This window comes from Cnephaeus nilssonii (genome assembly GCF_951640355.1).
Source record: "Cnephaeus nilssonii genome assembly, chromosome: 5".
In the NCBI taxonomy this organism is placed as follows: Eukaryota; Metazoa; Chordata; class Mammalia; order Chiroptera; family Vespertilionidae; genus Cnephaeus; species Cnephaeus nilssonii.
In genome coordinates, this window is record NC_137076.1 from 73,344,186 (window position 1) to 73,414,158 (window position 69,973).

The 69,973-nt window shown below is 40.6% G+C and overlaps 2 protein-coding genes across 4 annotated transcripts; one reads left to right on the forward strand and one right to left on the reverse strand.

The window, feature by feature from the left end:
• Positions 1 to 23,133: 23,133 nt before the first annotated feature.
• Positions 23,134 to 27,396, reverse strand: HINT1 (histidine triad nucleotide binding protein 1). The gene is made up of 3 exons (XM_079772292.1): positions 27,136 to 27,396; positions 24,892 to 24,996; positions 23,134 to 23,457 (listed from the first exon to the last, which is right to left on the reverse strand). The coding sequence occupies exons 1-3, from the start codon at positions 27,244 to 27,246 to the stop codon at positions 23,293 to 23,295; spliced, it is 381 nt and encodes a 126-aa protein (XP_079628418.1). The 5' UTR covers positions 27,247 to 27,396; the 3' UTR covers positions 23,134 to 23,292.
• Positions 27,397 to 32,165: 4,769 nt separating this feature from the next.
• LYRM7 (LYR motif containing 7) lies at positions 32,166 to 59,310 on the forward strand. 3 transcript variants are annotated; one of them, XR_013813580.1, is made up of 7 exons: positions 32,166 to 32,235; positions 40,975 to 41,047; positions 43,446 to 43,516; positions 48,605 to 48,686; positions 52,120 to 52,237; positions 56,313 to 57,142; positions 57,201 to 59,310. XR_013813580.1 is itself a non-coding variant. In XM_079772293.1 (6 exons), exons 1-6 carry the CDS (start codon positions 32,218 to 32,220, stop codon positions 56,323 to 56,325), a joined length of 375 nt encoding a protein of 124 aa, XP_079628419.1. In that variant the 5' UTR covers positions 32,166 to 32,217; the 3' UTR covers positions 56,326 to 59,309. The 3 variants fall into 3 exon arrangements, 2 of the variants coding, with proteins under 2 accessions (XP_079628419.1, XP_079628420.1); XM_079772293.1 differs by having other exon boundaries at positions 56,313 to 59,309; XM_079772294.1 differs by lacking the exon at positions 52,120 to 52,237 and having other exon boundaries at positions 56,313 to 59,305.
• The last annotated feature ends 10,663 nt before the right edge of the window (positions 59,311 to 69,973 follow it).

Below are 69,973 nucleotides of genomic sequence, written 5' to 3' on the forward strand. Positions count from 1 at the left end.
TCTCTCAGGAAGCAGTTGGAAAGTGGAGCTTGCCCTAGTCAGTTTGACTCAGTGGATAGAACGTTGGCCTGCAGACTTAAGGGTCTCGGGTTCAATTCCGGCCCAGGGCACATGCTGGATTGTGGGCTCAATCCCCAGTAAGGGGCATGCAGGAGGCAGCCGATCAATGATTCTCTCTCATCATTGATGTTTCTATCTCTCTCTCTCCCTTCTTCTCTGAGACCAGTATATATATATATATATATATATATATATATATATATATATATATATATAGAGAGAGAGAGAGAGAGAGAGAGAGAGAGAGAGAGAGAGAGATGGCGGGGGGGGGGGGGGGTGCTTGTTGATCAGGGAGAAGAAAGAACTACACATCTGTATCCCCACCTATTGACTGCACTCAGGTGACGCTAACTGCACCAGAACCCGCTTAACATTGGAGTCAGGTAAATAACTTGATTTTAGCACTGTGACTCAGTTTTGCTTACCAACTGTTTAAAACCTCAAAACTGACAAGCTTTAAAAGGGGAAGGACCATGAATACTAATGTAATGTGCTTCTCCTTTCTTCTTAAGGAAATGTTTAAAAGTTGTAAAATCTGGTGTTAGATTTTTTTTCCAAAAGCAAAATGTGAAATTAATCTTGAGATTAATTTTTCATATTCACTTTCTAAATATTCAGTCATATCTCAAGATACCTTATCTGCCAATATTTTGACTACAGCTGGAAATGCATCAGAAAAGAAAAGAAAGCTAATTTCTCCTAAATGTAGACTTGACTGCAGCTTTAATTTTGTCTTTGATGACATGGTAAAGACTGCCTCGTTTTAGCTACCTTTGATTTAGCTTCTGAATAGGGAGCCATGTGCAGAACTCAAAACTTGTCTCTCCAATCCTAAATCCTTGGCCAGAGAGCTAGGCTTGCATAATCTTCCTTTGGGATTAGATGGAATGACACATGGTTAGTTTCACAAACTGCTAGTCTGCAACAGGGTCATACTGACAAGAGTATAAAATTAAGGTGTCTACTGAGTATCCCACAACGCTGGTCCCATTGGATGCCCCAACTTAAGAATTTTTTCAAAGAATATCAGGATTTGTCACAGAATCAAAGGAAGAGCTGCAGGAACTCAATGCAACTTCAAGAATCTCAGCAATTATAACTAGAAACCTGATACCTCCTCAGTCCTCTTTTATTCTGTCACTTTTTCTCAACCCAACTCTAATCTTTGCTGCTCTCTACTTGGCTTCAACCTCCCCAATAGCAAACATGCTTTTGCCTCATTGAAGGGAGGGGTCGAGAGAAATGCATGCCAGAAATTCTGGTATCATATCCTCATAGCTCAAAATTAAGGAGAGGGGGGAAATCCCCTTCCCCTGTTGGCTCTGGTTAGAAGAATCCTAGGGAAGGTCTCTGACTGCCCCCATTCAGAGCACATGCACAGCCTGGACCAGCCATGGGAGACTAAAATTGCCTCAGCCTGTGTCATGTGTCCAACCAATGATTGGGATGTTCTGGAGGGCAATCTTGTTGATTTGATATCCTAACGACACTCCCAATGCAGTGAGTACAAAAGTTAAACAATACACAATGGCTACCATGTTAAGTGAGTTGCTGAGATGGCAAGAAAGTAATGAATTTACAGAAACCAAAGACAAAGTGAAAGAAGGAATCCAGGGAAGTGATTTAGCCTGAAAGAATCTCTCCAACCCTGGTGATCTAGAGCATTAGGCTTATCTTCAAACAAGCATACAGGGATAAGGGAACAAAGGATTTAAGGAACCCAGGCTAGCAGCATCAGAGCTGCTATAGCCTCAAAAGGATGGCAGGCGGAAAAGGTTACCGGAACCCAAAAGAAGGAGAAATCATAAAGAGTAGGCCACCTCAAAAGAAGCAAGGATCTTAGTTGAGGAACACAGTCCTTGCAAGAAAGAATCCAAGTGAATTATTAGCCTCAGCTCACTCTCTTTCTCTGATCTCAAGCTGAGTGTTGGTCAAACCCTACTGAAGCCAGGGGGCTTGGGAATCCTGTTGAAGTAACCCACATGGATTAGCCACCTAGGACAGAGTATAAGGAGGATCTGTAGGAGCAAGCAGAAGACACTTAGCACATATATGTCCTAACTGGCCTGCTTCTAACTTTCCCCCATTCCCATCTTCACAGCAGCCAGGATTATCTTTCAATATAAAAATCACTTCTTACCACACCACTGATTAAAATCCTTCAAGTCTTCCCATTCCACTTAGGGTTCCATAATAAACACCCTTTATACTTATCTCTCAAGGTTCTCTTAACATAATTTGGATCCTACCCATCTCTCCACTCATCTAGTTTCACTTTTTCCCTTACTGTTCCATGTTTTGTGGAATCTCTTCCTTGACATTTCATGTGTTTAGCTTCTTTACAGTCTTCAAACCTCCACATAAATGTCACCTCCTCAGAGAAATCTTTCATGACCACCCAACTGCAATGCTTGGTTATTTCCTTAACACAAATACAATGTGCAATAATGTTATTTATTCACTTGTTTACTTGCCTATCATCTGTCTTGCCTGTTAGAATGTAAGATCCATGAAGATGAGGAACTTTGTTATCCTGTTCACCTTTGTATCCCAGTTACTAGCATGGTGCTTGGCACAAAGTAGGTGCTCAGGAATTATTTGTTGAATGAATGAATGAACGAATGAATGAATGAATGGCTCCTGGTCAAAAGAGTCATCTTCAGTATCTTGTACTGTGTGTCAATTATTAATGTTATTAATTTCTCAGTGATGTACTTCTGTCACTATGATGGTATTGATACTAAGTAGTCATCTGTTTAAATTGACCAAGACTCACTGGAAATCACAGCACCTTAGAATCCTCAAAGACTAGGAAATGTAGTATAGTTCTACAGAGAGTATTTTTGGAGGGGGAGACTGAGTAAACACAATACTTTTGCTTGGGATTTTTTTTTTAAGAGGGAGAGAAAGAGACATCAATTTGTTGGTCCACTCATTTATGCATTAATTGATTAATTCTTTTATGTGCTTTGACTGGGGATCGAACCGGCAATGTTGGCATATAGGAACAGTGCTCTACCCAACTGAGCTCCCCAGCCAAGGCCTTGCTGGGGCTTTAAAGAGGCAGAAGCAGAGGCTCAGGTAGAGTAACTTCCTAAGGAAAAGTAGAAGAATATTTTCAGGCTCAGAGCACCTGCCGTTGAGAACAGGGGAATTGTGTATGTATTCTTTGATTATTGTGAAATCCCAGACTCAAACTAAAACATTATCACAGTGTCAACACACGGTTCCTTTTCCTTCCCAGACAACAAGCATGTGAAGGGAGAGGAAGCCCCTTTGGCTGCTGTGTAGGAAACCAATCATAGAAAGGTGGCAATGTTAGAACTTCTACAAGTCAACTTGTTTGGTCAACAATCTCACAGATCCAAAGCAGTAATGATCATGGAAGTTGGACCAAGAGGAAATATTTTAACCATGTACACACAGAACTGATTAGTATTAGAATGAAGGTCTTTAGTCAAATTCCTCATTTCACTTTTCACTTTTTGAACCACACCACAATAAAACAATCTTAAAATATAATAAAACAACTTTTTAATATTTCATCATGCTTACTCCATACAAATGTATAGGCCTAAATGCTGCATATTATTGTCAGTAAAGAGGATACAGAGTGAGTTCATCAGTTTCCCTCTCAGTCCCATTACACATAGAAAGTTATTAAATGGACCCTTAAGTACTGTGTGGACTTATATGTGTGCTAATCTAGACAGATAAACTCTTTGCTTTAAATCCTAAGGTAATTTTAATCATGTCATACCCTTGGATACCTCTAAGGATAGAGTGCCCCATGCTGAAGCTGATAGCTCTGCTGAATATCTAACACAGGTCAGTGGATATTTGTCAAAACCTCTGGACTGAAGACAGAGGGATACTTGGTCCCTTCATAGTAGAAGCATTCCTCAGAAATCTGGGAAGAAGATCAGGGATATTGACTTTAGGTTTTCAATTAATTCTGGACAGGGCTAAGGAAAGTCTTGAACTCATATCTATGTGAATGTCCTACAGTCTTCATGAATTATTCAGAAACTTGAGGTTCAGAAGGATACAGGACTACTAGTACCCTTTGGCAGAAGAAATTTCCTGCCTAACTTCCCAAGTCTATAATTTGCTCCAGAAGGACAGATAACATTTCTTCCTGACTTAACTACAATTTAGTCAAAGCACTTGGAAAGAACATAATGCTTTTCTTGAAGTTTTAAGTCAATATTATATGCAAGACTTTGAGTCCAAGTTAGCTTGGTCTATCTTTTTATTCATTCTCCATTTACTAAATCACTCATTCAGTTGGCTGATCAACAGATATATACTGAGAGCTGCTTTATCTACAATAGGAGATATAAAGAATAGTGGATGCCAAAACCTGTTTGGCTCAGTGGATAGAGCGTCGGCCTGCGGACTGAAAGGTCCCAGGTTCGATTCCGGTCAAGGGCATGTACATTGGTTGCGGGCACATCCCCGGTAGGGGGTGTGCAGGAGGCAGCTGGTCGATGTTTCTCTCTCATCGATGTTTCTAGCTCTCTATCCCTCTCCCTTCCTCTCTGTAAAAAATCAATAAAATATATTTTAAAAAAAAAGAATAGTGGACAACCTACATTTAAGTGGAAGAATTATAAACCTCACACACAGAAGGCCATATATGAGAACAGACATTGCTGTTGATTCAGCCAATGGGGAGACCACTGTGTGTAGAGCAGTCAAGGAAGATTCAACTGGGGGTGGGGGGATGATCACAGGGCTTAGCTTGGACAAGTGATTAACATATGAATACAGCAGGCACAGATGTGGAAGAGTGCTAAGGCATGAATGCATGACCAAATCTGTTGCAAGTGGTCCTGATATGGGTGTAATTGGAAACGTGTGTTGGAACTAGACTGGAAATCCTTGAATGCCAATTTGGACTTAATCTTTCAAGTAACAGGGAAGTTCTAAATGTTCTTGAATAATGAAATTATAATATCTTTGAACCAGAAATGCCCTTAGAGATCTAAGTCATGCTTTTGAAAAATCAATATGAAATGATGGTTGACTAGATAAGGGGACAGAGAGCCTGAAGGTGAGGAGGTAAGAGGTAGGTGATAATTTAGAGCATTGACTTCAGAAGTCAAAAGGAGGAGTCTCGTATGAGAGAAATTACGAAGTAAGAATTGACAGGCTTTAGTGGCAGATCATGAGATATAAGAAAGAAGGAGTCTAAGATAGCTCAAAAGTTTCAACCACAGGTGAACACACAATGGTGGCACACACCATTAGACGATTCTATTGGGAGAAGGGGGCGTGGATAATGCTGATACAGTTAAGTTCAGCTGAGGTGAGCAGGGTATCCAAGTGCATTTACACTAAGTGGTTGGAGTTTTATGACTGGAATTCAGAAGTGTTCAAGGCTAGGGGTGTGGATTTGGAATTCATTTGTGAAGAAGATTCTGCCAACATTGAAATTATGGTCTGAGAATAGCCACTGACTTCTGAGAAGCCACAGATATTGTGGCTCTTTTATGTGGACACACACGAAAAGCATGCCCTATGTTTTTGTTATCCTAAGAGAGAGAATATATTTCAGAATAACTACATTTCCTCAGAAATCACATAAACATAATAAGCTCAGTATGTATAATGTGGAACAATAAGGCTGATTCTTATTTGTCTTTGCATTCCCTGTGGTTTACACACAATGGGTGGCTCCTGGAATACTTGATGATTAAGTTAAAATGAAAACTAGCTTTTAAGATAATTAAGATACTCTTACAGGGCATTGGAAAGCCCTGGCTGGTGTGGCTCCGTTGGTTGGGTGTTGTCCATGCACCAAAAGGTTGCCGGTCGATTCCCAGTCAAGGACACACGCCGGGTTTGGGGCTCGATCCCCAGTCTGGGGGGTATAGAAGGCAGTTAAGCGATGTCAGCTCCCACATGGAAATTTCTCTCTCTCTCAAAATAAAAAAAAAAGGCATTGGGAAGGGTTTACAATGCTCAATTTTTATCCTAAGCACCTTTTGTTAAGAATATAGTAAAAAAGCCCACAGATGTGTGTTTTTCAACAAAAGGAATGAAAAAGATAAGAATTCTTCCTTTTATACCTTAATTGGTTATTAGTAACAGTTTCTGGAACAAAACAAAAAAAATCACTCTTTTTTTTTTTCATTGTCTAAAGTTTTATGTATATCTTCTTTTTCCCCAATTGACCCTCCCCTCCCCACCCCCAGCCATTCCCATCCCAGGCAAGCCCCCACCGCCCCAATGGCTGTGTCCATTGGTTATGCTAATATGCATGCATACAAGTCCTTTGGTTGCTCTCTAACTCTTGAATCAGTATTATCATTATAAATTTTCCAAGGCAGTCTTTAAAGCTATGCCATAAAATTTAGCATCTGGTTATATATTCTTTTTCTTTGTCATTGAAGTCATAGAATCAAATTTTTAGAACTGGAAAAACCTTAGTGCTTATCCACTTCCAATGTTAAAATTTTAGAATGCTAAACGCTGTTTCACATCTACAGGTCTTCTCTCCTATGTCTTATCACTCACCTCCAAACTGTACATTCATAAAGTCTATATTCTTTGCTTGTATTAAATTTCCCATGTTAGCAGAGTGTTCAGTACATGGTACTTAACAGATATTTATTGACTTACATGTGAAACTGCCAAATAAGCCCTAAGCATACACACACACACACACACACACACACACAACACCACTATAACTTGCTCAAAATAGGGATTAGGAAGTCTTTTTATTTTGGCATTAATTAAATCATAGAAAAGTACTGGTGTCAGTGAAGGTTCTACGCTTTACGGAAAGCGAGGTAGCAAAGTAAATGCTATCACTCATGGGAACTTGTCTGAAAACATTGTCAAGATTGAAAAGAAAAGTTAATAGTGAGTGATTAGGTTTACACTAAATAATCATTGGAATCTTTTGTCCATATATGCTCATTTACTATTTTCAGACTTAAATTTACTAGTGTCTATACAGAGACCTACTTACAGATTACTCTAGAAATCAGGATTTAGCAAAAGCCTCCACAAAATATCTAGATCCCTGTGTAACTATCAGACTGTGAAAATGATCCAGAAACGCCTTTAGAGATCTAAGTCATGCCTTGGGTGCGTTCTTTTGTAATTTTGCTCCTACACATAAGGAATGAAAAGACCAGCAGGAACATCAGGTGGATCGTTTCTCAAAGGGATACTCAGTCACAACAGAGTGGTTGGCTCAAGCATAAGGCCAAGTTTCTCTTACTTCCCACAAAGGAATGCATCCGACAAAAGGAAAGCCAGTTTTACAGAATAAACATTATGTCGTTTGGATTATATTGAAAACACACACACACACACACACACACACACACACACACACACACACACACACACTGCTCAGAGGGCATGAAAGCTCTTCAGGAATGACCTGTAAATTTCATTAGCACAACTTCAAACAAAGCATTCACAGGGTTTCAAATCAGACTGCCGAATCCAGTGAGGCGCAGGCAGCCGCCCTGACCCATTCATTTCACGGTGCTGCTCTGCCCTGCTGTGGGAACACTGAGAAGTGCAAGAGAAGACCGTGCTCAGAACTCAGAACCAACTGCTACACATGGGTTTCCTCGGAGAAACAGGCAAAGCACAAATAAAAAACATAGGCCTCCCTTTTAATAGGAAATCCACATTAAATATTCATATTTTCTGGGTATAGCGTTACTGGATGCAAAAGGAGAAACTAAAAATGACTTAGAGGGCAAGTGATTTGCAAATGTCAGATCGTTTTTAATTCATCCATTTGTAAAGTTGAATTTAATGTTCCTGAATATTTATCTTCTAATTTTTCCAAAAATTGGCTGGTGTAGAAAACATGGTATGGGTTTAAATGGGAAAAGCAGGGGTAACAGTAATAATTAACATTAATTGAGCAATTACCATATGTCAGGCACCAGGCAAATAAATATTAATTCATTTAATCTTTACAACAAAGCCATGAGATGAGTACTAGTTCTTTATGCTTTTCAAAGTGCTTTCACATAAGCGTTTTCTGTTGCTCCTCACCCAGTGCTCTGAGGCAGACAGGGAACTCATGGCACATAAGACACCTTGAAGACCAGGAAGTGAACAGGTGGGCCCCAGAGCACTGCTCAAGCAAGTCACAATCTGAGTCCAAGTCCCTAACTCCCAAGGCAGCCTTTCTTTTACTTACACAAAGATGTCGGTTTACACCCCTAAAGAAAAACCACTTACCAGACTGATGTTAAGAAATGCCTATCAAAATGGAATAAACAAAAAGTATCATGACTACATCTGACAATTACATGTTTTTTCTCTATTTTTAATATTGGAAGAAAAAGGATGCTGACTAAATTATAAAAACAATAAAGCATAATTATATATTGTATTATATATTAATCAGGCTTGGTTTAAGGTAAGTTATTAGCATTAAATCCCATCTGAAGGCCCAAAATAAACTTGAAGTTTCTCAAAGTTTTCTTTCCCCATTGACCTGACCTACTCGATTAAATCCTGTCCCTAGAATCTGTATACCCATGAGACTTTCCAAAGGACTAATATGGCTTGGTCTTGACAAGCTATCCATTTTCTGCCTGGTTTTTGTTTGTTTGGGTTTTGTTTGTTTTGGTTACTTTGGGGCTAACAAATTTAGATTTGTAGCCTTCAATCCTGTGGTGAATTGTATTTGAAAGCTGCAGTCTAAATTTAGCTTGATTTTCCCAGCAAGCTCCTCAAGGTTAAATATTTTATACATTTTGTACTTTCAAAAATTAAATTCCCAACTTCAGACTGACTCTACTCAAGTGACAGTTTATAGTCATAACCAGGAATTACCAAATGCAAGGACTAAGTTTACCTGACCTGGACTTCACAGAACAAGGTTCCAAACTTATAAGTGGGTTACAAAAGTTTATTTGCAAGTTAATTGTATGGAAATTTGGATGGGTTTTCCCATTTTAAAGTTACTACTTATAGCATTTATTTCGAGAATAGCAATTTTTGCAAGATGGGCCCCTATGCTGCCTCTGAACCTTCACTTGGTTCATCGCTCTGCATGGGGCATGGAGCAAGGAGGCTGCAGGGCCACGGGGATACTCCCACCCTGAGTCTGCCCTCTTCCACTGGCACTTGGGTCACCAGCGCTGGCCACAGAGGGGTCCTTTGTGGGGAGATGGAAGGAGTGCAGTGTGAGAGCCAGGGTATAGGCACAGAGTGCGCTGCCTCAGTGAGGAAAAGGGAAGAGCGTGGTGACCATGGAGCTGGAGCTGGGTTAGGGGCCAGCTCTCCCTGGAGTGCTACATTCTAGGGAAGTCCCATTGGAGTCTGGAAATTTCCAACCTAGCCTTCCAGGTCCGTACAAAGGTATATCAGCCAGAAAGGAGGCCAGAACAGAATCTGTTATTCAAATGTTTGTTAGCTAGATTTTTTTAAACAAACATACCTAACTAATATTCTAGAATGTAGGACTTCCTGCCCAGGAGCTGATCAATGCTTATTGAACAGGAAGCAATGTCTATTCCCTAAGCCAGTGGTCGGCAAACTCATTAGTCAACAGAGCCAAATATCAACAGTACAACGATTGAAAATTTTTTGAGAGCCAAATTTTTTAAACTTAAACTTCTTCTAACGCCACTTCCTCAAAATAGACTCGCCCAGGCCGTAGTATTTTGTGGAAGAGCCACACTCAAGGGGCCAAAGAGCCGCATGTGGCTCGCGAGCCGCAGTTTGCCGACCATGGCCCTAAGGAGAAGTAACACATTGGAGGACTAAAATGATAGGAATTTCAAGATAAATGTATTCATTAAATAAATGATCAAATATCACTGGGAGGTACACTTTCTGTCACCAGCAAGAGAAGCACAGGAACACACACACTTGTAAGGCTTACTAAAATGACTGGCAAATGTACCAACTCAGAAGCAAAACATAGCCCTGGCCAGTGTGTTCAGCGGTTAGTGCATCAGTCTGTGCACCAAAGGGTTGTGGGTTCGATTCCTAGTCCGGGGCACGTACCTGGGTTTCAGGTTCAATCCCTGGCCCTGGTTGGGGCATGTTTGGGAGGCAACCAATCTATGTGTCTCTCTCACATTGATGTTTCTCTCTCTGTCTCCCTAGCATAAGGATTAACAAACAAATCAAAAAAAGGAAACAGGGGAAGTGTAACGTTCTCTTGTCTCCAAAATGCCACATAGGCGCTAAGAAAAGGAGGGAGAACGTGAACATGGCCAGCTGGCTGGGTTTGCAGCCTCCAGTGAGCCTTAGAGACTTGTCTTCCTGATGTCCTGGGTCCTACAGGTTGGCCATCTGGTCCTGCATTCCTGCCTTCCCAAGTTTTTCCCCTCTACCTAGTCTCTCACTTTATACCTCATAAGATGTTACATTTCTCAGCTTCTTCCCTGCATAAAAATAGGTTAATTACAACTTCCTATCAAATCTATGAATTTTTAAATGTATTGCCTAAATGAAATTTAGTGAGTCCCCAAAGTGCATGACTAACGTTTCAAAATAGCACTCACCAAAAGTATAATTGTATTATTGTACTATCTAAATTGCTGACTAGAACTTCTCATTGTTTTCTGCACTTGAAAAAAAAACATACACCTCTGGAAAATTAACACTCCACTACCAACCATGAATGAAATAAGGCCTTCTTTGCTCTGTTTGAATAATATCATTAGTTCCTAAGGGAGGGCTGTGTTCCCAATGGAAGCAGAAATTCTCTAACCTGTGTAGACATTCAGGAGAACTAAAACAGTCCACAAAGCCTCCAAAGATGATTCCCTCCCTGCAGAGGTTGGCAATAGTTGAAGGTGGAATCACAGTGGAAAGAAGGCAGCCTATGCCCAAGGCACAGACACACCCCCTCCTGAAATCAATCTCCAGGAAAGGGCTGGAGAAAGCATGGAGCACACCGAGCATTAGCAAGTCATTCTCCTATAAAAGTAGTAGTGTTGTGCACTTCACTATTGAAAACATCATGGCAAAAAGTAGAGATAGCATAGCAGGAGGAGATGCTGACGCCGACTGTCAGGAATACTGACTCCTTCTCCCTAAAACCCACCCCAAGTAAGTAGAAAAGGGAAACTGAGAAATCCTTGATGGGGAAGTGTTTGAATGGGCGTGTGTAGGGTATGTTGGCGTTAGCCTAGAACGGAAGGCAGTCCAGCAGGAGAGGACCAAGCAGAGTGAGAACACTGGAGTTCTGGTTTTGCTTCTCCTCTTCCTCTGTCTTGGAACAAATGGTGCCCATTGCCATCTGAAGTGGCTCAGGCCCACTGGTGTGCTGGAGCTGGTATAGTAGCTAATTGTTAACTTTTCAGGAATTTTGTCAGCCAATTTTTAGATATAGCTATTATTGAAAATTAAATTATACAAACTTAACAATAAGTCAACACTCATGTTTATAGAAGCATTATTCACAACAGCCAAAAGGTGGAAGCAACCCAAATGTCCATCAACAAGTGAATGAATAAACAAAATATGGTATCTATATATATAGAAGCCTAAGTGACCATCTGACTGTTCGACCGTCCAACCAGTAGCTATGACACGCAATGACCACCAGGGGCAGATGCTCCAACCAGTAGCTATGACGTGCACTGACCACCACGGGGCAGACGCTCAATGCAGGAGCTGCTGAGCTGCCGTTACTTGGCAGCTGCGGTTCTCGGGTGACACACCCGGAACCAGAGAAGAGGGAACCCAATTCCGGGGTGTGTCACCCAAGAACTGTCCTCTTGCAATCCTGGACCCCTCGGGGTATGTTAGGAGCCAGTTTCAGCCCGATCCCCACAGGCCATGCCGAGGGACCCCACCAATGCATGAATCCAAGCACCAGGCCTCTCGTATACACATAATGGAATATTATTCAGCTTTAAAAAGGAAGGAAATTCTTATACCTGCTACAATACAAATAAACCTTGAGAAAATTTTCCTAAGTGAAATATGTCAGACACAAAAACACAAATACTGTATGATTCCACTTACATGAGGTACCTAGTCAAACTCAGAAAATAGAATGGTGGTTGCCATGGGTTGGTGGTAGGAGGAATGGACAGTTCAAGGTATCGTTTCAGTTTTGCAAGGAAAACATTCTGGGGGTTGGTTACACAAAAGTGTGAATATAGTTAATAATACTGAACTGCAACCATATAAAAACGGTTAAGGTAATAAATTGTATGTCTTGTGTACTTGACCACAATTAAAAGTTTTTTTTTAATGTTTTTAGAAGCAGAAGCAATAGAATCTCAATTTCCTGCTTTGGCCATATATGATAAATAGGTAGGGTATTACCGTTGGGGTCACTGGGTGATGGGTACAGAAACTTCCTGTGCTATTTTGCCATTTCTTGTGAGTTTACACGTATTTCTAAATAAAAATGTTTTTTAAACAAAACTCAAAAGTCATCATTTCCTAATTATTTTACTACGATTTGCAATAACTGTATTCTTGAGATTTTTTAAGTCTATTGTACTTCTCTAGTGTTGCACATCACCTCTCAAAAATCTACATTCAGTTGGAAGCTGGAAATCAGTGGGAGTATTTATACCACGAATATCAGCAAATGCTACAAGCAAGGGCTCCACACTAACAACCCCCAGCCGGTTGTTAAGCTTTTGCCAGCAGCCTGTGGTCCAGGTGTCCTCAGGATTAAAATTAGGTTAGCTCTGAATCCTATGCTTGTGAGAGGATGAGACAAATAAGTGGGGACTAGCTGACCACAAGCAGTAACTTAGAAACTTCAAAGCTGGGGAATTACACCCTTAGGGGTGTTTCTCCCTAGGGAGCTGGGATAGTTAATGTTTGTGTTGACTTGGCTGAGCTAAGGGAGGCCCAGAGAGCTGGTAAAACATTATTTCTGGGTGCATACAGGAGGCTGTTGCCAGAAGAGATTAGCATTTAAATTATGTATTTACATTGTAGTAGACTGAGTAAAGAGGATCTACCCTCACCAATGTGGACAGGTATCACCCAATGCATTTTGAGGGCCCGAATAGAACAAAAAGGTGGCGGGGGAAATTCTGTTTCTCTTCCGGAGCTGGGATGTCCACTTTCTCTTGTCTTGCTCTGAATATCAGACATCGGAGCTCCTGGTTCTCCAGCCTTCAGACTCTGGGACTTACTCTAGCAGCCCTGGCTCTCAGGCCTTCACATTGGACTGAACTATACAACCGCTTTCCTGGTTCTCTAGCTTGCAGATGGCAGAGCATGGGACTTCTCGGCCTCCATACCACAGTGAGTCAATTCCTATAATAAATCTCCTCTTACATATGTTTATCTATTTATCTATATTTTCTCAACTGGCTCTGTTTCCGTGGAAAACTCTGACGAATACAGAGGGAAAGGGGAAAGACCTGACCTGCAGGTTTGTTTTGAGAGGTGAGGGTCGACTGAGTGTGCGTTTTCTTGACAGCGGGTTTTCTCATGCTTGGAGCTCTCTCCCCCAGGGCTCACGTACTCTCCATCTCCTGAGTTCATTGGAAGTAAAGCAGAGTGCGGGGCTGGGGTGGGGGAGGGGGGGGGAGCATACTCTCCATCTCCTGAGTTCATTGGAAGTAAAGCAGAGTGGGGGGCTGGGGTGGGGGGGGGCTGGCTTTCCTCCATTTCCTGCTCTTGAGGTGGAGACATCTCTTTTCTTTTGATTCCATTGAAGATGTTATTACACCTGTGAGGTTCTTGGATAAAGCGAGGATTGAGGATCTCAGGGCGAGGCGTTCCACCAGCTGAAGGCCGTTCTCCCTGCAGTTCACTCCAGTGATGGGAAGGAGTCAGTTGCCCTGGGCGGACTTGGCCCTGGGCTGAGTCCTTTTCTCCTTGACTGTGTCTCATGGAAGTTGGGAAACATTCCTTCCTGGGTGGTGCTCTTGGATGGCTGAATGTGGGAAAGAAACTCAGAATAACTGTTTGATAAGCCAGGTCAGATGCTTTAGCGAGTTTGTATCAGCATCACTCAAAAGTTCATATCGTTGCTCTTTTGAAGTTGTAGTTTTGACTGACAACCTGGGCCTTGGGTCTGCAGGCCTTGACCATCCTGCTGGTAGAAAGCCCTTATCCTCTTGCTTTGTGATGTGAATGCTCCTAGTTGGGATGAGTTGTGTGCAGAGTTGGCAGGGTTGCTGTCTTATAAAAGTGTATACTATCACCGGGCATGTATGACTCAGTGGTTGAGCGTGGACCTATGAACCAGGAGGTTACGGTTCAATTCCTGGTCAGGGCACGTGCCCAGGTTGCAAGCTCAATCTCCAGTGTGGGGCGTGCAGGAGGCAGCCGATCAATGATTCTCTCTCATCATTGATGTTTCTATCTCTCTCTCCCTTCTGAAATCAATAAAAATGTATTTTTTAAAGTGTGTACTATATAAAGTAGCACCTTGCCATACCAGTGGACACGGCAGATGTCATTTGGTACTCCAGGGCTGATATAGGCTCTTGGGCCCCTGGCTGTTCACAGTAACTTGTATTGGTTCTTGGCTTCCTAGAAGCTGTGCTGGCAAAATTGTCTTCCAGAGCATGGCTGCAGGGTATCTCCCTGAACGCGGGTGAGGATTGGGCAAGTGGCGCTGGAGGCGTGGGGCTCCGTGTTCCAAGCCAGGCAGAAGCTCCCAGGTACCTATGTCTGGGCCAGTCAGGGTCCTTAGGGTCTTGCAATACCTTACTTGAAACTGACCGAGGAAACTGTGCAGGGGTGCTGGGCAGAGGTCTTTCTCCTCCTGTGGCAGAGGGAGAAAGAAGCCAGTCTGCCGGGGGGCTCTGCCTCGGGGTCCACACCGGGGTGCGCTTTCTTGCAGCCTGGACTCTCCCACGCTCACTCACAGCGGGACCGCGGGGCCTCCGGGCCCCTCCCCTGGGGCAGCTGTGCAGGTCACGGCAGAAAGCACCAGGCGCCACGTCAAGGCGAGCACGGCTGGAGACCTCTCCTTTCCACATTTCTGCCCATGAGCACTTTGAACTTTATTCAATGGAAGACTCGGGAGAAACTTGGCTCCTAAGAGTTGTGATATATGCGGTTCTGAAGAGCATAGTTTTCCCCGAAAAGCCAGCGGAAATCATGGCAACAGAAGGAGCCCTAGTCCCACTCAAGCATCTAGTCCCTGGCTAAAACCAAGTAGGAAAAGAAACCGAGAAGATGGGTTTGGGGCTTGAAGAATTTTAGACTTTGGACTTGTAACTGATGAGCATGAAATTTTGGTTTGGGGATCTTAATTCTTTTGTACCCAGTTGTCTCTGGTCTCAAATTTACAAAAAGACTTCATCTTTAGACAGTAATTTCTCCTTGGGAATTTGGTAATGAAAAAATAATTCTAGCCCTGACCGGTTTGGCTCAATGGATAGAGTGTCGGCCTGCGGACTGAAGGGTCCCAGGTTCGATTCCGGTCAAGGGCATGTACCTTGGTTGCGGGCACATCCCCAGTAGGGGGTGTGCAGGAGGCAGCTGATTGATGTTTCTCTCTCATCGATGTTTCTAACTCTCTATGCCTCTCCCTTCCTCTCTGTAAAAATCAACAAAATATATTTTTTTAAAAAGAAAAGAAAAAATAATTATATTTACATTTGATGCAGTTCATATTTTCAGTTTTTATTATTGGACAAATTAATATTTTCATTCAGCCTCATGCAGAACCTCTGATATGCTGCATTGGGTGATGTGAGTGGTCATAGTTTAGTATGAAAAATAGGGAATTTTCAGCCTTTGAAATGGAATATAGTTGGTGTTGAGAAATAAGTGTATTTTCTCACCCATTTCCTAGCCTTCTGGAGCCAAAATCTAAACTTATGGACAAAGCTAGGGTTTTTTTTAATCAACTGTGTATACTAATAACTCTCAACTTCATGGGTTTCTTGCTCATCTTTCCCTGTTCCATAACTTTACGTCCTTTTCCACCACAATGAAAATTTAGATTACATCACACCAATATCATTATTCATTTGTTCTATCCTACGATAACACACAAAAACAGTTATGGGGGATTCGGTGGAGGGGAGGACAAAAGGGAGAATGGAGGACATCTGTAATACTGTCAACAATAAAAATTAAAAAAAAAAGTGGTAACACCAACAAGCCCATAAAATAATGTTCAGGATTTCTTTGCAGTTGTCCTTGTGCTTAGAATTTATTGTTAAGGATATAGAGTCCATGTGCTGTGTTCAAAAGTAACTTTATATTTTCTTTGTGTTTGTTTTTGCCCATTTCCCCCCAGCTCTTCCTTCTCTCCTTCCCCCCCCCCCCCCCACACACACACAACTGTCTATATCTGTGGGCTATGTGTATATGTGTATATGATCTTGGGCTAATCTCTTCTTCACCTTCTTTTATTCAGTCCCCCCCCCCCCCAACCAACCTCCCCTCTTAGATCTGTCAATCTGTTCCATGTGTCCATGCTTCTGTGTTTAATATTTATACATAATTGTTTTCATTTGGTTCCCTTTGCATTTGATTTTCACCTCTACTTTTCAATCTTTTTAAATTTACTTTAGCTCCTTAACTCTTGAGTGTTTCCAGCCTTTCTCTATTCTGTCAATAGAGAATAGTGCTAGCTAGTAGAAAGTGCTAGCTTTGCCTGGTAACTTATCTTTTTTACGTTTCTGAGGATGGTCCCAATATACTATTTGGGATCTCTTGGCATAGTCTGATATGTTATTGCAAAGAAAGAAATGCAAGAGGTGCAAGAAAGAGAGAGGACTGGGCATGAGAGAATTCCCTTTTCTTCTGAAAGACAGAGGCACAAAAATAACTGCAGTATATGAGGAGTAATTGAGAAAGGATCTTCAAGCAATCAAGAATCCAAAGAAGCTGCCTCAGCTGACAAGGGAGGCTCAGTAGGTTGGGAATTTGGGGTGGTCCGAGTCAGCCAAATTCCCCAATATAGCTCAATCCAAATATTCAGATACCACTCTTTCCTGATCAATAACCTCACTTCCTCATAAGAGACCAGGCAGTCCATGAATTAAAATAAAAGTTGGCAACATTGAGGATCAAAGGTTGTGTTTGATCCTCAAATAGGCTTACAACTATTTGAATTCTTCAGCTGCAAGAGCTTATGTTTTTTTAAAAATCTCATTAATTTTTATAGCACAGTCACAGAGATCCCTTAGGTTTTGAAATCTTAGCTTGCTATTCTTTCTTTAGGATGTTCGGCAATATTAGAAGCAATGACAACACCTCAATAATCCTTGAGTTCCACCTGCTCTTCATACCACCTATGGCAGTAGCACTTGGAAGCCCAGAGGTTTGACTTCAGTTGGCATGTCAGTACTTGTGCTCCATGGAATAATTTAATTAACTATTTCGCTACTATTGACCCTGGGCTGTGAAAATTCAGTTCCTCCATGTTAGCTGGATTCTCTTCGCCTTTATCTCAAACCAGGTAGTAACTAATCTCAGCTTTCCAGCCACCCTGCCAACCACCAGCACCTTTCCCTGAGTCCTGGTAAAAGTGTATCCAGCAGTGGATCTTCTTGGAACAATATTTAATGGGTAGCCCCAGATTAACTGAGAAAATAGGCAAGAATAAAGAGAAGCTATGCAAATAATACCCAGTCAAAAATAGGACCTGAAAGCTGACTGTTGGTACACGGCTACCGCTGCCACTGAGCACAGAGACTGCTGTTTGCTCTGTTGTCACCCCTGGTATTCAATACTAGATCCAAAGGCTGGCAACACAGACACTGTTGTGCCTGCCAACTGGCTGCCGCTGCCACTGACACCAGAAAGAAATCTCCACTGTCCTTGTTTCTTTGTGTCATTAGTTTCAAATTCAAAATCCCAGATGAGTGCATCTGATTGGCAGAGTCTAAGACAAGTGCCTACATCCCAGCTGGCAGAGGAGCTAGAATATTAGGTGTCTGTTCATTTCAACTTCTCTTGGGAGAGGCAAGGCGTCCCTCAAATACCAACTGGGTTCAAATGCTGAACATCAATAATTACAAGTGTCATTACACATATAATGCTCTGGCAAATGCCACAGGTTGTAATAGATGCACACAGCGCTGTTTTGGTTTTTAGCACAGTGCCTATCTCACAGCAGGCACTAAATAGCAATTGCTATTCATACTGTTAAAAACTATCATAATCATGGTTATTATCACTAAAAAAAATCAACCTACAGGGATCAATGGATAAGGAATGAGATAACCGAAGTCCCAGGTAGACTGTAGAGACCAGTGACAAAGAGGCCTAGATGGCCCCTCCTGATGCCAGGATACTATATAAGACTTTCCAGAAATTAGGTACAACCCCAGGGATAGGGGGAAATTCTAAATTGACTAAAATGGATTGATCAGAGACTCAAAACAGAAAATAAGTTGTTATAGAAAATCCATAAGAGGTATATTTCTTGCATACTTAATTATAGGCTGATATTTATACACACTACAACTTTTTCGGGTGCCCTATACCAGTTAAGCAAGGTGCCTGTATAACACTTCAGAGGACCTGCCACAGCCATTGTCCTTTCTAGAAGAGTCTATGAGTTCTTTACACATTGGCTACCATGGATACCAGATTGCCTCACCTCTATGCAATGTGGCTTTTCTGCTTCTCCCATGTAAGTTAAATCTACTTCTCCAAATCCTTGAATCTAAACTAGCCTTTTAACTTGCTTTGTGGTGGAAGTGATGTTGAGTTCTGAAGCCTAAGGCCTACAGGGGCCTTGCAATATCTGCTTTACCCTCTTGAAATGTTGCCCTAAGAACATTAAATTATGAAGAAGCTTGGGGTTAAAGACCACTGGGCAAGAGGCTAAGCCATTCCATTTGTCCCAGCTGAATCCATTTCATCCAACCTACATGAGTGAGTCCAGGCGAGATAAGCAGAACTGCCCAACCAACACATAAAATCATAAAAAATAACACATTGTAACTGTTTAAAACTAAATTTGGGATTCTTTATTACTGTCTGGCCACCATGTAAACTGGTCTAGCCTAAAGGTAAATAAGGCGCCATACCAGAGTAGAGTCAAAGGACCCCAGATGATTGCCAGTGCCAACTGTGAGCATCTGAGTGGGCTCCTTTTGAACCCTCCAACCTTCAACAGAACACAGCAACATGACTAAGCTCATGTAAAAGCAGCAGAGAAAGCCCAGTCAGTCTACAGAAACTTGCAAAGTAATAAATCCTTGACTTCTCTCTTTCTCTTACCCCCCTATTTTACCCATTGGCAAATCCTGCCAGCTTTACCTTCAGATACATGCTGAATCTGATCACTTCTCATCAGCTCTATCACTCATACTGGTCCAAGTTATCATCATCTCTTGCATGGATTATAAAATGGCCTCCTAACAAATCTTTTTGGAATGACTAAAATATTGCACATCTTGATTATTGTGTTGGATACATGACTATGTACATTTGCCAAAACTTATTGAGCTGTACAATTTTAAAAGGTGGATTTTACTTTAAATTATAAATCAATAATCTTGACTGTTTAATCACCCAAGCTTTCAGGTCATTTTCAAACAAAGTACAATGAATCCACGTTAAACCAACTGCATTTTTCTAGGACAAGTGCAAAACAATCTTCAGTATGAAACAAAGAGAAGAACCAGCTGTAGAAACATCAGCATTTACTCTAAACAAACAAATGCATATACAAGTCACACTATTTCTGAGAAGCTTATAGAACCAGCTATATAATTATCTATATATATAAAAGCCCAATATGCAAAGTGTCCCCTCAGGAGTTTGACCGACCGGGAGTTCGATCACTTGCTATGATGTGCGCTAACCACCAGGGGCGGAACAAAGGGAGGCCCCAGCCGGCAGCTGGGGAAGGGAAACTCGGGCTGGTAGCCAGCAGCCGCTAGGGACCCTACCTGTGCATGAATTTCGTGCACTGGGCCTCTAGTAATAAATATACTCAGGGAGAAAACTTAATGCACTATTACAGGCAAAATCTCTTTATTAAATGATCCTGTATATCAGAAAGCAACTCAAGAAGCAGTTACTATGATCAGCTGGTGCTCTCATATTGTTTGCTTTACCGATGAAGGAAGGGACTGATTGATATGCAGAGGATAGATATCAACTCTTGTCATACTTGCAGTACATATTCGAGAAAGGATTAACCACTTTTCTTTAACTAAAACTCATGCAGAGAATGCAACTTATCTCTCAATATCTACTCCACTTCCTTTCCCTTCTGGATGACAAGGTACCCAGCTTCTCTTACAGCTTCAGGTGGCCAATGATATATAAACTAGAGGCCCGGTGCATGAATTTGTGCACGGGTGGGGTCCCTATGGGTGGCCTGCAGGGATTGAGCTGAAACCCGCAGTCCAACGCCACCTGCAGCTCCTACCTGACGCTCCCGCTCATCCCGGCCCCACTGTGCCTGCCGCGGGCTCGCGCGCCCAATCAGTCCCCATCAGGAGAGGCTCGCACTGCCACAGCAGCGCTCGCCAGACATGAGCCCTGTGTCTGGTGCTCTCCCAAGTGGAGTGGCCTGTGGGATGGGCTGAAACCAGCTCTCCGACATCCCACGAGGGTCCCAGATTGCGAGAGGGCACAGGCCAGACTGAGGGACCCCATGGGTACATTATCAAGCCAGGGAGGGACCGCGGGAGGGCTCCAGGGCGTGTCTGGCCCATCTCGCTCAGTCCCAATCAGCCAGACCCCAGCAGCAAGCTAATCTACTGGTCGGAGCACTGGCCCCTGGTCAGTGCACGTCATAGTGAGCAGTTGAGCAGCCTTAGCATATCATTAGCATATTACTCATTGGTTGTTCAGTTGTTCTGCCGTTCAGTCTATTTGCATATTACCCTTTTATTATATAAGATAGGTGTTGTGGGACCTCTAGAAAAGCTCCTTCAAAAGGGGACATAATTGTGGCATGTAACTCTTTGGCATTTTCCTTTCCACACTATTCTTTGATGGGAGAAACTGTCTCTCAGTTCTGTGAGCTGCTCTAGCAAGTTTGTTTTTTTTTTAATTTTGAGAGTATGTTTATTAAAGTTGGGACAGTGAAACAAGAGCTTATGACAGAAGCAACAGGAGAGCCGAGGCAGAGCTGTTTTGGCTCTCTAGAAACATTATGGGAAAGAAGTGAGCCAAGCTCTAACTGGTTTGGCTCAGTGGTTAGAGGACCAGCACTTGGAATGAAGGGTCATGAGTTCGATTCCAGTCAAGAGCACATAGCTCGGTTGCAGGCTCACAGGCTGGATCCTGGCCTGGGTCAGGGTGTGTGGGGGAGGCAACCAATGGGTGTTTCTAACCCCCTCCCCTCTTCCACTCTAAAAATCAAAGGGAAAATATCCATGGGTGAGGATTTAAAAGAAAAAAAGAAAGTGAGCCAAAGTAGGGCTGCTCTCAGCTCACTCGAGTCAGAGAAAAGGGGACAGGCCCAGGGGTTAGCCCAGGACAAGGGGCCACTGCCCATTGCTTCCCTGGTTGCAAGTGTCATGGGGTCCCTTCGAATTTAGGAGATGCAGGCACCGGTGGGGGAAGGGGAAGAGAAAGGGGGAGAAGGGGAGTGCTCCCAGGAGGGAGAGCCCATGCCTGCTCTAGAAAATTAATGAACCTAAAGAGGGGTCTTAGGAACCTCTGATTTATAGCCAGTTTGGTTCAAAGCACCAGTAATAACCGGGACTTGTATCTGGTAAGGGGAGCAGGGAGTCTTGTGGCACTGAACCCCTAACCCGTGGAATCTGACGCTATCTGAGTTGAACTGTAAGACACTCAGCTGATGTCTAGTGAATAACTTGGTGCTGTGTGGAAACCCCACCCCCTTCACACATTGAAAATTTTGTCTCAGAACCATTTTAGGCAGAAAAGTCACAGACACAAGCAGCAAGACACATTAGCAGTTGTCTACCTGATTTATTAGCACTGGTTTGATTAAATCAGTGGGAAATATACCTAAAGAAAGCTGAGTGAAGCCTCTTACAATACAAATGCTTCTCTCATTACACTCTTTACAGTGGCACAAACCCTCTAAAACTCTTCCTCAGACCTTCCCCCACTTAAGAAAAGTCGTAAAAGTACATAAGGCCATAAAAGTATTAGGGAGAAAAATAACCATTTTTTTAAATCCTCCTGTGATGGGAAAAAAGGCTTTTTAAAATATGAAATAAAAATCCATACATTAATTGTACAAATATTTTAAACACCATGAACAAAGTAAAAAAATGACAATTGGGAAAAAATTATTTTTAAGACAACAAATGACCAATTTCCCTAATTCCCGCCCCCCAAAATGATTCTAAAATCACTAACAAAATTAAAAATTAAGAAGAAAAACAATTTTCAATTAAATGTGTCAAACCCTACTAAAGCGGCCTTCAGAAAGGCTAGGTACATGGCAAGACTAAAAAAAAAGTTGGCCCTGGCATTTGCTCAGTGGTTAGTGTTGGCCTACAGAGCAAAGGGTTGCAAGTTTGATCCCTAGCCCCACTGGGAGGCAACCAGTCAATGTTTCTCTCTCTCTCTCTCTACCCCTCCCACTCCTTCCTCTCTTAAAAAAAAAAAAAAAAAAATCAATGGAAAAAATGTCTTCTGATGAGGATTAAGAAAATATTTGTTTGGTTGTCAGTCTACACAAGGAGAACTCAAGATTCCCTCTTTTATTCCACATAGCCAGATTCATGCACATACACATTCAAAACTATAAATTTTCAATTTGAAGTCAATTCTAATAGGTTTTCAAGTCTTTATAATAAATATGCAGCCAGAATTTAGATAAGGAAATACCAATGTATGGTTTCACAAGGTCATCAAAATTCTGTGACAAATCTACTTTCATCCTTTCCAAATTATCCCAACAATCCAGGGGAAACATATGGCCTGGTCAAAAAACATTGTTTCTACACCCAAAACTGTCACTTTCTGGGTCAATCATATCACATATTCCTTTATTCTTAGATTATAAGAAAACTAGTTTAGTAAATTTTCTCCTGGATTAAAATTTTATTTCAAAGCTAAAGCTACATTTATAATTTTTTAATTTGTCTTCAAAGAGCAGTCATACCACTATAACAATGTACATATGTGGATCCTCCTTGGGGAGAAAAAACAAAAAAACCTACCAAATTATGATCACCCCTTCATACATCCCAGCATATATATTTTTAAAGTAATAAATCAAAAACAGAATTCAGAACATGCAACGATGTCTTTTATTATGTATGGGTTTTAGAAATTATTTCCTCGACCACTCCATACACAGGCAAAAATAAAATGTACTGTTTAGCATATTAGAATTTGCAAAACTGATCATTGCCTACAGCAGGGAAAAGTATCCCTAAAACATGCTTAACCAGGAGGCCAATTCATCTGCCGACCTCCAAGAACATGAAGATGAACATGATAGACAGACTGTCCCCCATCTGTGCCTTCGTTCACTACCATGCGATAACCCTTCTTTAGGCCCAGATCAGCAGCACATTTCTTGCCAACAATCATTAAATGTCCAAGAAGCTGGAAAAGAAGAAAAAGTTTCTTAAGCACAGGCAGTTTACAACTTCTTGTCATTAAATAATAAACTACCAAGAAGAAATATTAAATTTAAAATTTGCTAGGTGAAAACATACTCCTTTGGACAAATATTTGGAAGCTCTTTTCACCCGAATACAATATAACTTACAAGTAAAAACCCAGTAAGATTAAATATTTATTCATTTCTAATTTCAACTTAAAAATTGGAAACAAAAATCTGCTTAATTAAAACAATTTTTAAATCAAATTGCAAGTGGTATTTAAGTGCTCTTAATAACGTAAGACATATCCCTTTCTTGTTATGGAGCAGTGTATCAGCATAGATTTGATTAAGCTGTGATAACAAACCACCCCAAAACCTTGTGTTTACTACTTGTTCATCACAAGTTGACCAGGCTCTATTTCTATATCTTGTTCTCTGAAACCCAGGCTGATAGAGCAGGCTCTATAATGATTATAGTGGCAGAGGGAAGAGAGAAGATGGCAAACCATGTGCTAGCTCTTAAAGTTTCCACTCAAAAAACATAAATCATTTCTGCTTGCATTCATTGGCCAAACCAAGTCATATCACCAGTCCTAACATCACATCAATGAGGCAGCAAGTATAATACTCCCCTAAAGAATAATAAATATTTACAAGCAATTATCCAATCTACCACAAAGAACATTAGCAAAAAAAAGTTTTAATTGAGGCCTGTACCTCTTGGCAAAACCAAAACATTATTTTTCTTTCTTCTAACAGTATTAACAGAAGAGTCCATGAACCCTCTCCTATATGATATGCTATTTCTTTGTTGAGGAAAAATGAATCTCATCAACTTTATGGGGAACCCTTTCTGCTTAATAATTTGTGATGATGGATGTTAACTACAATTATTGTTGTGATTGTTTCATAATATCTATATATATCAAGTCATTATGTTGTATATAAAATTAATATATCAATTGCATCTCATTCTTTAAAAAATAAAACTATTTGTATATTATACTGAAGCCATTATGATTTTTTCCCCTCAGTTATGCACTTAGTAAAACGAAAATGTAACCTCAGTTTAAGGTCAAAATTTAGCCTCCCAATTTAAAAAGCAAGAAAATAAGCCCTGGCTGGTTGGCCTCAGTAATTAGAGCGTCGGCCCCAGGACTGAAGGCTCTTGGGTTTGACTCCGGGTCAGGGGCACCTACCTCGGTTGTGTGGCCCGGCCCTGGTCAGGGCGTGTGCAGGAGGCAACCAATCAATGTGTCTCTCACATCATGTTTCCTCCCCCCCACCCCCACCCCCGCCTCTCTCTCTACCCCCTCCTCTCCCTCCACTCTCAAAAAAAAAAAAAAATCAATGGAAAAATACCTTTTGGTGAGAATTAAACATAAATAAATAAACAGCAAGAAAATAAAAATTGTGCTAGTAAATTTACTTACATTTTCATCATCATCTTCTGCTACAGAAATCTGGGATATATGCTTCTTAGGTATCACCAGAAAATGTGTTGGTGCTTGAGGGGAAATGTCATGGAAAGCAAGACACTAAGGAGAAGGGGAGGGGAAAAAATCAAAGTTTAGTATAGCCTCTTGTAAGCTAAACTTACTCTTTCCCACTACCCCTTGGGAGACACTGTGGTAAAGGCTAGGAAACCAGTGGTGTATCCAATACATGTGGTTTCCTGGTCCTTTTCATGGAACTGACAGTCTAATGGGAAGACTGACTTTAAACAAACAAAAGTATAATTAACCAAAAACCCTACATATTGCAACGTGAGGGTAAAGGGTGAAAGAGATGATTATCAGAGAAAAGCCTGAGTTAGATTGGGTGGTCAGGGTCAACCACTTTGAAGTAGCAATATTTAACCGAGATCCAAAGGATGAGTAGACATTACATAGACAAGTCCTTGTCTGCCTTTCCAGGTTGATTCCCCTTCTCCCTCTCTCTCTACCCTAATGGCTTTTTCAAGTGCAGTTATCTCCACTGCAATGATCCTCTCAACCCCAACTTTTGTCCGACTTAAACTGCTATTCACTCCTCAGCTCCCAGTTTATATCATTTCCGAGGGTATCTTCTCCGATTCCCCTGGGCACCTTCCCTAGGTCAGGAGCCCTTGGCTGTGTGATTTCCGGGCTTTTGCCTTGACTGCAGTGATCAGTTTTGTAATCACGTATTTGTACATAAAGACCTATTTCTTCCCACTGTACTCAGCGATTTAAGACACACACCTGTTCTCTTTTGTAGGCATGAAGAGGATAAGCAGCATGGAGACAAGTGGTACTACCAGAACGTTTTCGTATCTCTTTTCCCCACGGAAGGTGAAAGCTACTTAGAACCTGTCTTGCTTACCTGTCTCAGGAGTAATTCTCCTGGGTATTCCATACAAAATGCTGAATCATTTGGATGGCTTCATGCCGTTAAAACTGTTGGGACTACAGTGGTTCAAAAGTCATTGTTTTAACGATCATTCATGAAAAAGCAACTGAGAATATTTCAAAAGAAATGTGCACGCTGCGTGGCTGGCGTGGCTGGCGTGGCTCCGTGGTTGAGCGCTGACCTATGAACGGGGAGGTCCAAGTTCCACCCCCGGTGGGTGGGGGCACATGCCCGGGTTGTGGGCCCCATCCCCGGTGTGGGGGGTACAGGAGGCAGCCAATCGGAGATCCTCTCTCATCACTGATGTTTCCATCTCCCCTCTCGCTTCCTCTGAAATCAATAAATATATATATATTTTTTTAAAGAAATGTGCACTCTCCAAAACAAAAGAATTTCCCTCACTAGTGACAAATAGAGGTATTTAAATAAAGTTCACCTTGAGGAATCTAAATCTTAGCTAACATTCTGAATCTAAGAACACTACTAGCAGCATAAAATGAATGTTTCTCTTGTAATCCATATTTCTTAATTTACCAAAATTTACAGAATGTGGTCCACGTAAATCAGCCAACCTCCTGCCAAGCTTTATCTGAGATCCAAACCCACAGAAACAACAGCCCACTCGGTATTTTACACAGACGGGTGGAAGTCCAGGAAGTCGGCCTTTCTAAACCGAGTTTCACCTCCGGTGAAGTCAACAACAACGACATTCCCGGTCTCTGGGCGTAAAATGCTTCCGGGAGGCGCCCAAGGAAAGCAAACCCCGAAGCAGGCCCCTGAGCTCCTGCTGGGAGGCGGGCGGGGGGTGGGGGGGATGGGGGGCCCCGCCGCCCGCCGGACGCGTGTCCTCCGCCCTCCTCCCAGCGCCACGCGGCTCGGAGATGGCCGGGCGGGCGGGCCGGCCGTGCGCGGGAGATCGCGGAGATTGGGCCCGAGTCAGGGCGCGATCGGGTTTCTCCCTGTCAGGCAGAGCGCGGGCGAGATTGTAAGATTCCTGACCCGGGCGAGGTCCGAGGCCGCCGGGGAGCGGGCGGGCGCCCGCGCCCAGGGCCCGCCGCGTCCTTCACGAGCGCCGGGACCCCGCCAAGCCGGCCCCGCGGGCGCCAGGCGGCCGGGCCCGCGCCCGGGCAGATAACGCGTAACCGGAGCGCCCGCACGCGCCGGCAGGCCGCTGGCTGGGGGCCCGCGGCAGAGGCCGCGCCGAGCAGCCGGTCCCGTTCCTCCTCTTTCCCGCGGCGCCGCCGACACCCTGCTCTTCCCTCCGGGGAAACCGGCGTGCCCACGAGCGAGGCGGCACCGTTGCCTACCTGGTCGTCCTCAAAAATGATTTTGGCTGGGATTTCCTTGCGAATGATCTTCCCGAAGATCGTGTCGCCACCAGGCCGAGCGGCCTGAGCCTTGGCGATCTCATCTGCCATCGCGGCCTCGCTTCCGCAAGGCTCCCGGGGGCGCAGCTCCGGAGGAGGGAGGCGCTGGGGAGCGGGCCGACGGCGGGAGCGCGCGGCCAGGCGGCGCTGGGACCGCTGCTCGGCGGCCGAGCTGCTTCTGCGCTTGCGCACAGGCGACCTGCGCGGCGGGCGCGGCGGGCGCGGCGGGCGCGTGGGAGCGGGAGGGGAGCGGCCCGCGAGACCCACCCTGAGGGAGGTGCTTGACCCCAGGCTTCATGAGCCGCGGTGAGACCGTTTTTCTTTATTTTTTTCCTGTTTCTCAGAGTGGAGTTACAAGTATAAGCCAGTTTTCGCTTGCTTTAAGGACCCTTGGAGGAAAACTGGATACTGTAACTGGAAAGATTTGATAATCCGAGCAGGGTTTGCTGGGCGAGACACCGTGCGCGACACTTTCATTTCTCAGCTACAGTAGGTCTGGGCTCCAGGACAGAAGCCCTCCTGGCATCATTTTTTTTTCCCCCTCTAACAGTGATTCTCAACCTGGGCTGCACGTTAAAATCACTTGGAGAGCTCTTAAAAAAAACCTGGCTGCAACCCAGATCAATTCAACCAGACTCTGGGGGTAAGATTCAGGCATCAGTAGTATGTAAACCTCTCTACCCTGTTGTACAGAGTTTTTCCCAGCAGTAACCAACATAACGTCAAATGCCCCACCTTAAAGTACCTAAACCTTCCTTAACCCCACAGCCTCCTCCACATTTTTGCTCCTTTTTAAGATTATATATATATTTCTCATCTTTTCTGAGCCCATTTCCCTCTTGTTAAAATCACTGAGGACCTCTCTGCTTACAAAATCCTATAGGTGATTCCAGTTATCATACTAGACCTCTTGGTATCACTGGCCACTGTTGACCATTACCTCTCCTCAGCAATAGTCCACTCCCCAACCTCTCTGGATGCTATTTCTCCTTTACAGTGAGCCTCCTGTTCCAGGCCTCTCAATGCATTCTGTTCTTGGCCCTCTTCTCTAGCTAGCAATCTCCAAGTGTCCTTATTAAGAAAAATTACCTACACCTCCTGGACGACCCTAAATTATTTTACCACTTTGTCTTGGCAAAATTACTGATAGCAGCCCCCTTACGTATCAAAAGTTCCCCATTTGTTATTTTTGCTGTCAAAGACATTAGTAGGACAATTGGTAAAATCTAAATAATGCCTGTAAATTATATAATAGTTTTGAAAATCATGCTAATTTCTTCACATATCCGCAGCAAAATTATCAAAATCAGTTGATATATGCTGGGGCTCTATAACTTAGGTTTATAAAATGTTTCCCAGTGATGCAGTTGCTGCTGGGCCTGAAACCATACTTGGAGAACCACTGATGTAAGAGAATGTCTTTTTTATAGGAAACAACCCACTAAAATATTTAGGAGTATAGGGGTTTCATGTTCGCAACTCACTCTCAAACAGCAAAGAGATTTTTTTAAAACCCACATCCATATATAGATTTAAAAAAAGATAAAGCAATTGTGGTAAAATGTTAACATTTGGGGAATCTGAGTGAAAGGTTATCTGCAAATTCTATTAATGCAAATTTTCTGTGAGTGAAATTGTCAAAAAGTTAAAAAGAAAAATATTTACTGGTTTAGATAATAAATGATATGGTCACCTTTCATTAAGTCTGAGGGCTTTATCATCTACAGAGAAATGACTCTCCAGTATTTATCATCTAACCTACTTCTCCCCTTAATTCCAATTTGGTCTATGGTATATAATACTGCCCACTCACCACCTCCATTTGGATGTCTATTAGGCATTTCAAATTTATTTTTACTTTCAATTGTTTGTGTCACAATAAACAATCAAACAAAAAGTCCCCTCCTGCAGAATCCCATATCTACTGTAATGCCATTCATTGAATTGCTCAAGCCAAAAGCCTTGAAATCATCCTTAAATCTTCTGTCTGTACTTTCAGCACATTTCATGAATATAATCATTTCTCACCTGTACTCCACTACCCTAATCCAAGCTACTATTATCTACACTGAGTGGCCAGATTATTATGATCTCTGAACGCATAATAATCTGGCCACTCAGTGTATATCCTATATAATAAAAGGCTAATATGCAAATTGTCCCCTTGACCAGGAGTTTGACCAGCAGGCAGGCCGGCCAACTGCCCATGTCCTTTCCCCCTGGCCAGGCTGCCCGGACCCCACCCATGCGCGAATTCATGCACCAGGCCTCTAAAATATATATATATATATATATATATATATATATATATATATATATATATTTTTTTTTTTTTTTTTGAGTGGCCAGATTATTATGCATTCAGAGATCATAATAATCTGGCCACTCAGTGTAGATGGTCATGTCCTAATCTCAGGAGCCTATGAGTAGGTTACTTTACATGGTAAAGGGGATTTGCTTGTGTAATTAATTTGAGGATCTTGAGGTGAGGAGATTCCTGGATTTTTTTTCAGGTGGGGCCAATATAATCGCAGGGGCTCTTATAAGTGAAAGAGGAACATAGGAGAGGGAGAGTGAGAGAAGGAGATATGATCATGGAAGCAGGGGTGAGGCTAAGATTGAAGGTGCTGTACTATTGGCTTTGAAGATGGAAAAGGTCACAAGCAGATGGCTTCTTGGAAGTCAGAAACCCAAATTGGGTTTCACTGAGCTAAAATTATGGTGTCAACAGGCCTGTACTCCAGAGGATCTAGGGGAGGATAGTTTCCTTACCTTGTCCAGCTTCTAGAGGCCACATGCATTCCTTGGTTTGTGGCCCCTTCCTCTATCTTCAAAGCCAGAAGCAGAGCATTTTCGTCTTTCAAACCTCTCCCTAACTCTGCTTCCTTCTTCCCCTTATTTGGATTCTTGTGATTGATTACCTTGGGCCCACCAGACAATCCAGGATAATCATCCCACCTCAAAATCCTTAATTTAATCACTCCTGCAAAGTCCCTTTTGTCATGTAAGGAACATATTCAGAAGTTCCTAGAATTATGTAAGCCATTATTCTGCCTACCAAATAGCTCCATGAACTTACATGAATGATGAATATGTTGGAATTTCCTGTTCAGTTCTGGGTCCCACACCAATCAGGACATATTCCCAGAACAACCAGAACAGTCACCCCATTTATGAAAAAATTGAAGGAACCATAGAGGTTTATCTAAGAAAAAAGAAGCTTCAGGACTGAACTGATTTGGGCACTATGGAAACAATGTATTTTCAAACATTGGCTGATGAGGCGTTTGGGTTAACCGAATACAGGACCCCAGTTAGCCAGAAATTGAAACAATAAATTATAAACTTTCAAGAAATGGAGCTATGATCTTAATCTGGAAATGAAAATAAGCATTTTTTTTAATCATTAGCAATCAGAAGACTCTATAATGCAATGTCACAAGATCATCTAATTTATTATTTCCTGGATAAAAGAAAGTACCTAGTATATTTGGTTTAATTGCTTGATTACATTAAACACTTCTGCAAATCTAATGCATTTTAATAGAAAAGCAAAGTCAACTCAAAAATATCATGGAGCCGAAACCGGTTTGGCTCAGTGGATAGAGCGTCGGCCTGCGGACTCAAGGGTCCCAGGTTCGATTCCGGTCAAGGGCATGTACCTTGGTTCCGGGCACATCCCCAGTGGGGGGTGTGCAGGAGGCAGCTGATCGATGTTTCTCTCTCATCGATGTTTCTAACTCTCTATCCCTCTCTCTTCCTCTCTGTAAAAAATCAATAAAATATAAAAAAAATATATCATGGAGATGTAAAGTACAGCATAGGGAATATAATCAATAATATTGTATAACTATGTATGGTGCCACCTGGGTACTAGCCTTACCAGGGAGATCACTTGGTAAATGATGTTAAGTGTCTAACCACTATGCTGTACACCTGAAACTAATACAAAATAATATTGAATATCAACTGTAATTGACAAATTTTTAATTCTAAAAAAAAGCAAAGTGGATAATTACCTTGCTATTTTCATGACAAATTTCAAGTTATGTAAATTAGAGAAGGAAAAGGAAGGGTGTTGGAGACCCATTGCTCAAAACCTTTTCATTTCTAATAAAGTCAGTTTTACCTAGAAGTTAACCTAACCTGAAAGGCTGTGGGGGTACAAAAGGCAAACAATGATTATACAATGGGAACAAAGTTGAGATTTTTCCTGATGATTGCAAGATCATAAGTTAAAATGTATTTAAATAAATGCTTTATGATTGTTTATGATCGTGATGCTGCTAATAAACTATTTCTGACCTCTTGACTAGCAAAAGCAAGTTGAGCAGGCTGGATGTGTAGAGGGTAAAACTAAGCCTTCAGGTTAGGCATAGAGATTTGTATCCCCGACCACCATCTACTAGCCCTGAGGTCTTAAGCAAGTAACAGCGGAACCTTCTGGGGAAATTAAATGAGAGAATGCATGCATAGCACTTTTGGGAGTCAGCGTTCCAATCAATGTCTGTTCGCTACAGTTGTTATGACTTGGCTCTTATTTATGCACTTTTGCAAGAACAGACGCAACTGGAAAACGTAAAAAAAAAAGAGAGAGAGAGAGAGAGAGAGTTCTTTAATAAATGAACTCAGTCCCGAAACCGGAGGTAGCGAACAGTATGGTATGTTGGTACCTAAGCCATCTATTAAATGTCAATCCACTCTCCGCCACCAGAGGGTTGCAGCAGAAGTAGCCGGAAGTGACTCTGCCCCTAACTAACATGGCGTCCAGGTGATTTCCGTTCTCCTCTCTACGGTTACAGTAATTGGCCACGGCGGCTTCTCGCGGTTTTACCAGACGTCACTGGTTCAGCAAACTACTCTCTCCCTGCTCTCCTTGCAAGGCGGGGCTACGGAGAGATGCTGCTTGGTGATTGGTTGCAGCGCGTTAGGAAGTTGGCCTGCGCACGCCCGGCCGTGATTGATTGCCGAGAGGCGGGGCGACTAGACTGCTGAAGAGGTAGCTGCCGCTGTGGGAGAAACATGGGTCAGGCGGCCAAGGTGACAGGGCCTGGGGAGGTGTTGGGTGCGATGCCGACAGGGGAGAGCGGGGGCTGGTGGGGGAGGAGGGTGTTCAGAGCGCAGCCTGACGAAAGTTGTATTGGAGTCCTGTAACTGGGGTTCAGGCCCTCCACGGAGGATGTGGCCTTCGCCCCCGAGGAGTCGGTGACCAACCCTAATGGCTGGTTTTCGGGTTGTGCAGGTGTGGAAGTGGGCTGGGGGGCACCAGTGGTTCCTAGTTCTTAATCGGCTTGGGTACCGAGTGTGTTCAGTAATGCCAGACTTGAGCTCTGCCCGCGTTTCATCTCCCCACTGAGCATTCGTCTGAGGGACCCGTTTCCCGTCCTTGGGAAGTGCAGGGGACGCTAAAGGCATCCCCGCGCCCCAAGCACCCGATGAGGTGAAAGGTGTAGTCTCGTCATGTAATTGGAAGGTACACAGAGGTCTAGGAACCAAGGACATCAGCACATTCACTTACCAAAGGTAACACTCCGCGACACAGAGCAGAGACCCGAGTTCTCTGAATGAGCTTGGGAAGCAATGGTCCTGCCGGGGTCACATGGTCTCAGGTTCATTTCTCGCCACTGTTACACGTTCCTGGCCGGTGCACAATTTCATGGACTGGCCATCCCTAACCTTCAACATCAGCATGGCAGGTTGAGACCTGTCCCTGTCACTGGCTGAAACACAGGCATTGGAAGGGGGAAATGGCCTGCTACAATACAGTGAGGAAAAGCAATGCTATGGTCAATAATAGGTAGCCGCCAAGCAATGCCTCATCTACTACGGAACTTGGCGTTCTCAGTAAGGTTTAATATATATCCCAGCACCAGTAGAAACAATTGTAAAGGGTTATTCATTTTAAACTTTTATTGAGTTTACATAATAGCTATTAGTAATACCTAAGACCCAACATTTAGCCTATACTATTAAGGCATGGTGGGTGCAACAATAAACAGACCACCTTTGCCTTCATACAGAAGTCTAGCAGGTCAGAGACTTTTAACAATTACTTAATTAGAATTGTATTAAGTGCTTTGAGCTACAATAGTGTATTTTGTGTGCATATAATTGGGATTTAACTTAATCTGGAGGGATGCTAAACAATATTTCATAGAAGTTTAAGTTAGGTTGAGATGTGAAGTTTAATTAGAAATAGGTAGGAGAAGAGAGAAAAAGACCATTCCAGAAAGAGGAAGTAGCATATGGAAAGTTCTTGAAATGGAAAATTGCTTGGAAAACTTGAATACAAATGAAAGGATTCATTCCAAAAACACTTTTAGCCAGGCCTGTAATGTATGGAAGACACCCATGCCAAGTGTGGAGGATACAAAGGTAACCAAGAAGCCTTTGAAGAAATATGGTACAAGTGAGCCATTAACATACAGTGTAGTAAGTGCCCAATGCTGGGATGTACTCAGGAGAGTATATAACCCAGACTTAGAAGGCATCTATATCTATAAAAGCCTAAGCGACCATCGCAACTGAACGGACGACCAAACAGGCTGAGTGGGGCGACCAGGCTGGCGGGGGGTTAGTGAGGGGCGACCAAACAACTGAGCAGCAGGCTGCGTGGGACAATCAGGCTGGCAGGAGGGTTAGTGAGGGGCTACCAAACAACCAAACAGCAGGCTGCGTGGGGCAACCAGGCCGGCGGGGGCGGGGGGGGGGGCAGTGAGGGGCGACCAAACCAGCAGAGGGGGGCAGTGAGGGGCAACCAGGCTGGCGGGGGCAGGGGGCAGTTGGGGATGACCAGGCCAGCGGGGGGGGGGGGGGGGGGCAGTTAGAGGCAATCAGGCAGGCAGGCAGGTGAGCAGTTAGGAGCCAGTGGTCCTGAATTGTGAGAGGGATGACCAACTGCCGGTTTAGGCCCGATCACCAGGATTGGGCCTAAACCGGCAGTTGGACATCCCCCGAGGGTTCCTGGATTGGAGAGTGTGCAGGCTGGGCTGAGGGGGACCCCCCCCATGCACAAATTTTGTGCACCGGGCCTCTAGTAGATAAATAATGACTACAGTGAAACCTAGTATAGAAATTATACCATACACCCTTAAAATTACTTGATTATTAAAAAAAAAAAAAAAAAAACTGAGGCAAAAAGTCTAAGTAACTTGTCCAAGCTTATAATAAATGGCAATGTCAGATTCAAACTGATCTGTGAAAAATACATTTCTATATACACTGCCTAAATTTGTCAAATCAGAATAAGTAAATGGGAAAGAGAAGACGATATGTGACTTAGCTTTCTGCTTTTTAGAAGTCCAATGCGCTATCCATTGTGCGACAGAGCCAAGGAGCTTTCTACTTTTTAATAAAAGTTAATTAACTCCAACGTGATAGTAGCTCTGATAGCCCCAAGGCAATAATGATGACCTCAACTTAGTTATATCTACAAAGACGCCATCCTATATAATAAAAAGGCTAATATGCAAATCAACCGAACAGCAGAACGACTGGTCACTATGACATGCACTGATGACCAGGGGGTAGACGCTCAATGCAGGAGCTGCCCCCTGGTGGTCAGTGGGCTCCCATAGAGGGAGCACCGCTCAGCTAGAAGCCAGGCTCATGGCTGGTGAGTGCAGCAGTGGTGGCAGGAGCCTCTCCTGCCTCTGTAGCAGTCAGACATCCTCCAAGGGCTCCCAGACTGGAAGAGGGTGCAGGCCGAGAGGGTGCAGGCTGGGCTGAGGGACGCTGCCCCCACCCCTGAGTGCATGAATTTCTTGCACCAAGCCTCTAGTTTCCAAATAAGGTCACATTTGTAGGTGCTAGGGATTAGGACTTCAATATGTCTTGGGGATAGACCACATTTTATTTACCCATTTATGAGTTGATGAACATTTGGGTGGTTAATTTTTGACACTATTATGAATAGATACTATGGATGTTCATGTATAAGTTTTGTGTGAATACACATTTTTATTTTTCTTTGGTATATACCCAGGCAGGTCATATTATAACTGTTTAATTTTTGAGCAACTGCCAAACATTTCCAAAGTGGCTGCACCATTTTACATTCCCACCGTATTGTATACGTCCCAATATTTCCACATTCTTGTCAACATTTGTTTTTTACTATCTTTTTTACTGTAGCCCTTCTACTGGAGTGAAGTAGTATCACTGAGATTTAAATTTGTATTTCCCAAATGGCAAATGTTGAACATCTTTCTTTGGCCTTAATAGCCATTTGTTTGTCTTCTTTGGAGAAATGTCTATTCAAATCCTTTGCCTATTTAAAAAATGTTTTATTATTGAGTTGTTCTTTATATGTTCTAGATAACTGGCCCTTTATCAGATATAAGATTTGCAAATATTTTCTCCCATTCTGTGAGATGTCTTTTCTCTTTTTTGATAGTATACTTTCCCTTTCTCATTTAAAATACAATTTTCAGTTTTTATAAAGGTGATAAATGTGTAGTAAAGATTAAGAAATAGTTGGCTAGTTGTTCTTCGTCCTGGTGCTGCATTATTTTGGAGCCCAAGTGGCCCCTTAGCTGAGATGCCTGAGGAAACCCAGACTCACAACCAACCGATGGAGGGGGAAGAGGTTGAGACATTTGCCTTTCAAGTAGAAATTGGCCAGTTGATGTCACTGATCATCAATATTTTCTACTTGAATAAAGATATATTTCTGAGGGAATTTATTTCAGATTCATCAGATCCACTGGACAATATCAGCTGTGAAAGCTTGTCAGATCCCAGTAAACTGGACTCTGGGAAAGAGCTGCACATTATCCGCATTCCAAACAAATATGACCAAGCTCTCACTGTCATGGATACTGGAATTGAATGGCCAAGGCTGATTTGATCAATAATCTTGGTACTATTGCCAAGTCTGGGACCAAAGCATTCATGGAAGCTTTGCAGGCTGGTGCGGATATCTCTGGGATTGGCCATTATGGTGTCAGGTTGTAATTAGCCTATTTGGTTGCTGAAAAAATGCCCATAATTACCAAATATAACAATGATGAGCAGTATGTCTGGGAGCCTTCCCCAGTAAGATTGTTCACAGTTAGGACTGACACAGTAAACAGAGGTCATCCTGAATCTGAAAGAAGACCAGACCAAGTATTTGGAGGAGAGAAAGATAAAGGAGATTGTGAAAAAACACTCTCAATTTATTGGCTACTCCGTTACTTTTTGGGGGAGAAGAACGTGGTAAAGAAGTCAGTGATGATGAGGCTGAAGAAAAGGAAGAGAAAGAGGAAGATTAAAAAAAAAAAGAAGAGCCCAGCCAGTGTTGCTCAGTGGTTGAGCCTCGACCTATGGACCAGGAGGTCATAGTTCGATTCCCCATCAGGGCACAGACCCCCGTTGCGGTTATGGGCTTGAAACCCGCAGCGGGGGCATGCAGGAGGTGACCGATAGGTGGTTCTCTCTCATTGTTGATGTTTCTATCTCTCCCTTTCCCTTCCTCTCTAAAATAAATAAAAATATATTTTAAAAAAGAAGAAAATTAGTCCAGTGACAAACCTGAAATCAAAGATGTTGGTTCTAAGCAGAACTAGTTTTTCTCTTCTAGTTTCATGTCGGCTTATTTTAACAGAATGAGGTTATGTTTGTTGTGAGATGTGTTTGTTAACATTATGGTCTAACTCTAAAGTGTTTAGCTTTCAAGTGAGTTCCTTAGTAGACCAAATCTTTTGTCACTGAAATGTTTTGAGATAAACATGGTTAAAACAACTTTCATCCCCTAGGGCAGTGATGGCGAACCTATGACACGCGTGTCAGCACTGACACGCGTAGCCATTTCTGATGACACGCGGCCGCTGAGGCGGCCGCATGCCAAGGATGAAACATTTGCTGCTCCTGAGGATGAAACATTTGCAAAATAATGTTTTTTCCTCAAAGTGACACACTACCCGAGTTATGCTCAGTTTTTTGGCGAAGTTTGACACACCAAGCTCAAAAGGTGTGTCACTACCCTAGGATCTACTTCTTAAACCTTCTATCCTCTGTATTTATCAACTGCATGTATGGCCTCTAGAAATTAGTATACTAAGCTGAACCAATCTGATGGGGGTAACTATCCATAGAGCTTGTTTTCTAAAGAAAAGTATTATTTAGAGTAGCAAAATTATAAGTTCACCTAGGCATGTTGTAAAGCCATTTGAAAGTAACTCAGAGCAAGTTTTGTGGATAGAAATGTAGTGCTCAAGTCACATTCTGCTTTAAAAAGGTTGTGACAAATGCAAATGAATTAAAAAGAAAGAAATAATGTTACACAAATGCCAGTAGGTATCTACTTCCTTCTACATACTCCTAATTCCTGCTCTCCAGAGATAGGAGCTTTTAATCATTTTAGCTATTCCTTCTGATATTTACTTCCATGTTTCTAAACATGCTTAAACTACTATTTATTTTCTCTTTGGAGATATTATTTGTTGACTTTTAACATTGGAGGTTGAGGACTAAGCTTCCCCTTACACCCTATTCTTCACAATATACACATTTTGGTGAATCAGTTTTTGTCTCTGATATTGTTTGACTATATAAAATTTATCCACAGCTGAGATCGCTAATATAACTATACTAGTAGCCCTGTGCACGAATCCGTGCGCCAGAAGCTCTCTGCGGGGCCTGGCCGCTCCACACCCACTGCCCAGAGGCTCTCCACGGCCCAGAGGCCCATCTGCAGCCAGGTGTGGAACACTTGTCTCATCGCCAGGGCAACGACGCAAGCGTTCCCCCCTCCTTCTCCTCCCGGCTGCTCCATGCCCGCTGCCCAGAGGCCCTCCGCTGCCGGGGTGGAATGCTTGCCTCAACAAGCAAGCATTCCGCCAGGCCGCTCACGTTGCCTGCTCTCAGCGGCCGCCCCCCTGGGACTGGGGGACTCTGGCAGGGTTGAGAGGACTGAGCACCACCATCTTGTGGCAGTGGGCACCACCATCTTTGTGACAGAGTGGTGGTTAATTTGCATATTACCCTTTTATTAGATAGTATGATTACATTGTCTTTAATTAATAATCCTTATATTTTCTTGAAATTAATAACTGCCTTGTATTTATCATTGGTTAGTTTCCTGCATATCTGTTCCCAAACTCTAAGCCAAACTAATGTCTACCAGTTTTATTTTTTCTCTAGTAACATCTTTTCTGAATCAGTTCAGCCTTTTCTGTAGTCTAGACTAGTTGCTTTCTCAGCTGGTTGCACAAATGCTGACCTATATTTGTCCTTTACTGTTATCTCTGCCTCTCCTTTGTTGGACAGGTGATTCTCATGCTTTTTTCTTTAGTGGTTCATCCATTGTTTTGGTGGAACACATGTAGTGTTCCAAGCAAAGGTGTATGGCATATGAGACTTTGCATTTCTAAAAGTTGTGTTTGCCCTTGTTTTAAGTGATAATTTGACTGTGTCTAATGTTCTAAGCTGGATTTTTTTTCAAAACTTGAATATAATATACCATTGTCTTCTCACAGTGATATGAGAAGTCAGGTACCATTCTGATCACATACCCAGTGTATGTGAACTGGTTTTTTTCTCTCAGATTTTTCTTTTTATTAGCATTGTGCTGAGCTTACATCATGAGCCATTGTATGGGTTTTGTGTTGGGCACTTGGTGGAGCCCTTTCAATCTACTAACTCAAGCAGCTTAGTTGGTGAAATTTCCTTAATTTATTCTCCCTTTTAATTTCTGTTTTCTCTGTTCTCTCTTGTTGGAGCCATCTAGATCACTCTCTTAATTTTCTTATCTTTTCTCTTCTCAATTTTTATTTGTCAACTTAACCTCTGCTCTTACTCATTTGATATCCATAAGCTTTTGGGAGTTTCTGAACATTCCTTTTTTAAAAAATTCCTCATCTGAGGATATGTTTATTGATTTTTTAGAGAGGGGGGAGAGAAAGAGAGAAACATCAATGTGAAAGATAGACATCAATTGGGCTGCCTCCCACACTCTCTCTGACCAGGGATCAAACCCAAAACCCAAGCATCTGCCCCAACTGGAAATAGAACCTCAAGCTTTCTGATGCTTCAACCAACTAAGCCACCCAGCCAGAGCCTAAAGCCTCCTTTTAAATTTTTTCTTTTTGTTTTTATTGCATGTTTGCAATAACTTGGGATTTAAGTATAGTTGTTTGTCTTTATGTTTTCTGCTCCTTGTTTCCTGTTTCTGTTTTGGTGTATGCCTTTGAAGTTATAGGTTTTCTAAAATATATACAATATTTAAAACAGTACCTTGCACACAGGATATACTCAGTAAATGTTAGATGTTATCTGATGAATGGACTGGAGAAAAGGAGGGTAGGGTGGCAGAGTGACAAATCTTTTTAAGTACTCTTAAGAAACAGATGGGGAGCGTCTGAACTTAAATAGTTTGGGGCTATGGTGGATATACAAAAATTAGACATCCTAAAGTTTCCACATGAAGAGTAAGGAGGCTTTAGAGATGACTTTAAAATTTCTGGCTTGAGAAAGTCTGTGTCTTCCATCACTAAAATTGAGAAGACAGGAGAAAAAGTATGAGGTGGCTTTTGGCTAGGCCCCGCCCTTCAGTACTGACTTTGGCTATTCGGGACTAGGTTGGGTCTTAGAGTCTAGGCTCGGCACTTCGGAGCTAGTGTCAGCCCTTTGGAACTAGATTCCCCTCTTAGGCCTTGGCTGAGCTATTCAGGGGTAGGTCCATTAATATCATATTGATCCGGGCCCTGGGGAAGCCCCGGTCTCCACAAGATTGCCTTCTAGGGAAGGACCCTTAAGGGAGCATTCTGGCCTAGGAGCCAGAGGTTGAAAGGGCTGCTGACGCACAAGGAGAGGTGCCTGTGGAAATCACTCTGACACACAGTCTGGGTTCCTTGGGCCTGCTGGAAGAATAGGTGGTGCTTAGGGGCTGGGCTCGGTTCTTCTGGGAGAGGCTGGGCTCTTTGGAGCGAGTTTCCGCCCTCCAGACAGGGTTGGCTGTTTGGGGCTGGGTTCTTTATGGCTAGTCTCCGCCTTTCGAAACTTTTTTGTTTTGTTTTTTAAAGAAGTGTGAGGTGGCCTCAGTCTATCACTAAATCCTCCTCACAATCTGACTCCTACCAAAGTGCCAGGCTCTTTTCTCTCCATTTTTTAACATACTCTTGTAATAATCAAAAGTGTCATCATTCTACTTATTTTTTAAGAAATCACAATTGAGCTTGCCTGAATTACCCAAAACATCTTCCTTATGAGCTCTGTTAAGATTTAATAAGTTCATGAGTTTGTGTATACTAGTATGTGCCTCACTTTAAGAACAAAAGAAGGCCCTAACCGGTTTGGCTCAGTGGATAGAGCGTCAGCCTGTGGACTGAAAGGTCCCAGGTTCGATTCTGATTAAGGGCATGTACCTTGGTTGCAGGCACATCCCCAGTAGGGCGTGTGCAGGAGGCAGCTGATGGATGTTTCTCTCTCATTGATGTTTCTAACACTCTCTCCCTCTCCCTTCCTCTCTGTAAAAAATCAATAAAATATGTGTGTTTTTTAAAAAGAACAAAAGAAGGCCTCCATATCTTAAGAAAAATGATAATACATACCAGACTGGTAAAGTTGTTTACCTTGGCAGACTGGTTTTGCAGGGGAATTACTAACTTTTTAACTACCTTTATATTGTTTTGTTTCAAAGAACTTTGTATTATTTTTGTAAATAAAGTGTTTTTTTTTAATTTAAAGATAAATAATCAATGTAAAGGTATTTCCACAAACTCTGGTTTTCATCAGCTACTTAATTATGTAAAATGTGATTTTTTTCTTTTGCGGTCTAAGTTCTGATTTTCTTGATAGGTTTTACAGCTCTTTAAAACACTGCACAGGACCAGACAACAAGTTTTTAAAAATGATACCAGAGCATTAGAAGGTAAGTTTATTAATTTTCCGTTGGAACAAGTCCATTCTTCAGATGCTGCTCATATATCCAAGAGACCCTATATAGCCAAGCCTCATCTTAGGGAATGACCTTCACTACCTCTTCCCTAATGTTGTTATGTGTTATAAAGATTAGTTTACATTACACTTTTTGTGGAGTATACACTTAAAGAAAATTCAAGTCCTTTCTCTATTTTATAATCACAATTTCACGCACTCTAGGACTAGATACTACCGTATCGTTAATGCCTTGTGTCATTCTGGAAGTGACAGCAGCTAAGAAAGAGAATCTATTCCAAGCAATTCCACATTTAGTATTTCACAGTTTTAAGTGATTTCTGTCTTACTTGGTTCTGTGTTGGTCATGTTCAGTTCCAATCCTCATACATTTCTAAACCTCTTTAACCTAAGTAAAGTGTCTCCACTGTCCCAGGAAATTCTAGTTTTTGTAATTCACCAAAAATAATTTCTTGAATATTAAAATATATGCCTTATATTGTACTTTATACAAATTCCTCATTTTATTATTATAACACTGTGATGTAGTTGCTATTACAGTAAACCCTCAATTTTGCAGAGATTGATTTAACAGAATTAGGATTTAATGGAAAAATTTCTAGCCTGTATGTCATATGTGAAGTTAATTTAACACCCTATTAATTTTAAAATGCTTTAAACCAAGATTTGCTTATAATTAAATCTATAAATTTGTTATTTTGTTAATTTGTTATTAACAAATTTATTATTTTTAACAAATTTTAATGAGTAGGCCATATGTTTGAAAAATACTAGTAATTTCACCAACATAAATAAATGTTACATATCTACAACCATAGTCTGCATATTTAAATCCAAGAGTCACCTCTCGTAAACAATGTTCAGCAAATGATTAGCATTTGATCACAGATACCAGAGCATTAGAGGGTAAGTTTTTATTGTTTTTCCTTTGAAACATCCCACGGGGTAATTGGTTCTGTTGTTGCATGGCGTGACTTTCTGCAGCAGTTTTAACATGTGCCACCCATCTTCCAATGTGAGCTAAGCCAAGCCCAGACGTGTGCATTTGTTTATTCACAGTGACTGGTGAATGCACACATTTACTAGACCTATTTAGTATAAATTTAAAATTACAGTCATACATATAGAAAAGTTTTCTGTGAAATTAAACTTTCATACATACTTAATTTTAATTACAAAAATGTATCTATATTTGTCAATTTTTTAACTTAAATTTGGAAAACCTGTCTATCTTATATATATATATAAAAGACTAATATGCAAAGTGTCCCCTTGGGAGTTCAACCGGGAGACCAGGAGTTTGATCGCTCGCTGTGTTGTGCACTGACCACCAGGGGGCGCTGCAGAACGAAGGAAGGCCCCAGCCAGCAGCCGGAAGTCCCGATCATCTCTGATCACCGGCCAGGCCTAGGGACCCTACCTGTGCACAAATTTCGTGCACCAGGCCTCTAGTTTTATTATAAAATGGACTGTCAGTTTTAACAGACACCCTGCCTCACCCGAATTAGTCCATTATATCATGATTTTACTGTATGATTTCTGTTCAGATAAGAAACTAAAAAATGTGAAAGGATTTGCCCCACATTATACTTAGTAAGAAGTAGAGCTAGGATTCAGCCTAAGCAGCGTGGCTCCAAAGCCTAAACTCTAACCACCTTGCATATTGAAATTCTGGAAGCATAGAAGGAAGATTTTATGACTATTCTCACATCAAAATAGCATATTTTTGTTGCTTTAAATGTTTTTAAGTGAAGTAATTATAAGAGCAGGTAACATTGTATGTTTACTAAGCACTTTATATGGATCATTCCATTAAATGCTTACAGCAATACAATAAGGCAGTTTGTCAGGTTAAACTGAATTATGCTACTGTAATGATGGTGAAGTCTCAGTGGTGTACATGAACAAAAGTTTTATTTATCATTTACTTTACATGTCAGCCAAAGTGCTCAGAGCTGCTATATCTTTATGTTAATGTGTGTATGTGTGTCTGGTTTAATGTGCTTTAAGTATTGAGTTTTGCCATCTTAAAAACATTTTAATTTAAATTCTTAGATTTATAGAAACAAAGAATTACATTGATTTATTGAATCTAATAAGTATACAAATGAAATTGAAAGTGAAAAACAGGAAACAAAAGTATTAGAGTACTGAAGGTTTATATTAGGTTTAATTACAAACTTGCCAGCCTGTCATAAGCTCTCCAAGAGACTTCTTTAATAAATTTCTGATTTTTATACTTTGTTTTACATGGGGCAAAACTGTTTCCTTTACTAGAGAAGTAGTCATTCATAATGAATAACATGTAAATTATTGTGGCAGGAATAATAAATTAGAAAAGCAAGTAACTCTATGTATTTTTCTTTCTGTAGCAGCCAGAATAAAAATAAATGAAGAATTCAAAAGTAATAAAAATGAAACTTCTTCTAAGAAAATAGAAGAGGTACAGTAATTGAATTTTTCAATTTTACAATAAAATGCTTGTAAATTGTATTAGCAACTAGAGGAAATGATGAAAATAGAGGGGTTATGTGAAATAAAAACCCGATAGTTAAAAATAACCTTCACTTGTTTGGTATGGCTCACCTCCTCTGGGTCATCTGCCTACAACCATAAGAAAACAAGTTGCCTGGTAAAAAGAAGAAGAATGGTAACCCTGGTTAAAACAAGAGCAGCTGAATCAACCCAGTCACCCACAGAAGTGCTATCTTCTCATTGAAACTGAAAAGAATGAGTGCTATGTTAACTCAGAACTATAGGGGAAACACTTACTCATTTAGCTCAACAAGACAGATTTTTTTTTCTTTAATTCCTGTCTTGGCAATGGAAGTGAACCAGCCACAGTTCATGAACACTCTTGGTTTGCCTTTAATATTTGCATTTTAGTCACTTATTTTAGTTTAAGACAGTCTACTGAAATCAGTCTGTGAACTCCCTAGTACTCCCAATGCATATTCATTGAAAAAATTCACAATGATTTTGTTTCCTGTATAAAATCATACTGCGTATATACACTGTCTCAGTTTTGAGCTTCCTAAGTATTCCTGTTTCTAACCTTGGATAAATATAGGGAAAGGACCATAGGAAGAAAATGAAAAATGGAAAACTATTTGCAGGGGTAGTTGTGATTCCAAGAATTGGTTTGATAAAAAGGAAAGTATAAGTTAGAGAAATTCTTCTGTGTTTAACAGAATTTCTGAATGTTAAAATTTTATGAAAATCATTTATATTTTGAAAAATGTATTTTTGAAATAGTAAATATCTATAATAAGCCAGTGAGACAATGAAATAGCTTAAGAATTTCTATCCCTGTAATAAAAAGGGGAAAGATTTCCCTTACGTATATGATAGGGCAAACAGGGACTATGAAATTTTTATTCATGTAGAAGTTAAGATGACATTAGACTCAAGTCATGAATTGAATAGAAGTTAAAAGGTACATATGGAGGTTTGTCCTATTTGCTATTCAGTAGACTGGTAACAATTTGGCAATTTCTAAATTTTTAAATCATGATTTAAACTTTTAAGATTTTTTACATTTTAAATTGTTTATATCAACTAAACTGAGAAAATGAACTACAGGGGAAAACCAAGATGGCGGCATAGATAAACACCTAAACTGCTGCCTCGCACAACAATTGCAAAACTACAACTAAAAGACAAAACAGACATCATCCAGAACAACAGGAAGGCTGGCTGAGTGGAAATTCTACAACTAGAAGGAAAGAGAAAAGCACACTGAGACTCAGAGGAGCTGCAGAAGGCAGAGGTACGGAGACGTGTGCGTGGAGAGAACTGGCAACTGAGTACGCAGCTGACTTTCTCAATTGGGAGGGAGACAAAAGCTCCTGACTGCTCTGAACTCCAGTTTCGGGCGAGACTCTGGGGACCCAGACTCATACTGTCTTCTCTGCCCTGAGACTCCACTTCATCCAAGCTGAGCACAGAGGCTTTTGCAAGTCTTGTCTCATAAGGGTGTCTCCAGCACAGAAATTCTCCCAGTGTAGACACAGCTGATTGTCACAGCCAATTGGCCTGGAGATCAGTTCCTCCCAGTGATACCAACAACAATCAAGGCTTAACTACAACAAGACTGTGCACACAGCCCACAAAGGGGTGCACCAAGAGTGTCCACCTCAGGTAATTGGGGAGGCTGAGCCACTGGGCCCTATAGGACACCTAGCACACAAAGCCACTCTATCAACTCAGGAAAGCAGCCAAAATGCGGAGACAAAGAAACAGGTCACAAATGAAAGAAATGGAGGAAAGCAAATGACTGGATATAGAGTTCAAAACCACAGTTATAAGGTTTTTCAAGAATTTTCTAGAAAAGGCCAATAAATATAGTGAGACCCTCGAGGATATGAAAAAGGACCAACTAGAAATTAAACATACACTGACTGAAATAAAAAATAATATACAGAGATCCACCAGCAGATTAGAGGATTGCAAGAATCGAGTCAAAGATTTGAAATACAAAAACAAAAAACACCCAACCAGAAAATAAAAAAGCAAAAAACACCCAACTAGAAAAAAAAAGAATCCAAAAATTTGAAGATAGTGTAAGGAGCCTCTGGGACAACTTCAAGCGTACCAACATCCAAATTATGGGGGTGCCAGAAGAAGAGAGAGCAAGATACTAAAAACCTATTTGAAGAAATAATGACCGAAAACTTCCCCCACCTGATGAAAGAAATAGACTTACAAGTCCAGGAAGCACACAGAACCCCAAACAAAAGGAATCCAAAGAGGACCACACCAAGACACATCATAATTAAAATTCCAAGAGCAAAAGACAAAGAGAGAATATTAAAAGCAGCAAGAGAAAAGCAGTTAGTTATCTACAAGGGATCACCCATACAATTGTCAGCTGATTTCTCAACAGAAACTATGCAGGCCAGACGGAAGTGGCAAGAAATATTCAAAGTGATGAATAGCAAGAACCTACAACCAAGATTACTCTACCCAGTAATAATTCTGACCTATCATTCAGAATTATAGGTCAGATAAAGAGCTTCACAGATAAGAAAAAGCTAAAGGAGTTCACCACCACCAAACCAGTATTATATGAAATGCTGAAAGGTATTCTTTAAGAAGAGGAAGAAGAAGAAGAAAAAGGTAAAGATAAAAATTATGAACAACAAATACATATCTATTAACAAATGAATCTAAAAATCAAGTGAATAAAAAATCTGATGAACAGAACAAACTGGTGACTATAATAGAATCGGGCATAGAAAGGGAGTGGACTGACAATTCTCGGGGGGAAAGGGATATGGGGGTGCAGGAAGAGACTGGACAAAAATCATACACCTATGGATGAGGACAGTGGGGTGGGGGTAATGGCAGAGGGTGGGGTGGGAACCAGGTGGAGGGGAGCTATGGGGGGGGAAAAAGAGGAACAATTATAATAATCTGAACAATAAAGATTTATTAAATAAAAAATAAAGAAAATAAACAATCTCTCAAATTCATTTTACTTTTAGAGTACTAATTTAACATTAAGCAATCTAGAAATTAGATATTTGTTATATATAAATACATATGGTACTTTCTACAACTCTTCATATGTTAAATATTTAGTAGCTTTTGGATAATTATGTTGTCATGTATTAGAATTAGATGGTTTGTTATACTTGGCAACAAAAGGAAACTTAAGCATCCTCTATACCAGCAGTTCTCAAACTTTTTGGTCTCAAGACCCCTTTACCTTCTTAAAAATTGAGTACCCTAAAAAGTGCTGTTTATGTGTTATACTTATCAGTATTTACCATATTAGAATTTAAAACTGAGAAATTTAAAATAGATATTGATTGAATCATTTGAAAACAATAGACCCATTACATGTTAACAAATACATTATTTATGAAAAATAACTACATTTTCAAAATAATTTAGTGAGAAGAATGGCATGCTTTACATTTTTCAAATATCTTTCATGTCTGGCTTAATAGAAGTCAGCTATATTTTATCATTCAATGTGTTTTTTAGGTTGAAGTCTATGAAGAAAATTTAGTCTCACACAAATAAGTAGTTGGAAAGATAAAGGAGTATATAATAGCCTTTTCCAAAAATAGTGAATATTCTTTGAAACTATACATCACCAAGTGATAAATTCCTTAAAGGTTAGTTTCAATGTGGAACTCTGTTCCTATTAGTCCAATGGAAGTTATATATTTTTTAAAAAAAATTTTTTTCAGCTCTAGAGTTCATACACACCATCTCCTGGTCTCCTCTAATCCCTTGCTCCTCATCTAACCTTGTTCCCAACCTTAGAACTAGGACTCCACTCAGCTTATGCACCTCCTCCAATGAGGAGACCCTCTTTTTCCCTTTCTCTACCCTGCTAAGCAGCTTCTCAAGTCTGTCAGGGTGTGAGATTTTGATCTCCCACAGGCTTTCATGTCAATTAATGGCAGCTCCCTCCTCTTGATGCTCAGACCAATATCCTTCGTGCTGTCTTACTGCTTTCCTTCTCTCACACTTTAATCTGGCAGCAAATCCTATTGGCTTAACCTCCAAAATATGCCTAGAATTCAACCACTTCTCATCCTCCTCATCATTACCTCCTGGTTCAAGTTACCATCATTTCTCACTGAATTGTTACAACAGCCTCCTACTGGATCTTCCTTCTTTTGCACTAAATTCCTATAGCCTGTTCTCAGTACTTTTAAAGGCAGAGTGAACCTTTTTTTTTAAAGGCATATTCTGTCCTTCTGCTCACAACCTCCATGACTCCTCATCCCATGGTCTTATAGGATATTTGCTAGATTTTTTTTTTCTTGAAAATGAGTGAAGTGAGGAGGGAAATTGCTCTGTTAATTTCCCTCCTCACTTCACTCATTTTCAAGAAAAAAAATCTAGCAAATACCCAAATCTGAAAAATCATAGTTTGTCTGCCTGTCAGTGGTTCATTCAAGTACAAATGGTATTTCATAGAGAAAACTCTACTTCTCACAACTCAGTGTAGAAGGGTCTAGGCTCTAGTATTATGAAAATAAATTTGACATCATGGGTCGCTTGAAAGGGTCTAAGGTGGCTCAAGGGGTCTATAGCATTGAGAATTGCTGTTCTAGTCCATTTCTTCATTTTGCAGATAATGAGGTCTGAAACTCGGAGTAGGTTATTAAACCAAGGCCATACACTTAATGACAGAACCAGAGTTGGAATCCAAGTATTCTGACTCCTAATCCAATACTCTTTCTAGTGTTCAGAACATCCAAGTCTATAAAAGAAAGATTCACCACCACCACCCCAAAAAAACTATGTGTTTTAAACACATTGTAAAATATATATATACAAAAAAAAAATACTCTAAACCTGTTTGGGGTCAAAATATGAACAGGTGGTTAAAAGTTAAAAGTATATGCCTGTATGAGCTTTCTGCACACTTGGAATGGTTATAAAAAGTTAAAGGCAGATTATTATATAAAAAATTTGTAGTAAACCTATACTTTTCAAAAACAGTACATTTGTATGAACCACTGAAAAACACCTGAAGGATTTATTCCATGTTTGGTTTTCTTAACAGCTAATAAAAATAGGTTCCGATGTGGAATTGTTGCTCAGAACATCTGTTATACAAGGTATTCACACAGACCACAATACACTGAGTAAGTAAAATGAAAGAAAAATGTTTTCTGATTGCAATGTGTTTTAAAATATTGAGCAATTACAGTGCTTTTAATGCTGATTGGTAAAAGAGCTTGATTTTGCCAGACAATGTGGTATATATTTCACATATTTGTAAGGCTACCATTTAAAAATACTGAAGTATGAAACTGTTTTATCAGATTTTTTATTTTTAAATTTTTTAAAAAACCTTACCTACTGATTATATTACAAAACTACAGTTACAAAGACAGTATGACTATTTTTATCATTTATTTGGGGTTCTTAATATTTCTAGTACCATTTAACACGTACCTAGACTAAGTCTGTTTCTCTACCTTTTATTCTATGATTAGAGTTATTTTAATTCAGAACAATTGGGATTATAAGAAATAAAAATAGAGTAGAGGATCCTTCATTATACCTCAGGACTCCTGGTGGGACTTTGGCAGAATCTCATTTTATATTATACTAGAGGCCTGGTGCATGAAAACCCGTGCACTCGGAGGGGTCCCTCAGCCCGGCCTCCACCCTCTCACAGTCTAGGAGCCCTCAGTGGATGTCCAACATGCAGGGAGCAGGCTTAAGCTGCAGTCTGGCCTCCCTCTGCAGGAGGTGACCAGAGGGCTGATCTGGGGACGGCGAGCGGCCGGCCCCGCCCCGAATCACCCCACTGCGGTCACCGGTGGCCTCCCTCTGTGGGAAGCAACCCTGGCGGGCCAATCTGGGGATGGCGAGTGGCCGGCCCCTCCCCGAATCGCCCCGCCACTGCTGCCACCTGTGGCCTCCCTCTGCGCCAGGCAACCAGGCGAGCAATCAGGGGATGGGATTTGTTTTTATTCCCTAAAGTTTATTTGGGGACAACAATAACAACAAAGAAGATGACATTAGCAGTGTTTGAAAAGCTTTTTTCTTTAAAGTATAACGTGCAAACAGAAAAGTGCCCAATTTATAACTGTATAGCCCACTGAATTTTCACAAAGTGAAATACTCATGTAACCAACTTCCATACCAAGCTATATAATACTACCTGTACCTCAAAAGACCCCACATGATCTTTTGTCTCTCCCGGTCATCCCCACCCCACAAGCAAGACCGTTGTCCTGACTTTTAACACTATCAATTTTTAACTTAATAAATATTTTTCCTTTATATAAATTACATCATACAGCATTACTGTTTTATCTGGCTTCTTTCTCTCAACATTATTTTTGTGAGAATCATCTATATTATTGTGTACAACAACATTTCTATAAATATTGTTTGAGTATACTACACTTTATTCATTCTACTATTGTTTGTTTGGGTCATTTCTAATTTTGGACTGTAATAAATAATAATTCTGTGAATATTCTATGTATGTTTTGTAGTTTAAAAAATATAATGCATTTTTTACTAATACAAATATAATGCATGTCTTGGAGATATCAGTGAATTTTCCCGGTCAAAAGGATTATGTGTTTACTATAGGCCCAGTGCACGACATTTGTGCACTGTGGTCTCAGACCAGACTGCGCCATCTCACAATCTGGGACCCTGGTGTAGTGGGCCTAAGCCAGCAGGTGGACATCCCCCGAGGGGTCCTTAGAGCTGCCGCGGAGGTGGGAGAGGCTACTGCCACCGCCGCTGCGCTCACCAGCTGTGAGCCCACCAGCCGTAGCTTTAGGTAGATCTTCTATACCTCTCCCGCCTCCAAGGCAGCACTAAGGAGCAGCGAGCCCAGCTTCTTGCTGAACAGTGCTTCCCCTATGGGAGCGCACTGACCAACAGGGGGCAGCTCCTGCATTGAGTGTCTTCCCCCTAGTGGTCAGTGCACGTCATAGCGACCGGTTGTTCTGCCATTCGGTCGATTTGCATATTAGGGTTTTATTATATAGAATTTAGGTTTAAGTAGATACTGCTAACCAGTTTTCCAAGTGGTTAGACTAATTTACACTTCCAACAGCAGCATCTTAGAGCTCCAGTTGCTTTATATCCTCAACAATACTTGGTACTGTGTAGCTCTTTAATTTTAGTCTTTCTGGTAGTTGTGTAACGGTATTACATTGTGATTTTAATTTGCATTTCTCTGATAACTAATGAGGTATCAGCACCTTTTCAGTTGTTTAATGGCCTGTTATTTTATGAAATGGCTGTTTAAGTCTCTTGCTCATTTTCTTGGCAATTATCTGCCTTTTTACTATTGATTTGAAAGTATTCTTTTTTAAAATATGTTTTTATTAATTTCAGAGAGGAAGGGAGAGGGAGAGAGAGAGAGAAACTTCAATGATGACAGATAATCATTGATCGGCTGCCTCCTTCATGCCCAACACTGGGGACTGAGCCTGAAACCCAGGCATGTGCCCTGGCTGTGAATCAAACTGAGACCTCCTGGTTCATAGGTCAATGCTCAACCACTGTGCCATGCTGGCTGGGCTGAAAGAATTCTTTTTTTTTTTTTTTTTAATTTTATAGACAAGGACACAAAATTTCAGGTTGATTTACTTAAATATAGTTATTGGCAACAGAGATACTTAAAATACTCAGACCTCTTAACTATTATATTACCATGATGGCTCTACTTTTTTTTTTTCAGTTTTTTTTTTATTTCAAGGAAAATGATTTTAAATATAATAATGTTACATGCAATATACATTAATATCTCAAGAAAAACTATTTTAAATATGATAATGTTACATGCAATAAACACCAATTATTTAAGAAAAATGATCTTACATATAATAATATTACATGCAATAAACTTTAGGATTTCAAGAATAAGAGTATTTTAAGTATAATAATATTACCAAAACTGTACTAACATGGTATGATATCATAAAGGTTGTAGGAAATATTAAAAATCTATAAATAACAGGATTACTTCTATTATTATATCCCCCCCCCCCGGCTCTATTTTTGTTCATCAGTTTATGTTGTTCATTATATTCCACAAATCAGTGAAATCATATGATGTTTATCTTTCTCCAACTTGCTTATTTTGCTTAGCATGATGCTTTTAAAGACTATTTTTTTTCCCATCCCTTCACTTTCATCCTGTGTGTGTCTTTTGTTTTGAGGTGTGTCTCTTGTAGACAGCATATAGTTGGGTCTATGTTTTTGTATCCATTCAGCTACCCTACACCTTTTGATTGGAGCATTTAATCCATTTACATTTAGGGTTATTATTGAGAGGTACTTATTTATAGCCATTTTAATTTTGTATGGCTAGGTTTCTCTCTCTGTTTCTTCTTCTCAGCAATCCCTTACAGCGATTCCTTTAGCATTTCTGGTAATGCTGGCTTGGTGGTGATGAACTTTATCCTTTTTTTTGTCTGGGAAGCTCTTTATTTGACTATCTATTTTGAATGATAGCCTTGCTGGATATAGTAATCTTGGTCTCAGATCCTTGCTTTCCATTACCTTGAGAACTTCATGACATTCCCTTCTGGCCTGTAGGGTGCAGTGGCGGGAGCCTCTCCTGCCTCCAAGGCAGCACTAAGGAGCAGCGAGCCCAGCTTCTTGCTGAACAGGATTCTGATGAGAAATCAGGTGTCAGCCTTATGGGAACTCCTTTGTAGGTACCAGTTTTCTTTTCTCTTGCTGCCTTTAAGATTCTCTCTTTGTCTTTAATTGTTGGGATTTTAATTATGATGTGTCTGGGTGTGGGTCTGTTTGGGTTCTTCTTGTTTGGGATTCTCTGTGCCTCCTGAACTTGTGTGAGTTTTTCCTTTACCAGGTTAGGGAAGTTTTCTACCATTATTTATTCAAACACCTTCTCTATTCCTTTCTCTCTTTCTGCCTCGTCTGGCACACCTACTATTCTAAATTTGATATGTTTCATATTTTCCCACAGCTCCCTTAAGCTGTTCTCCTGATTTTTAATTGTTTTTTTCTTTTTGGTTCTCTAATTTAGTGATGTTTTCAACTCTGTCTTCTAATTCCCTGATTCAGTCCTCAGCTTCCCCTAATCTGCTGTGTATTCCTTCCAATGTGTTCTTTATTTGTGTTATGTCATTCTTTATCTTAGACTGTTCTTTTTCCATAGTTACTATATCTTTTTTCATACTGTTGAGCATTTTTAACATCATTACTCTGAACTCTGTTTCAGATAAATTTCTTATCTCTGCTTCATTTATCTCTAATTCTGGAGAATTCACTAGTTCTTTCCTTTGGGATTGTTTCTTTGTTTCCTCATTTTGGTTGTCTGGGTTTGTGACTGTGTTTTAGGTAGATCCTCTATACCTCTCAATCTCTAGTGCAGGACCGTGTTAAAGGCTGTTTCTGACTAATTAGATCAGGCAAAGACTCAAAAGCCTCCAGAGACTGCCTCTGTCTACAGACTAATAGGATTCCCAGTTGAATTGCCCCTAGGCCAGTGATGGGCAACCTTTTGAGCTTGGTGTGTCAAACTTCGCCAAAAAACTGAGCATAACTCGGGTAGTGTGTCACTTTGAGGAAAAAACATTATTTCGCAAATGTTTCATCCTCAGGAGCAGCAAATGTTTCATCCTCGGCATGTGGCCGCCTCAGCAGCCACGTGTCATCAGAAATGGCTATGCGTGTCAGTGCTGACACGCATGTCATAGGTTCGCCATCACTGCCCTAGGCAATCGTCCTCAGGTGTGGTGAGAGTTTTTTCAACAGGATGGGGCAGTTGCTCCTGCCTGGAGGATCATTGTTACTTTTAATCTCTTAAGTGGCCTCAAGGCAAGGTGTTTTCCAATAGGGTGTGTCGACTGTCTTCCCCCCAGGCAATGCAGATATCTATGTGGGAAAGATGTCCTCCACTGCGTGAGGGAATGACTCAGCCCAGGAAACTTAGGGTGTCTGCCTTCTGTGCCCTATCCCCCGAGTGCCCAGTCCTGGGTTCTGCTCTCACAGCTCCAGTCCACTTCACTCTCCCTCTGCCAGAGCACAAGGTGGGTGGCTCCACAGGGAAGTTCTGTGCATTGGCCCTATAAGAGGGTGCCCAAACTTTCAGCTGCCACTCCCTGGCAGACAGCACCCCACCACTTTTCACAGCTAGATGTTATGTGGGTACCCTCCTCAGTTTGATGCTTCTGCTGGGGAGCCCAGCTTCGGGATTAGACCCCAGAGTTCTCAGTGGCACCCCTCCAGAGCTGAGATATCTCTTCAGGACTTCAGTTGCCGTCTGTGGGTGCCCAGCCAGCTCTTTTGCGCCTCCGCCCCTCCTACCAGTCTCTATGCCATCTCCACCTTCAGTCTTTGGGTATCAGGGTTCTCTCCTGTGAGTTTTCCATTGATTTTTCAGGAAGCCTTTTCTTATTTCAGTTTTAATTCCAGCTTGTTCCTGGCAGCATGTCCATGCAGCATCCTCCTACTCTGCTGCCATTTTTTTAAAAAAACAACCTCTTTATATGAAAGCTTCAGAGCCTCAAATAAGGGCATATTCCCCAATATCCCTACCTCTAGGTAAGTAGGATACCCAAGAGGATGAACAAGGAGCCTTGAAGGACAGTGGACAAGAGAGTTTCTTTGGGTCTCCCAGGAAACAGGATTAAGTACTGCCAGATGGGTTGACTATAGAATTTATTGCTTTGTCAAAAGCTAGTCCTTGCCCTTCCTGTCCACCAGGATTTAGGATTTTCTGTGGAGTAGACTGACATGTGTTTCCCATTTCAGGTTTTTATTGCTGTATCCTGTTTATTCTTTACTATGGTCTAACAGGTATATGCCATGTGGACCTAATGGACATCAGACAGAAATCCCTGATTTGAATCAGGATGAAATCTTAGAGGTCAGATAGTAAACGGATATTTCTATATATGGGAAGAAGGGCATATGTTCATGTGTGTAGCTGAAAAGGGTGAACAGCTTGGAAGTCTTTCCTCTTGAATTTTTTTGAATAGTTTGAGGAGGATAGGTGTTAGTTCTTCTTTGAATGTTTGGTAAAACTCGCCTATACATCCATCTGGTCCAGGACTTTTGTTTGGTGGGAGTTTTTTTTCATTACTGCTTCAATTTCATTACTTGTTATCAGCCTATTTAGGTTTTCTGATTACTCCCAATTGAGTTTTGGAAAATTATGTTTTCAGAAATTCGTCCATTTGGCCCAGGTTGTCCAGTTTGTTGGCATATAGATGTTCACAGCAACTTCTTACAATCCTTTGTATTTTTGTGGTATCAATTGTTACTTTGCCTCTTTTATTTCTGATTTTATTTATTTGGGTCCTTTCTCCTATTTCTTTATGAGTCTGGCTAAAGGTTCATCAATCTTGTTTATCTTTTCAAAACCAGCTTTTGGTTCTATTAATATTTTGTGTGGTTTTTTTTTAGTCTCTATGTCATTTATTTCCACTCTGATCTTTATTATTTATTTCCTTCTACTTACTCTGGACTTTTCTTCTTATTCTCTTTTAATTCTTTTAGTTGTAGGGTTAGAATGTTTACTAGTATTTGAGCTTTTTCTTATTTCTTGAGGTATAGGCCTGTAATGCTATGAACTTCCCTCTCAGGACTGCTTTTGCTGTGTCCCATAGATTTTGTGTTGTTGTGTGTTCATTTTTATTAGTTTACAGGAAGTTTTTTATTTCTGTCTTAATCTTATCAGTAACCCATTAATCTACACTAATAAAAGAGTAAGATGCAAATTGACCGTACCTTCGCGACACCCACCAGCCAATCAGGAATGAGCATGCAAATTAACCCACCAAGGAATGCAGGTTAATTTGCATATGCAGGCACCGAGGGGGCGGGGTGGGGCGGGATGCTTGCATTATCACCATGGCAACGACGCAGGCATTCCACACTGCCCCAGCCGCTCAGGGCCTCTGGGCAGCATGGGAAGGCAGAAAGGTGGCTCCAGACCTGAGCAAAAAGGCGGCTCCAGCCAGAGTGAAGGCGGTGCCAGCAGCCAGGGGAAGGAAGGCCCATTCTTGCACAAATATTCCTGCATAAGGCCTCTTCCTGCATAGGGCCTCTAGTTGTTTAATAACATACTAAATAGCCTCCATGTGTTTGAATGTTTTGAGGTTTTTATATTGTAGTTGATTTCTAGTTTCATGCTCTTGTGATCTGATAAGATGCTTGATATGATTTCAATCTTCTTGAACTTGTAAAGAGTTGTTTGTTTCCTAACATTTTGACCAGGATAGTTCTTTGCTGTACATTACTGTTCTATACATCCCTGGCTTCTGCCCACTAAATTCCAGTAGCATTCTTCAGTTGGTATGACCAACCAAAACGCCCCCAGTTGAAAACCACTGTTATGTAAAATTTAGAATCTTTAAATTATGAAAGCCATCTTGCCTTTTCTATAGTAAGTCATATAAAAACATTTTCCAGTTGATGGTCTTAATTATTAATAATCCGTAATAAAATGGCTGATAATGTGCTTTAGCTGAATTCTGGTTGGTTATTTAATTAGTTATATTTAGTAAATAAGTGATAATGGGTAAAGTTGGTCATACATGTTTTTATAATAATTTGAAATGAGAATCCTACTGTCTCCATTTAAAATCAAGGACTCCACCTTTGAAGTTAACTGAAATAAAATATCCCTGGAAGATTTGCCTTAAAACTCCATATATTCTTGTTATAAATTTTAGGGGGAATAAGCATATTAGCATTTAATTTTTTTAATTTTAATGATGTTAATTATTCCTTTCTTGTTTTGTTTTGTTTTTCAGAATTGGTTCCTAGGAAAGACCTTCTTTTAGAAAATGTGCCATATTGTGATACACCAACTCAGAAGCACTGAATTTCTAGGATAAAATCAAGTCTTTATAATTTTTAATTTTAAAATATATAACTGCAACATAAGTCCTAGAAATGCAGATATTTTTCTCTGAATTGGCATGGTGAAAATTAGTCAGTTAGAGTATAGTTTTATAATTAAATTTCCCATTTAAAAGACATTGCTGAAAACTTCAGGCCATAGCTAAGTATTTCTAAAGAACATTAGATAAGAAGATATTTCATTTTCATTGAAAAAAAAAAAACTTTACCAAGTGATATAAATGCTTAGGGAAATATATCATATTTATTTTTCTTTGACCTTGATGAATATTTTGCTCTTATTATAACTATTTGAGAATGCTGTGTTTTGGCAAGTTGATGGGTTTTCCTCCCATGTGAAATGAAACCATTAGATTAAATTGGCATTTAGTCCCAAACATACTACATTGGTCAAAATATCAGTGTGTGGCCCTAGCCAGGTAGTTCAGTTGGTTACAGCATTGTCTTGATACTCTAAGGTTGCAGGTTTGATGCCTGCACAAGGCACATATAATAATCAACCAGTGAATGTAAATATAAGTGGAACAACAAATTGATGTTTCTCTCTATCTCTCTCTCTCTCTCCTTTCCTTTCTCTCTGTAAAATCAATAAAAAGTTTTTTGACAATCACAGTGTGTGCCAACTCTCACAGAAAGTGGCCCTTGTTTCCAGAAGCACTGAAATGGTTTCTGTAGCTAACAAGTAATACAGTTTCTTTTTACAGATAGAGAATATCTCTGTGTTCCTAAAAAGACACTTTTTTAAGGCGAAAGATTTATGCGATCTGAAGAGAAACCAGAGTATTAAAAAGACACTTTTTAATCAGTCTTCTGAAAATAGATGATAAAATATCAAAATCACCTAGTATCACCTATGTAGAATAAAAAATCCTAATTTTTTAAATAAATAGTGGCCCTTAGTCAAACTATAGCCTTCGTAGAATTAGCATTTAATTAGACCACAGTGAAGCTTTATTGTAAAAATGTAATATATGGCTGCATCCTCTTCATTTTTAATCATTAAAACTTAAATGGCTTTTCTTCTACATTTCTCATCCCTGAAGAGATTGGCAGTATTATAAAATAGTCTAGCATTCTACCATTTAATGGTGGTAACTATAAATTGTGTTTAATATTATTTTTGTTTCTCTTTTATGAGTATCTTTACCATTTTGTTTTACTCAGTGAACAGTGTGTTTTCTCCCATTCTCTGATTGATTCTCCCATTCAATGATAACACAGGATTTTACAAGATTCTCAATGCTTTGTTGGCAAAACATATTGGTATATCAACATAGGATATAAAATTTCATAATTAAGCCCTGGCCGGTGTGGCTCAGTTGGTTGGGTGTCATCCTGTGCACCAGAAGGTTGCTGGTTCGATTCCCAGTCAAGGGCACATGCCCAGGTTGCAGGCTTGATCCCGGTAGGGGTGTGTAGGAGGCAGCTGATGGATGTTGTGTTCTCAAATTGATGTTTCTCTCTCTCTCCCTCTCTCCCTCTCTTCCCACTCTCCCCCTTCCTCTCCCTCTGAAAATCATTAAACTAAAAAAAAAAAAATTAATAATTAAAAATAATTTTAGGAGATCAGAACATTATCAAAATTATTTAGATGTAGAACACTTAAACCAGAGACTACCCTTAATGCTTCCTAGTATTTTTTAGGAAATTAGTAGTCTATGGAATGGATTATACATGTCAAAAGGTTTGCTACTTCCCACGTGTATTATTGTATATATGGAAATCATACCTACATAAAAATTAAATATATGTGTGTTCTGGATACTAATCCTGTGTTGGTTATCTGTGATGTAAATGTCTTCTTCCAATATGTGACTCATCTCTTAACTCTGTTTATTATAAACCTGAAGTATAGGAGTATATTTTAGTGTATCCATTTTTTAAAATATTTTCCTTTATTAATTTTGCTTTTGTATCTTTTTAAGAAATTCTTCTCTACTCCAAAGTCATAAACATGTTGTAATACATTTTCCTCTGAATGTTTAAGTTTTGCTTTTTATATTCCAGCCTTTATGCCATCTAGAATTTATTTTTGTTTATGATATGAAGGAAGAATCTATATCATTTTTTATGACAAAACAATTGGCCTCAGCATCGTTTATTGAATAGATCATCCTTTTTCTGATTTCATATAAAGCAATCTTTATCATATCCCAAGTCACTATACAGTTAGTTGACCCTTGAACAGCATGGGTTCAAATGGCAGAGGCCCACTTATAAGTGATTTTTTTCAGTAAATACCTATAGAGTTTTTGATTCATGGTCAGGAATTTGTGGTTGTGGAGAGCTGACTGTATGCATTGATCTGCACCATTTCATATAGGCGACTTAAGCACGTATGGATTTTGTTATCTGTTCGGGAAGGGCGGACCTAGAACCAATCCTCTGCATATACCAAGGGACAACTTAAGTTTTTGAGGAGACAAAAACTATGCATGGATTTTTTATTGCACAGGGGTTCGGCACACAGTCAACTGTATGTTGGGATAACTCTAACCCTCTTAGCTAGTCAAGGACTTTACTCCTATAATATTCTTTACTACCAAATATGTTTCCCCTCTCTCCACTAGATTATCTTTTCAACAGTATTCAACATTCTGAAATATTTCCCATCTTTAAAAAAAACTTTCTTGAAACCCCTCCTGCCCTCAAGCTTCAGCACCATTTACCGGCTCTGTTTTGTTCTGGGAGGCCTCCACGTATCTCCCCATTTTCTCTTGTACAGATCCCAATTGAGATTTAATCCCATGCTGACATCTACCAAGAAAATACTCCACTCGACAGTCCACATCAGCCCAGGGATGACTGTAGAACTATTTGACTCACAGCCATTCCCACACCCCCCTCAGTCTGAGGATGTGTTCTTTTTAAGCTGATTGGGAAGCGGCACTGGTTCACGCCAGGGCACAGGACTGCGCGCGCGCTTTCCTTGTGTGGGGGCTGCGGCCTGTGCCTCCTGTGACGAGGCGTCCCAGTCTCCCCGGTGACCTGCACTCCCCACGCTGCTGTCCCTCTGCCTTTCCCAGCACTAACTCTTGGTTTCCCTCTAGCGCTGATGTCTTAATTCACTTTCCTCCCTAAACACATTATTTGCATATCAAATTCTGTGAATGTTTTGTAAACCAGTTACCTCACTCTTGGTAATACAATACTGATAGTCTTTACAAGATTTTTTTATTGTTATCAATAATAAATGTGAACTGTTTAAAGAAAAAAAAAAGATTTAATCCCAGTCACTTCTCTGAAATCCTTGTCCCAGTTACTAGTGACCTCTACTTGTTAAGTGCAGAGGTCAGTTCTCAGTCCTTATTTTATTCATCCTCTCAGTAGCACTTGGCATAAGTGATTGTTCCCTCTTTTAATGGAGACATAGACACCAATTTATTGTAAACCTACACAAGTAGGATAACAGCTATGAATCAAAGTAACAAAAATGTCTGCCTTATCTTCTGTTAATCATTTTAGACCCACTCTCGGTCCTTCTTGACCCTGTTCTTAGCCTTCCCTGGAAAGACTGGCCTGTGTGAACCAGTTCCAGTACCAATGGGGGACCTGGCTGGAGATCAGAAGGAAGCAGGATATGTTCTTAAGCCATAAACTTAAAAACAAGTAACAAGGAACTAAAACTTGTGGAACATAATTTCTTTCCTGGCCTTGGAGCACAGAAACTGCTAAGGCAGTGGTCGGCAAACTCACTAGTCAACAGAGCCAAATATCAACAGTACAACGATTGGAATTTCTTTTGAGAGCCTAATTTTTTAAACTTAAACTTCTTCTAACGCCACTTCTTCAAAATAGACTCGCCCAGGCCGTGGTATTTTCTGGAAGAGCCACACTCAAGGGGCCAAAGAGCTGCATGTGGCTCGCAAGCCGCAGTTTGCCAACCACAGTGCTAAGGGAATTAAAGCAGGTTGACACAACTCGTAAATCCTCACTACCTCTCCCCTCCCCCCACCAACTCAGAAGCATACAGAGGAGTTATTACACCACCCAGGGAGACATGTCAAAGGAACAAAACAGCAGAATGGAGCCTCTTCATGGCACCACTGGACCTCCGCAGAAATCCCCAGGAGTGGGATGCCCTGACTGGGCTCCAACATAAAACATTAAAAGATCTCAGAAGAGATCAGAGCCTAGGTCATCAGCAGTCTTCCTCGGCCCAGCAGGAAGTCTTCCGGCCCCATGCCCTTCAGGGTACAGAAAAAAAGTGGGCAGAAAAGCAACTCCTATATCTCGAACTATCTGGAAAGAAATGCAAGTCCTTGATGATAAGAGAATATACAATAGAATAAGGGGGGAAAGGTGTTTTGTATACTGAAGAGAAATGTCAAAATATATGCAGCCAGTTTATAGAAGAAGCTCAAAGAATAGATAAACCAAGAATGAGATGAAAGGGCAGGAAACAAAATATACAAGGATCATAATAGACACAACAAAAAAGGAATTATTAGCACAAAGGAAAAATTTGAGATACAGAAAAAGCAACAGAAAGCGATCAAGATGACTAAAGTAATTAGAAGGTAATAGATATGGAAGACAGAGACTATCCAGCAAAAAGATAATCATGTTTCTAGAATAGAAAGCCTAACAGAGACAGAAAATAACTCAGTGGACTACTTAAAATAACACTTCCCCAGGTATAAAAATTTACCTGAAAATGCAAACACCCTCCTGTGATCAGGAGAATCTAATACAGAATGATGAATATTAACACATGCTGATAGTTAATTTATTGAAACTGAGGAAAAGAGGATTCTTCAGACACAAATTGTCACCTACCAATGTGGGGCCATGTTGGGGGCCACATCTGGCCTTATTTCTTATATAACAAATAGAGGCCTGGTGCACGAAATTCGTGTACGGGTAGGGTCCCTAGGCCTGGCCAGTGATCAGGGCCGATCGGGGCCTTCCTCCAGCTGCTGGCCCGGCCTCCCTTCCCCAGCTGCGGGCTGCCAGCCGGGCCTTTCTTTGTTCTGCGCCTCCCCCTGGTGGTCAGTGCACATCATAGCAAGCGATAGAATTCCAGGTCTCCCAGTCAAACTCCTGTGGGGACACTTTGCACATTAGCCTTTTATAAATATAGATGAATGCCAGAAAAAAGTAAGTCTAGAGGATGTTTAGAGAAAAGTATGTGTTGAGAATATTATAACCTGCCAAGCTGTCTTTTCAAAGATAAAGGCAACAAAAAGACATTCTCTAGCATGAAATTTCTTGGACTAGAGCATCCTCTCTGAGAAAATGGAATGTGAAAAACTCACTTAAAGAAATGCCGTAACAAAAAGATGATACAACCAGGGTAATTATAATGGTGTAATAGGCACCAAGATTATAACTTTAAGACACACTCACACTAAAATCAATGAAAATCGAAGGTAAGAGCAGGAAGGGGAAGACAAAGCTCATCTTTCAGAGCAGGAAGTGAGTCCACTTTGTCCTAAATTAATATACGTAGGTAAAAACAATAAAACCTCTAATCTCTTTGAGCGTTTCTTAACCTTAGTGAGGTCTTTTCCTTGAAAATAACAGAAAAATAAACCTGAACTAAACCTGAAATAATGGTAATCTTCAGGTAATTTTTTAAGAATAAGAGAAATTCTCAAGAGATTAAGAAAAAAGGTTATAAGTAAACATTGAAAGCTTAGAAAAATAAAAAAGGGAGGAGGAGAGTGAAGGGTATTTCTTTTACGGGCTCTGTCCTGAAAGGTTGCCTCAAGCTGGCAGTGTCCCTCAAAGTTTATCTCACAGTGACCTCTGCACAGTTCTTTATTTCCACTTTGGGGCGGAGCTGCCCTCCCCTCCTTAGGTCTGGGGTAGCAATAACTCATCTGCTACTATCCATGTGGATTCCCCCATACCCACAGTTTTGTAAATAGAATCCCTTGATAAATACACTAGAGGGAGGCCGATGCACGAAATTTGTGCAAGGGGCTCGGCCCTCGCAGCCCTGGTTGCCTCGGCTGGCCCTCACTGCCTCGGCCGGCCCTTGCAGCCCTGGCTTCATCCGGAAGGACGTCCGGAAGGTCATTCGGCTGTTAGGTCTAATTAGCATAGTAGCTCTTTATTATATAGGATCTTTCTCAAACTATCATACTTTAAATGTATCATGTATTTCCTGTTGGGACTCTCACTAATTCACTGCCCTGGGGGAACTTACTTTCTACAAGTGAGAGACAAACAACATAATTTAAAAGTAAATTAGGGAATCAAGATGGGGGCGTAGATAAACGCTGGTACTTGCCACCTCCCACAACCACATCAAAATTTCAGCTAAAATATAAAACAACCATTATTCAGAAACACCTGAAAGCTGGCTGAATGGAAGTCCTACAACTAATAAAAAAATTTTTTTAAACAATAGACATAAAGTATATAAAATCATGACATTGGATAAAATCACCAAGAAGCTGGTTATATATGAAGAAGAAAAATGATTTGTACTCTGGGACACACCAGTGTTAAGTGATTAAGGAGATAATGAACAATAAGAACAAGAGACAGAAGTTTTCACTAAGGTAGGATGAAAATAAGGAGAATGTAGAGCAGATATTGGTAAATTATGGCTCACACTGGCCAAATCTGACCCATTGCCTTTTTCTTTTCCTTTTTTCTTCTTTTTTTTTTTAAGCCTCACCCAAGGATTACTTTCCATTGATTTTTAGAGAGTGGAAGAGAGAAGGAAAGACAGAGAGAAATATCAATGTGAGAGAAACACATCGATTGGTTGCCTCCTGCACAAGCCCTTCCCTGAATCGAACCAAGGTCCATGCCCTTGACCCAAATCGAACCCAAACCCAGAACCTTTGATCCACAGGCCGAGTCTCTATCCACTGAGCCAAACCGGCTAGGGCTCGTGCCTTTTTCTGTAAATAAATTTTTATAGGAATATTATCACACTTAATTCATTTATATATTATCTATGGCTGCTTTCACACTACCATGGCATAGTTGAGTAATTACATCAGAAACTATTCCACAAAGTCTAAAATTGCTATCTGGCTCCCTTACAGAAAAAGTTTGTGACCCCTGGTATGTAGAGTCCTGGACGCCAAGTCAAAAAAAGTGTTTCACTTAAGAGGCAGAAATTATATTGCAATTGCGGTTGAAATTCCAGTAGGCTTAGAAAAATGGAGGTTTTGTCAAGAGTTTCAGTGAATGCCCTAGCTGGTTTGGCTCAGTGGATAGAGTGTTGGCCTGTGGACTGAAGAGACCCAGGTTCACTTCCGGTCAAGGACACATGCCCAGGTTGCAGGCTCAATCCCCAATGCAGGGCATGCAGGAGGCAGCCGATCAATTATTCTCTCTCATCATTGATGTTTCTATCTGTCTCTCCCTCTCTCTCCCTCTCCCTTCCTCTCTGAAATCAATAAAGATACTTTAAAAAAATTTTTCAGTGAAATAATTGGAGAAACATATGCTCATGTCGATTCTACCCAAATTGATCTCTAAATTCATTGTAATTACAGTTAAAATTGTAGTAGGATTTTTAAAAGAACTAATATAACTCACTCAAATGTGTGAGGATAATAAAGGTCCATAAGTAGCTGTATCAGCTATCATGAAAGAGTAAAATTGATTGTCTAATTTTAAAAAATGGAGCTTTGACTCATACCTCACACCATATACAAAAATTAACTCAATATTGATCATAGACCTAAATGTAAAACCTAAAACTATAAAATTTCTTGAAGTAACAGGAAAAAATCTTTGTGACTTTGGGTTAGGCAAAGATTTCTTAGATAAGGAACCAAAAGTATAATACATTAAAAAAATTAATAAACTAGGCTTTATCAAAATGAAAAAACCCTTGCTCTGTGAAAAGTAATGAAAAGACAAGCTATAGACTTGAAGAAAGTATTTACAAATCACAAACTGCAAAAGAACTTTTATCTAGATTATATAAAGAACTTTTAATAACAAGACAAATAACCCAATTTTTAAAATAGATAAATATTTGAGCACTTTATTAAAAGAGATATACAAATGGAGAATAGCACTTATTAGTCACTGGAAATTAAAAGGTATGAGATGCTACTGTATACCTAAAATTAGAGTGACTGACCATACCAAGTGTTGGCAAGGATGTAAAAGGGCAGAACTACTTTGGAAAATGGTTCAGCAGTATCTTAAAAAGTTAAACATATACTCCACGTATACCAGACTTTCCACTCTTAGATATTTACCTAAGAGAAATGAAAGCTTTTATCCATACAAAGACTTATTTATATTGCACAGCAAAAGAAACTATCAACAAAATGAAAAGGCAACCTATAGACTGGGAGGAAATATTTGCAAATTATGTATCTGATAAGGAGTTATAACCAAAAATACATAAAGAATTCATGTGACTCAATGGCAAAAAAACAACAACAACAAGCAATCTACTTTTAAAATGGGCAGAGAATCTGAATAGAAATTTTTCCAAAGAATACATACAGATGGCCAACAGACATGCAAAGATGCTCAACATCAGTAATCATCATGGAAATGCAAATCAAAACCACAATGAGATATCACCTCTCACCTGTTAGTATGTCTGTTATCAAAAAGATAAATGACAAGTATTAGAGAAGATATGGAAAAAAGGGAACCCCATGCACTATTGGTGGTAATGTAAATTGGTTCAGCCACCATGGAAAACAGTGTGGAGATTCCTCAAAAAAAAAATTAAAAATAGAAGTACCTTATGATTCCACTTCTGGGTAATTATCCGAAGGTAATGAAAACACTAATTGGAAAAGATATATGTACCCCCTGTGTTCACTGCAGCATTGTTTACAATAGCCAAGATATGGAAGCAACCTAAGTGTCCATCAGTAGATGAATGGATAAAGAAAATGTGATTACTCACACACACACACACACACACACACACACACACACACACACACTGGAATATTATTCAGCCATAAAAAAAGAAAATGTTGCCATTTGCAACAACATGGGTGGACCTTAAGGGCATTATTCTAAGTGAAATAAGTAAGACAGAGAGAGACAAGTACTGACTGAATGATCTCATATGTGGAATCTAAAAAGAAAACAAAAAACCTGAACTTGTAGTAAAAGAACAGATATCAGTTCTACTTCCTGCTACACCCAAGTCCAGGACTCATCACCTGTTGATATGTGAGAGTTAAATTCTAAGTCCTTAGCTATTAACAGTCTATTTTCAGGTTCCTCACAGCCTCCAGAACTATTCCAGTGTCAGCCTACGGTTACATTTTACTTTGGCTTTCAGATCTCTTTTCATTCTGGCATCTGGGAATTTGCTTTCTTTTCTTGTGAGCTCAGCCATGTAGTATAAGCCAGAATGCAAAGAAGTGCTGAAATTTTATTGGGGTAATAAGGAAACAGGAGTCAGATTGAGGGGGCTCTTACTGGTCAAATTTGCGACAACCTATGCATCAAAAATGATAACTAACACATTAAAGAAAAAATAAAATAACCCTTGAATTCATGAAGATACTCAGAGAAAGGGAGCCTGGTTAGTGTGGCTCAGTGTGTTTGAGCGTCGACCTATGAATCAGGAAGTCCTGGTTGGATTCCTAGTCAGGGCACATGCCTGGGTTGCATGCTCGATCCCCAGTGTGGGGCATGCAGGAGGCAGCTGATCAATGCTTCTCTGTCATCATTGATGTTTCTATCGCTCTTTCCCTCTCCCTTCCTCTCTGAAATCAATAAAAAAAAATATTTTTTAAAAAAAGAAAATGGCCCTGGCTGGTTTGGCTCAGTGGATAGAGCACTGGCCTGCGGACTGAAAGGTCCCAGGTTCGATTCAGGTCAAGGGCATGTACCTTGGTTGCGGGCACATCCCCAGTGGGAGGTGTGCAGGAGGCAGATGATCTATGTTTCTCTCTCATCGATGTTTCTAGCTCTCTAACCCTCTCCCTTCCTCTGTAAAAAATCAATAAAATATATATTTTTTAAAAAAGAAAATGATAAGAAATTACAAAATGAAAGAAGATATTTGCAATACATGTATCTGATTTATATCCAGAATATGTAAAAAAATTCCTCCAAATCAATACACAAAGACTTACATTAGAAAAATGGAGATAAGACTTGATTAGACATCTCCAAAGGGGAATATCTAATAAACCTGTGAAAAAGGTGTTCAACTATATTATTTATCATGGAAATGGGAAATACTAGTAAAAGTGCAAGGCAATATGATGCCCACTAGAATGGCTAAAATGTAAATGACAGACAATACCAAGAGTTGACAAGAGTGTGGATCATCAGGAATGCAAATTGGTACAATTTTGGGAACCTGTTTGACAGTATCTACCAAAGCTGGACATATGCATATCCTATCACCCAGCATTTGTACTCTGAAGGTATGGAACTGTTTACCAAAAGACATGTACAAAAACGGTGACAGCATTATAGTGACAGCATTAATATTTATATTAGCCCAAACGGAAAACAATCTACGAAGGTATTAGTAATGTTTTCTATTTTGATCCAAGGGGGATTGCACAGTGTTAACTTTATAAAGCTATATTGAGCTTACACACTTGTGATTTGTATGCCTTTCTCTTTATATGTGTACTAGAGGCCCGATGCACAAAATTCGTGCAAGGGGCTCAGCCCTCACAGCTGCAGCTTCGTCCAGAAGGTCATCCGGAAGGATGTCCGGAAGGTCGTTTGGCTGTCTGGTCTAATAAGCATATTATGCTTTTATTATTATAGATTGTGCTACAATAAAACATTTTATTTTTAAAAAGTGCAATTTATATTCCATTGTTAGCTGCTGTGATCTTGGCATAGTGACTTGAACAAAAATTACATCAGTAAGTAGTAAGCCCACAATACTGTTATCCTATATAATAAAAACTTAATATGCTAAGTGTCTGGTCATCTGGTCAGTCGTTCAACCAATCAAAGCATAATGTGCTAATGATATGCTAAGGCTACTCAACTGCTTGCTATGATGTGCACTGACCACCAGGGGGCAAACAGTCAACCAGTTGCTATGGCGTGCATTGACCACCAGGGGGTAGATGCTCCAACCAGTAGGTTAGCTTGCTGCTGGGGTCCAGCCAATCAGGACATACCCTGGGTGGGCCAGACACACCCTGGAGCAGTCCCTTCCTGGCTGGCCAACCTCCCACATCCCTCCCCAGCCCCAATAGTGCACCGGTGGGGTCCCTCAGCCTAGCCTGTGCCCTCTTGCAATCCGGGACCCCTCGGGGGATGTTGGAGAACCAGTTTTGGCCCAATCCTGCAGGCCAGGCCAAGGGACCCCACTGGTGCATGAATTGGTGCACCAGGCCTCTAGTATTTTAATATTTTAAAATCACTAATTACCATTTAATTAAGTTTGGTATTAGGAAGCTTCTTGATAATAGCTTTTATTTAAATCCACATTTGTTGCTTATTCTGAATGTACTTCAGTATCTTTTTCAAAAGAATAAAATTCTGATTCTTTTTTTTTTAATCCTCACCCAAGGAGTGAGGATATTTTTTCCATTGATTTTTTAGAGATAGTGGAAGGGGAGAGAAAAAAGGGAGAGAGAGAGAGAGAGAGAGAGAGAGAGAGAGAGAGAGAGAGAGATTGGTTGCCTCCCACATGTGCCCCGACTGAGGCAGGGATTGAACCTGCAACCCAGGCATGTGCCCTTGACCAGGAAACGAACCCGAGACCTTCTGGTGCACAAACCGACACTCTAACCACTAAGCAACGCCAGCCATGGCAAAATTCTGATTCTTTATACTAAAAATAAAGTCTGGCCATTTTTTTCAGGAACTGTAGCACTTTATTATTTCCCTCCACAAGAGTGAACACATAAGACTGAAAATACAATTCAATGAGATGGGTTATTAACTATTGTACTCGGAACTGAGGCTGCTTGTAATGTCATTTGCAAAAACATCACTTTGTGGCTTTTATACACACACAATGCAGAAAAGAAAAGTTGTGGGTTGCCACAGCAACTGTAATGTAGGTATCTATTGGAATAAGGTTTTGATTATTTCTGCTTTTGATCACTCTAATTCCTCTAAATTTTATATCAGTGTGGCTGAGTAATGGTTGATACAGGAATTACTTAGAAGTATTGAATTTCTATAAATGTGAGCTGTCAGCACTTTATGCTCTGCTCATGCACTTGCATTTAATTGTCATTTGTTTTAGGAATAATCCTGTTTTAAAAAATACTTTTGAGTTCTTTCTCAGAAAATATATTTCCAAGCAAGCAGCACATTAACACTTATTTTCATCAGCAACAGCATATGTAGCTAAAAATGTGACTCTATGGCCCCTTGGTAGAATATCCTATTATAGATGTAGAAAATGAAGTAGAATGACAGAAGATAATAAATTATTTAAGATCACAAAGCAAATCAAGGTAGAACTATTACTGGAATTGTACTCAGGATGAGCCATTCACGAAGTGGTATTCTCATGAAAGGATTGTGGTGGCCTCAGCACTTTCCTCTGTGCTTCTGCGGAGCACAGTTCTGCATTGTCAGGGCCTGTGTGTATTTGACTCTCATCTCCCAAGCTGCACACACTTGTTTGTGTGTCTCCAAGGCCAGAATGTTTTCAGGAGTATCTCGTCTGAGACTAAATTTTCTGCTTGTCCATTCTGTCACTCAGTGTGTTAGTTAGGGTTCTCCAGGGAAACAGAACAAATAGAATATTTACATTTATTATAGGAATTGGCTCGTGCTGTTTATGGAGACCAAGAAGTTCCACAATCTGCCATCTCCAAGCTGGAGAACCAGGAAAGCCTGCGGTGTAATTCAGCCCCAGTCTGAAGGCCGCGAGTGAGAGTGTGGGTTGGGGAGCTTGGTGGTGTCAGTCCTGCTCTGCGTCTGAAAGCACCAATGTCTGAGGACAAAGATGGATGTCTCAACTCAAACCGAAGGCAAACTGACCGTTCTTCCACCTTTTTGTTGTATTCAGGCCCTCGGTGGATTAGATGATGCCCATTGGTAAGGGAGATAGATGAACACAAATAATCATCTATGATAATAGTCCATTTTGAGGAAGTTTTTGTTTTATGTAGAAATTTGCATTTTTATTTGATTTACATTATTGATAAGAAAGCAGAGTGTTTGTCAGATCAATGAAAAGTCAGCTTTCCTAGTTGGCGTCTGTGCCCCCCTCCAGAAGTCCTCTCCCACTACTCATCCTGCAGACACATGCCCAATCCCAAGAGGGGAGGTCCATGCCCAGGTACATTTAGGGAAGACAAAGAAGGGAGCAATCTTTCTAATGGTTGTTGACATTCAATTGAAGATGCTCCAAATTAGATGAGAACAAAGGAAAGAAAGAATCATATGTTACTGTCAATTGGTGTCCATTTAGAACTAGAAAGAAAGCAAGAAACAATTTCCTATTTTAAGTAAATGGATAAGGTAATGATGAGTCAATTAGATTAGCTAAGAAATTATGCTAGGAAGGAGAGAAAATAATCTACTATTTTTAAAAAAAGGGTGGAGTGACAATTATTTAATTCCGTAAGCGAAAAAACAAGTCAGTGCTTATTATACCTTTTAGGGGAAGAGGCCTGAAGACTTAAATCTAGGACAAATCTGGAAGCTTGGC

What these genes read in the sequence shown, in the direction of transcription:
- HINT1 (XM_079772292.1), bottom strand. Translation starts at nt 27,246, where the DNA reads ATGGCAGATGAGATCGCCAAGGCTCAGGCCGCTCGGCCTGGTGGCGAC. An exon ending in TCATTTTTGAGGACGACCAG is followed by an intron (nt 24,997 to 27,135) that starts GTAGGCAACGGT and finishes CCTTCTCCTTAG; the next exon opens with TGTCTTGCTTTCCATGACAT. An exon ending in CAGAAGATGATGATGAAAAT is followed by an intron (nt 23,458 to 24,891) that starts GTAAGTAAATTT and finishes CTTCTTTTCCAG; the next exon opens with CTTCTTGGACATTTAATGAT.
- LYRM7 (XM_079772293.1), top strand. An exon ending in CTTCTAAGAAAATAGAAGAG is followed by an intron (nt 43,517 to 48,604) that starts GTACAGTAATTG and finishes TTTTCTTAACAG; the next exon opens with CTAATAAAAATAGGTTCCGA. An exon ending in CACAGACCACAATACACTGA is followed by an intron (nt 48,687 to 52,119) that starts GTAAGTAAAATG and finishes TCTGGCCTGTAG; the next exon opens with GGTGCAGTGGCGGGAGCCTC.